Source organism: Microcebus murinus, chromosome 10 (genome assembly GCF_040939455.1).
Source record: "Microcebus murinus isolate Inina chromosome 10, M.murinus_Inina_mat1.0, whole genome shotgun sequence".
Lineage (NCBI taxonomy): Eukaryota > Metazoa > Chordata > Mammalia > Primates > Cheirogaleidae > Microcebus > Microcebus murinus.
In genome coordinates this window covers 32,958,937-33,019,884 of record NC_134113.1, presented here as the reverse complement: position 1 = coordinate 33,019,884, position 60,948 = coordinate 32,958,937, and the positions used below count along the sequence as shown (strand labels likewise).

Below are 60,948 nucleotides of genomic sequence, written 5' to 3'. Positions count from 1 at the left end.
TATTCCTAGAAAATAAGTGGAAATGACAGCACCAAAACTCTGTAGCTAATGCTCTATACTCCAAAATATACCCATAAAATGTTTCCACTACCAAGGTCCCAAAGTGGATGTCAGGTAATTAATGAGACTAGCTCACACATTATCTGCTTTTTATCTCTTCCCCTTTAAGTGGAAATATTGGCTCACTGAATCTCTACGGAGACAAAGACAAAGATATACATCCATTGGTTTTGTTTCTTAATCTTTATTGACTATTTAGAATGTGCAATTATCTTTTCTATTGAGAAGAAAACATTTTTATCGTATTATCTTCATAAGCTAATTTTTTTAAGTAAGTATTAACTTAGATTCAATAAACAGCACTATAAAGAACTTTTGTTTTAGAATCCTAAAAGGGATAAAAATTGTTTTGGAGGTGGGAATGATTATTTTCAAATGGGACTGGACGAAAAGGGTGATTTCATATTCAATGTAACTGACCTTGAAGGATGAATTGATATTAAGGAAAGTATTTTAGGCAAAGAATATATCCTGAATAAATACCTGGCGACAGATCACAGTGACATATCCAAGGAATGGACAGTAGAACAACTCAGAGATTAGATTATTGGGCAGAACTGATAAAGCTTGGTGAGAGACACAGGAAATTACTGGGAAATGTGACCGGGAGGCAGGATTTCATAACCTGAGAACTGTCCAACCTATAGGCTTTGAGTTATTCATGTGATCTCTAAGTGGAAAACTGCTATGTGATGGTTTTCATAAATAGGAAGACAATAGTATTCTCAGATAATGTTATTACCAATAATTATTGGTATATTTTGAAATAAAGTTAGACATGAGTAGGGAAATAATAATTTAATTCAAATATGAAATGATAATAAAATTACTTATACTAAAGTCTCTGCTTAATGAATATACTGATTTGTTTATTAGTATTATTAAGTGGAAGAAAACTTAAATGACCTATTGAGCCTTTCAGTTCATTGAGAGTTGAGTTTTGTATATGCTGATGTTTCTTAAATCTGAGTGAAGTTACTTCCAAGCATAGACATTAGCAGAATCGTTTGTAAATGCTTTCCTTATAAGGACATTGTAATAGACAGTGATTTCCTGAACAAGCTGTTCTACCCTAGGGAATGAGTTCTGTGAGACCTCCAGGAGTACTATGCTGAGTCCTCTAAGTCTAGTAATGGCTGAAAAAAGCTAGAATTTCTAACATTTTTACCTGGCATATATTAGAATCAAAGAGTTAGAAGCCCCTTCTGTATTAGTCTGCTTGAGCTTCTATTACAGAATACCATCGACTGAGTGACTTAAACAGCAGACATTTATTTCTCACAGTTCTGGAGGCTACAATTCTGAGATTAGGGAAGCAGTAGTATGTTTGGGTTCTTGGTTAGGGCCTTCCTCTTGATTTATAGAAAAAATCTTACTGTGTCCTCACATGGCAAGGAGAGAGATCTGGTGTCTCTTCCTCTTCTTTTAAGAAAATTAATTCCATCATGAGCCCCCCCCCTTCACACTGAGGATGAGAGTTTCAACATATGAATTCAGGGGAGACTCAATCATAGCAGCATCTTAGAGACCATATCGTTTAATTGAAAAGAAGTGTATTTCTATTAAATTTTTTTCAATAATAATTTTAGAAAAAAGATTATTCTAACAAGATAAGCTGAGGCCTTAAAAGGTAACTGTGTTTGTTTTAGGTCATATAGGTAGTTTTGGGCAGAATAAGACCCCAGTCTCTGGAGTCACAAAAATCTTGGAAAATTTAAGTTAGGGGTTATACCTATGTTTATATCCTAACTGAAAAGTAGTTTGGGGCAAGCACACTTGCCTTAATGTGTTACACACACCCCAGAACCTAGCACCCACATAAAGATTTATTTCCCACATGTGAGCCTTTCTCTTTTTTCTACTCCTAAGTAGTCATAATTATATATTTAATTTAATCATATATTTAACTTAATTTAAATACTTTGTTTCTGTTTTTAAGTCAATTTTCATTTCATAGCACCATTAGATAATTATTTTTTCTATGTCCATAATCTTTATTAAATGCTTTCCCATTCTGAATTTTAAAAATCATAACAAACACTTAGTGCTTATTTTATGACTAGGTACTATTCTAAATGCTTCAGATACATTAACTTTCTTTCTATTTACTTCTCTTTGTAACAGGTACTATTCCTGGCCCTCATTTTATAGATGACATTGAATCATAGCATCCCAGCATCCCACAACCAGCATATGATAGAGTTGGATTTAACCCCAGTAAGACTGAATCTAGTCTGTACATTATTACGCTTTTGATGTTACAGATGAAATAGAGATGCATATATATATATATATATACATTATGATAAAAACTGTATGTAATCAGCCAAATGTGCTGTCATTAGGAAATCCAAAAAGTTATCAATATAATAAAATATAGGCATGTCAGAATGATACAATGGTTATTTGACTAAAGACACTTGCTAAATGTAGTCTAATTTCAGCTTAAGGCAAAACATAACAATTTTTTTCTTTAGAGAAACTAAACTAAATTTGGAAAATAGTAGTACTTTAATTTTCTTGTGAAGGAAACTTCAGAGATGTAGGCTATCGGTATGCATTAAGGACATCATTTGGAAGCTTTAATTTGAAAAAAACTTGCATGACACAGATTTACCTCTGTAACATCTCTTGTCCAGTAGCATGCAGCTTCAAGAATCAGCCCACATTAGTTATAGGGAAATTTCACTGTTAAAAAGCTTGTCTTTTACCTAAAAAACCTATTTTCTAACTCAAGTCAATCCACTTAGTTCCACAGCTGAGGTTAAACTGAATAAATTGAATCACTCTTTCTTATGTCTTAGATAAAAATCACTAACTCTTGTAACCATTCTTTGTATGATAAGGTTTACAAATCCTTTTTGACTCAGCTATTGTACACTAGAAAAGCTCAAAATTATTTTTCTCTATAAAAATTATTTCCAGAACATTTCTTAATTTTTTATATTTCTGCATAGTTCAGCATATAGTGAAGATTTGATCTTTTCTGATGTGTGACTGCTTCACTTCTGTTAATGTAATATGAGCTAAATTTGTTTTAGCTTCTTTAGCAACTGAGTCATGCTGTAGTCTCAAAATATCCTCAGATCGTTATTGTTTGGACCCTTAGAATCTTTGTTTCCTCTCTTTTATGTTTTTTTTACTTTAATTTGCAACTTTGTATTTATCTCCATTGATTTGATTCCATCATTCTACCTTCCCCCAAAATGTATTCCAATATTTTTTGTATTCTAAAAATTTAACTATCAATCCTAATAATGGATAGTTAATAAAACTTAGTGCAGTATCTATATTTGAGTTTTTAGTAAAAATATTGAATAAAGGACCACCTTTAATGGATAATACCTGAAAGAAATTTAAAAAAAAAATGATTTACAGTATTCCATGATGTTCACTTCTAGAGCTAAAAAGTTGCATGATATGCAATAGAGACACTTTTATATCCTATATAGTTTGCCTCAGCTGTGATCCAGCAGTTATAGATACCAAAGAAGCTTATATGCCTTAAATGAAACATTGCCCATGGATCTACTTTATTTCATAAGAAATGAAAATTACTTTTAAAGTTTCTTTCTTTAATTCATTTTGCCAAGATTTACATTTCTTTTTAAACTGTAAGACAAGTATTCAAAGTGTTATTAACATTAGAAAGAATGCAAGATTAAAGGGCATTCTTACTCAAAAGAGAATAATCAGTTACTTAGATTTAGCTAAATTAAATTATTGAGCAATTCCTAAAATAGCAAAAGAATGATTACCTCTTCCCCAAAGTAGCACATGAATCAAATACAGTGTAAAATAAAGAATTTAAAGAAAACTGATCAGAAATGAACTCTCCTGGAATTATTTGGATTCCCTATGAGTAACTGAATTAAAGACATTTCCCCCAAACAAGTCCCTTTTAAAATTAAAGTCCTTTTTAAAATTTTTGCTTATAGTTTTTTTGATATTTGAATTGTCTAAAGCTTTTTTTTCTTTCTTTTCTGGTAACTTTAAAAAATACTTGCTTAATACTTAATAGAATAACAGTAAATATTTTAATTGCCTATTATATTTGAACTTTGTTAATAAAGCGTGCATTCATGAGGTTTTGTGATCTTAGAGAGCAACCGCGAAGGTAAGAAAATGTTTAATTGTGACTTTATAAGAAGGGCCCATGGAGGGGGGGGGACTCTGATGCTGGGGACCGAAAAGATGACGTAATCTCACGTGGTCTTTGAGGCTTTTCCGCAGATGTCTTCAGATGCCCTGGGCGTCACCTTGCTCGAGGTAATGTGTCAGCTTTGTTTAATAAAAAGAACGTTAGAAAAAATTCAGTAAAGGTTAAAACTTTTTTGCTGTAGGACAAGATCTTGAGCCTGGACCACGGCCTGACATTTAATGTATGCACTAGGAAGGAGCATCTGTTACAGTCAGGCTGAAACCTGGCACTCTCCAACTGGGAGAATGGATCACTCACTGTTGAGGACAGGTAGTCAACAGCGAGGTGTGCGCTACTTCACAAACACAGAAACACAGACACTCTATATTATAAGAGAGAGTTCCATGTCTCCTGCCTTTCTCTAAACCTGCGGCATGTTGTGTTATGGATTAATGCTGATCGCCAACCTGTGAAACAAAAAGGGCACTGTCCTTCACCAAGGGACGGTTAGATGATCTATTTGCCAACATCAATATTTGGATGGAAAGCTTAAAACGTGTCGTTTTTCCAAGCGTTAAACTTTAAAGGGGGGAAAGCACCGCTGATGAAATATTAGCAGCAAATCGGTTAACCGCTAACTCCCGTCTGTATTCGTCGTCGAGGCTCTTTTAAGTTTGCATGAGAAGCAACACTTCACGCTCTTTGCTCAGATTAGAAACCTCTCTACCTGTGCGCGCCCATTCGCGGTTGTAGGTGACTTCGCCTAGGGCTCTGGGGCGGAGACTCAGCCTGGCCCCGCAGCGCGGTCCCTCTCCGCTCTCCCAGGCCTGTGGCCCGGAGGGTGGTCCTTCCCCGAGTTGCGCACCAGGTGGCGGTGCGCCCAGGAAGTCTGCGTCGCGCGCAGCTTGTCCACAAGGTCCTGATCCGAAAGGACCGGCGAGACGTCTGGCTGCAGCCGTCGCTGGGCCGGCCGGGGGCGCAGGGTCTGGGGAGCGGTTCGCTGCGGGCAGGTCCCGCCTGCACCCCGAGGAGAGGCGCCCCGCAAGCCCGGCTTTCCTTCTGTGAGCCACGGAGAGAGCTTTTTGTTCCGAAACTCTACTTAGGACACAAACTTAACAAAATTCACATCAGGAGTCCATGTTGCTAGGGGCGGGCGGCATGGGTTGGGAGGACGAGAGGAGTGAATATTATTAATCTTTACCTTTCTCTAAAGTTCTTTATTTTAGAAATAAAGGAGCTGTTGCTCTCTCCTCTCCCCTCTTTTTTTCGCCTCTGAATAATCCTCCAGGTAATAAATGTCTTTGTGTTTTTCTATTTTGTTGTTGTTGAATTTATAAAGCACCACCACGGCAAAGAGGTTAAGCTAGATTTCAAATAGTTTTCATGCCTACAATGAGATGCGTTCTAAGTGCATCACTTCAGAGCCCAAACCGTGTCCTCTTGTCCCAAGGTAAAGGGTATTCGTGGAAAGGAGGGACACAGAAGGTGGGGGACTTTCAGGAGGAGAATCTGTTTATGTTGGGACCTGCTTTGATTTTGTCTACCGGCCGTACTCTGGTCGGGTTCGTTTAATGAGCATTGAACTTATTACGTTGTATAATTCCACTTATTACGTTGTATAATTCCAGTCCAAAGGAGGAACATCCATCATTTTGCCTCAGTAGCTATACTGAGATTTTCTTTAAGGAAATCTTCCCCTGAAACGTGAAAGCTCAAGGAGTGAATATGAATGCAGAACATCTGTCCGTAAATAAGCAGCCCTGTCTTTAAGACATATCTAGGAAATCAGCAGAGAAAAAATGTATTTAAATATACTGAAAAGAAGTTTAAACAATTCACTTATCAAATAAAAGAGTAGAAAACTTGTTCTAGATAAATGATTAATAAATGATTGATAATACGTTAATAATGATTAACTTTTTCTAGATAATTAATTATGTTCTAGATAAATAAATGTTCTAGATAAATGATTAATAATGATTAATTTGCTAGTGAAATTTGGGTTTATCAATTAAATACAGTTTAACTTATTTATGCACTATTTAAAGTTATACGTGTCATAGAAGAAATCTAACTTTAACGGTCAAGTCTTTTAAAGTCTTGACTTTAACGGTCAAGACTTTCTGGAACAATGACAACAACTATAGAGAGAAATAAAGGTGACTACGTTATTGCAGCTACATCATGATTTTTTAATATTTGAAATTAAATATATGTCTATAGTTAAACTAAACAATAGTAATGTAAACACATGTTAGTAAGTCAAGATATGTGCATGAGGGGCAAATTGTCATACTAGAATTTTACATTTTAATTGGATCCTTTAGGAGAATAGAAGGCAAATCTAGTTCTCTTCTTTTAAGAAAAAAGCAACTGTGAAAAACTGTTACAGAAATAAATTGAAATTCAAAAACAAGCAAAGCTCTTTGAAAAATGAGAAGTTTCTGAAACATCAAAATATTTAATATTATTGAGATCAAGGAAAATTTAAATAACTATAGTTGACAGCTTTGTAATAATACACTTGTAAGACTTACAGGATCAATTAACATTCAGATAATTGTTTTCTAAAAGGCAGAAACTTCAAAAATGTCAAAAAGTTATACATTAGATATATGTATGTTTTCTGGAGTATATGATGAATTGGCATATATTTTAAAGAAAAGCCTAAATATTTCTTTGTGTCTGTATTTTTATTTTGATGAAGACCTTTTGAGCTGCTTCAATGCAAAATATATTTCTCTATCTGTTATGTCTGCAGAGCTGTAGGAAGGCTGAAGACGAAGCCAGGGAAGGAAAACAGCAGCAGAGCACACACAAACACGAGGCCACCTGGCTTCTTGCCATAATACATGACATTCAATTATTTTAGTACTTTTTCATGAGAGTTTTACTCCACCAGCTCCTCCTCCCTTCTCCAGACCTAGCTTTTCTGCATTTGGCATAGTTTTCCTGATTCAGCACGCATTTTTCCTAGATTTACTTATACGAAGCCTCAAACTCTCACTACAAAAAGAAAGTGCTAAGACTAAAACTCTAGCGATCCTATCTTGACATTCCCACTATTATTAGTGTGACGTTTCTTTCAATAAGTTGAAAAAGAAAGGAACTAGAGTGGTCTACACATTTCATATATTACTGCTTTAATATACATACAAATAAATATTTTTCATTTCTCAATACATATTAACACAGGGGAGAGGGATAGTAAAAGCTGCTTTTAGTCAGTGATAATTTTTTGTTTTTAATGTAAAGTGAGTCAAACTGCCTTAGACTGCCAATCTCTTATCTGAATTTTACTTTCCAATAAAGCACTACCTTTGGTTGGGGTGTGTGTCAAATAGTCATTTCAAAGGACTTTCCAAATAATTTCAACTCACTCAATTACTTTAATTCTAAGTTCTTAAGGAAACTTAATAAGGAAAACTTTTTCAAAACACTCAAAATCACTGTTTTGGTGAGCTGCCACCTGATGATAACAAACTGGTTGCAGGAATGATTTTAGATGAAACATCAAATGGCAGCATCAGAATCATCATCACAAAATAGCCTTTCCACTCTGTTAGCATCAGATGGTGCCAGAAGAAAGATCCAAAACATCTTAATTGCTAGAGGAGAAAGTTTTTCCTAAGAGGCTGGGACTTGAACCTGCAATAGGTCTTGTTAACCCTCATCATTTTGCTTTCTCCACTCTTCACATTCCTTCCTGATGTCCCTTACCCCTCACCAACTATTGCTCTTCATCCCCATCAAGGAGATGGGAAGAAGCATCAATGACTACACAATGCACAGAGGTCAAAAAAAGAAATTGATGTCTCCCCATCTCTGTCGCTCTGCTAACCCTGCTCAGACCACACTTGCAATACCTCCTGCAAGAGTTGGTGCCCATCCAGAAAGTTCCATTCAGGAAGCAAATGAGAATAGGGTGTATGCAGCTCATTCCCCTTAGATTTCTTGACTGACATGAAAGAAGGGTTGCTGACTCCTGGGTTTAGATCCTTAGTATGAAAAGAGATGGACAATACCTTCAAAGGCAAAAATAGAAAGGTGAGGCAAAGAGGAAGACGGACACTTCCCGGGGGTGATGGGCTGAGCCTGTAGACATAAAATCAACCCCGACTACAGCCTGACCTAACAAATGGGGTCTTTTTTGCTAACTGATTGCCCCTCAGAACACTCTCACCCAAGGATGAGTACTTTGAGGATAACCAAGAAGGTTATCCTCAAAGTACTGGGCAGAAAAAGCCCAAGTAGATCTCGAGGAAGGTGAGATAACCTTCGATCTGATTTGTTCTCCCTTCTTGTGACTTCTGGAAATTATTTCATTATTGTTTTAATTAGTATTTTTCAATTTATTATTAATGCTCCTATCTCTAGAGCTGTGTCATTACCATAAACTGCATCTCAACCTCTCACAATCCATTTAATGCAGCTCTTGGCAACCAAAGACCCAGCTTCTTGCCAAAAACTGCAGATTAAGCATTCGTTATGGGAGTTTGCCATTAGCTGTTCCCTCTGTTATAGGCACATGTGGTTACGTGTCACAACACACATGGGATTCCGTGTAATAGATTTGCATTTCCAGGAGGCTCCAGGGATATTAAGTGGGGTTGGTGACACCTTACACTCCATCCCTCCAACCACTACTATCCAAGTGAGTTTGGGTAATGGAGTGGGAACTGGTTTACTAGGAAGCTGTTGTCCTCGGCTCCCCCTAGTTTCCTTTTATGAGTTGGACCTTTATTGGTATACAAGTACTCTAGAACTTGCATCATATCATATGTCTTTCATTTAAAAGACATCGAATGTTTTTCAGGAAATTTAGAGCTCTTAAGCACATATTTATAAACAAGCTGACAGAGCTCAGTGAGATAACTAAGTTTATAACTAGTTTGTATATTTCAAGTCAGCAATTGGAGTTGTTCTTGCTGCTGTAAAATTCTGAAAAACCAACCACCATTTCTCTTATCTTTCCCCGTGTATATTAGAGAAAATCAGACTTTCAGAATACCTGAAGAGGGGACAAAAAGGGATAGCATAGGATCGAAAGTCACCAACCCACTCATGAGCGAGGGAATAACTGAACACCTCACGTTCCCACAAGAGCTGCCCCAGGAACTCACTAGAAAGTGCCTGGGAAGCGCTGAACTGCGGCTCCTGCTCAAGCAAAGTCTGAATACTGCAGGGCACCCTGGCAGGAGCGTTTCCTTGGCTTTTTTTCTTTTGCTTCAAGTCTGGCCTCACAATGCTGAGGATGTCCCCGAGTCACGACACAGCCTGACTTTCTCAGTCCCCCAGTGCTTTTCTTTGACCTCACCCCCCTTGAGATTTAACAATTTGCCGTTGGTGCTGGCGGCTCTGCTCTGGAGATAGTAATAATAATACAGCAGAAGCTGTTTAATCCCAGCAATAGTGTCTATCTGCCAGAACCTGCATGCGCGCTCCAGGCCACGCTGCGCGCAGCACCACGTGAACTGAGCTTATGCCCCTCCTCGGGAGAACAGTCACGGTTGGATCTTTGAGCCCAGCAACTAAGGCTGCTGCTCCCGGCTTGTTTGCTCGGGTTCCGCCGGGTCAGATCTAGGTGGTTAGGGCGGATCCCCCTTTAGGGCAGTGCTAAGGAGCAGCTCTGGGGTGCTCGGTGATTGTTTCTCCCCTGGCTCAGGCCTGGTTGGGCCTTGAAAAAGGTCTCACCACTGAGGCGTGGGTCAGCCAAAACCCCAGAAAAGGGTGGAAAATCCCAAACCTACCCCGAATGCCCTCCAGAGTTGGGCTTGGCCTCGCCATCCCCAGCGTCGGGGTTAGGCCGGCGTATTCAACTCAGCGGCGTGATTGCCAGGTTGGAGCGGGGAAACGTGACGGCCACCGCGAGGGCCAGTGCTGAGAAAGGCTGTATCAGGACGCATAAGCAGAGGCCTCCCTGGTCCACAACTTGTGGGGTTTGTTCACCAAATTTGCTAGCGTAAGGAGCCTGCTGCAAATGGCTGCCTCTTCGTACCCAGGACACTGAACACATTTCTCTCAGAAGCCCGGAGTGGAGCCCGCAAGTCACACAGGGGGCTTTCAACCCCGCGGTGCTGTCTTGCTCGCCCTACCATCCCCTCCGGCGGAAATGGAGGCCCGGGACCTGCAGCGCCAGGACGCCGCGCTGCGAGCGCGCCCAGCTCCGCGCACCACTCGCTCCCCGCACCACTCGCTCCCCGCACGCGCTTTCCCCAGAGTAACTCCACCGCAACTCTCTAAAAGTAAACGTAATATTAAAAAAAATAAAAAGCACGCTGAAGGCCTTCCTCCTCTTCTTCACAAACCCCTTTGTGTATCGAGTCTCCCTCCGGACTAGACTAGAAGCCCTTTAGAGGCACTTGTCCTAACGAGTTTTCTTACAATAATTTGGGTCTAATGATAAAATTGCGGACGAAAGGGAGAAGTGGGGCAATAAGGTGATGCTGGTATAATCGTTTCAATGCCTCTTGCTCAGCCTCCCTCTCCCACGCATCGCCACCGCGTCCACACGCCGCTGCATTCCAGAGTAAAAGGAAAGGCCACGGCCTCGCGAGGCGCCCAGGGCCCGGGCGCCAGCTCCGCCCGCCCGGGTAGAAGTAGAAGAGGCCCCTCTACCAGGGCCGTTCCAATTAATAGCTGCCAATGCATCCGGTTTCTTGGGCTTCGGATTAATGTGGATCTCACGAAAACGATTTACGGATGAAATAAAAGCCCTTTAGAGCAATACTTCCTTTCAAGTTCTTAAGACGCCCCTAAGTCTTTCTGGTAGTGAGTGGCCGGCGTGGGGGCGGGGTGGGGACAGGGTGCGGGGCGGGTGGCCCGGGAAGGCGCAGAGAGCGGAGAGTGGAGAGTTAACTGCTTTGCGATCTCACCAAGCTCTTCCGAAATGCCAGTCCACTGTCGCGGCGGCAGTGTTTCTGGGTGTCGGGGCCTCGTCTCTCCTGGCATTTGTCTGAAATGGAGCTGTCTGTCTGTCTAACCTAGGCCTGGACGCGCCCTGCCTGGGTAAGTGGGGAAGGTGGGGGCAGGGTGGGGGCGGAGGGGGACCCGGGGTGGAGTTAGTCGCCTGCCTATTTTCATATTCATTAGAACTGGGAGGTTGCCCGAGGAGCCCAGCTGAGTTTCAAGATATAAAAGCAACTTCGGGTGCCCCGGTTGCAACCGGGACGTATTAAAGGGCTCGGAGCTGGGCAGCTCCCGGCGCCGCGGAGCTCGCTTTCCCTTCCCTCCTCTCAGGCCCTCCCTCCTCCCGCCCACTCGTTCCCTCCCCCAGCGCTCTCCAGCCTGCGCGCCCAGGGAGCTCCCCGACAGCCTTCCAGGATTATGGAGTTTCTGAGCGAGAAGTTTGCCCTCAAGAGCCCGCCAAGTAAAAACAGTGACTTTTACTTGGGCGCAGGAGGCGCGTTGGAGCACGTTATGGAGACGCTGGACAATGAGTCCTTTTACAGCAAAGCGTCTGCAGGCAAATGCGTGCAGGCCTTCGGGCCCCTGCCCCGCGCCGAGCATCACGTGCGCCTGGAGAGGACCTCGCCCTGTCAGGACGGCGGCGGTGAGTGGCCGGCGCTCGGGTCTCGGCAGCCCTTCGCAGGCCCGCGGTGCGGGGCCGGCGGGGATAGGCAGGGAGGGAGAAAGCGAGAAGAGGGGGAGCGAGGCAGCGGCCGGGCGGCGGAGGAAGGCAGCGGACCGGCCTGCGCTTTAGGGAGCGCTGTCGCCGCCGCGGCGGACTTTGGGGGTCAAAGAAAGGGTCGGGCAGCGGCGTGCCTCCGCGCGATCCTCCTCTCGCTGTTGGGTCTCGTCCCCCTACCGGTCCCGGAGTCCCTCTATCCTGGGCTCTGGAGTAAACTGAGACGGCGGTAAATAGAGCGTAATTGAGTCGAGGCGGATCGCTTCCTCTGCGAGCTCGCCGCACAGTCCGGGAGGGAGGAACTGAAGTCCATCACAGCTCGTGAGGGTACGTCACCGTCCTCACGGATAAAATAATCTCTGGGCTCCGTTAGGTGAAAAACAAACAAACAAAAAACCTCAAACCTTTTTTTTTTTTTTTTAATTTAACGAGACATGGGGATGTTTTTCTCACCGTGAAGTGGGAGGATTGCTAGATTATAACTTTGTGTGGATTTGCGATTTCTGCTTTTTTGTGTTTGCAGTACAGCATGAGTTAAAATTTAGTTAACTACCAAGTGACTTTAAATAGCTTCAGGCAAAGAGTCCCCGGTATAATCATTCACTCCCACATTCTGCGTTGTCTATTTTTCTGATTCCACATTAGAAGTTACCTAAGAAGCCTTCGAAATGCTTCTCAATAAAAACTTCAACTTTGAATGCCCAAGTATCTCAAAGTCAAAATGTTATCAAAACAAACCATCTGTCTTTTCTATCTGGTAACTCAATGCAAATAAACCCATTATTTCTGATCGCGACAGCTAAAGTACGTTTACAATGCCGAGAGAACTTTTCCTTATCATTGTATATATTCCACAGTTAAGCTGTAAGGAGCGGGTTGCTTTAAAATAACAAACGAATTAAGTGTGAAATATTTACAACAAGCCTCCCGCCCCCTATTTTAATGGAGATTCAAAATCTGACAAGACTCTGGCTTGTAAAAACTCATTTTCTGAATACTTTGTGCACAAGCTTTAAAAAAAATTCATCTTTTACTTATTTTATTCAACGTTCCAGGTTACTTTTGACTTGTAAGAGTAAATCAAAAATAAAGGCGCAAATGACAGAGAATCATCAGATTGTTTCATTTAGTTAGTAAAGACGCAAGTAATTAATTTTTATTATGCATACATTAAATTTGTGGTTTTCTGGCTGATTTTTAGACTTCAGTATCTGTATTTGTGGGATTCCTAGATGCGTCCATAAAATTATTTGAATTGACAGGACTTTCTTTAATGGTCCTGCAGTGTCCTGTGTTGACTGCTGGCAGGACTCAATTGTAACTCTTTATTTTTAAATAGTCGGGAATCCAAATAAAGGAAGAGAAATAGATGATTTTTGATACTTTATGAACTTTTAAACGAATACCACGCTATTTAGATAAATTGTAATAAAAAGTATTAAGTAAGATGAACATAGGCAGGAATCCGCTTAATTTAGGAAAGATTCTTTCTCCTGAGATGCCCTTAGTGTCTCCGCTGCTTCCCCTCCCCCATCCCTAATTGCCGAAGTTCCCCTTAAACTTTGCCCACGGAGACAAAACCGTACTGTTAATCAGTCATGGCTCTTCTTTTTTATTTAGTTAAACATCACATCTTCCTTGGCATGAAGGCTATTAGGAATGATTTTTTAAATTTTCATATATTAACAAATTATAGTTGTGTATATTTATTGGGTACAAAGTAATGTTATGATTTTTGAATACAAAGTAGAATGATTAAATCAACCTAATTAATCCAGCCATCACCTCAAATATTTGACATTTTTTGTGATGAGAACATTTGAGACTTACTCTTTTAGTGACATTGAAGTTCACAGTACTTAATTATTACCTATTTAAGTTATGTAGGCATTACAATCTAATACATTTGTATCACAATTAAAACAGCTGTAAAATATGTTATGGGGCATGATTTAAAAACAGAAACAAATCAAAAAAGTATGAACATCCATTGGAAATTATTGTTCTGGCTGAATTGACTTAACAAATGCCTCCCATTTGATTGTGTGCATCCATTGTATTTGTGTGTGTGTGTGTGTGGTTATTATATGATACATTTTTGTTTTTATATCATATACAAGCATGCAGTCAAATCTGAAGGAAATCACTGAAATTAAAATATCCTTTAGCAGAATTCCAGATGCCATTCTATATAATATTTTAAAAGATGTTTTAATTTCTGTGCATTAGCAGAGGGAAAAATAAAGCTTTCTGTCTTAAAACTTATTTCAGAAGTTAAGCAGAAATATGAAATATTTAAGAAAGCTACCAGGTGAGTTTTTAAGGTAAAAAAAGTTTACTTTAGTCTTATTTTTTCTATAGAAGGTACTTCCAAAAATTGATATGAAATTCATTTCTAAAATTTAGTAGATCACTTTTTGGAAAAAAAGCAAATGTAGACATAAATTTATAGGTATAGGTGAAATAATCAAAATGTGGAAATGACGTCACATCTTAAATCCATAGTCAGTAGATTTTGCGTGGAGGGGAATGATAACTTTTGGATATTGGTATACAGGTATTTAAAATTGAAGTATCTTTTCTGGGCCACTTAAGTAGCTTAATTTTGTCTGCTGTGAATAAGTATATGACTTATATTAAGTTTGCTTCACTTTTCAAAAATTGGGAACACTTAGTTTTTTGGTTTTTTTTTAAGTCTAGAGCATCTTTTAATTTGACTACATTAATTTGATTATAAATTATGTGCATAAACATTACTTTAACCCTGTAAAATAGATCTGTGAATTTTGGCAAATTATATCTGTTCTGTGTGCACATTTTAAAATGGTTTTTAAAACCTTTGCCAAAGTGAATTAATAATGGTGTATAATGTGATGATTGACTTAAAGCTAGCACAATAAATCATTAACATACTGATTTCCTGATGCTCTAAATTACTTCTACTTAATTCTTTCACCGAGATGTATTTCACAATCCTGAGAACTGTCATTTATTTCCCTCTGGTTACAGTGAACTATGGGATCACTAAAGTAGAAGGACAAGCCCTTCACACCGAACTGAATAGAGCTATGGACAACTGTAACAGTCTTCGAATGTCCCCGGTGAAAGGGATGCAAGAGAAGGGAGAACTGGATGAACTTGGGGATAAATGTGACAGTAATGTATCCAGCAGTAAGAAGCGGAGACATCGAACCACCTTCACCAGTTTGCAGCTAGAAGAGCTGGAAAAGGTCTTTCAGAAAACCCATTACCCAGATGTCTATGTCAGAGAACAGCTTGCTCTGAGAACAGAGCTCACTGAGGCCAGGGTCCAGGTAGGAGCCAAATGGAGGCCTTGAGGGGTGGGATTGGAAGAGGAATAGTGTTAGAATAATTGAATACATGCATTTTTCCACAAAGAAACAAAGTGACTCGCCAGCTAAAGATATATAGCAATGTAATATACATGCATGTAGGTTCACTAAAATTCCTTTATTACTTGCAAAGGATTTAACAACTCACACAAAACAATAGGACACCCGAATTGTTACATAGACATAAAAATTAATCATTTAAAAAGAATAGAACATAACATATCTCTGATTGTAAAAAGCAATTTTTAAAGGGTGAAAAACAAAATTATGGTTATCTATTTAGTAATTGATATATTTGATTTTGTTTTTCTATTTTATCAGTCATTGAGGTTCTTTTTAGGTTATATACCTAGTATTTATAAGTTATTTGTTTAATAGTTCATAGATCTATAATTTTAAAATAAATATATTTTATTATATTTTATAATGAAACAATCCCATCAACTCCCAATTGTTATATATTCTATAAAATATCTTCACTGTACATGATTTAAAAAAATCAAATAGCCATTTATAACTGAGCTATAGTAGTTGTCAATATGTGCTATTCCACTAAAATTTTTAAAATCTAGATAGACTATATAGTTTTTGCAAAGGTAATAGAAATAATGAGCTTAAAATAACTTTTTTGCGTTACTCAATTTTATTTACACATTTATTCAAATTATCAAATTGGATCATTCAATATACTTAATTTTTTTAATCATTTGAAGAAGAAAAATCATACCAGGTAAAATTTTACGTTTTAGGGATATTTTATTTTGACTACAATTAGGTATTCTTAAACTATATCTTATTAGTTCCCAAGTAATGAGTTTAAAAATGCAACAGTAATTTAAGAGAATGGCGTTTTTCCTTTGTGTGTGTTTTCAGTACTCTAGGAAAACATTGAATTTTGCCTTTCTCATAAACCATTAGAATGGAGAAATGAACAAAATAATGAAAAATTTTGCTCTGAGTAGAGTAATAGTATTCTTTCTTAAGATTAAGCTATTGTAAGGCCCTTACATCATTAAAGACAACATCTGGTGGTGCAGGGATAACAAGCAGCAGATTTTTACTTTCGTTTGTGGAAGCAAATAGTTACTTTATCTTAGTTCAGGAAGTAAATATGTAGAAAGTTGATGCTAACGAAGAATTTTAGAATTGTCAAATATTAACACCAGTCCCACATGTGTGGGTTTTTTTGTCTGTATCTATTTAAATTAGTTATACTTGTAACCATAGAAAAATAAGTTTACACACAGAGTGATCAGCTGTGCACAATGCATGTTTTCCCCTTAACATTTCGTCAAGTTCTGATTAATTTTTGTCTAAGAACATGCAGAGAGAGCCAACCTGAACCTAATTTACTAAGGTTGTTCTTTCCTGCTTTTCACATGAGAGTGGTAATTGGCACTCATTTTAAGGAGATTGTCAAGGTCTTTTTGTCAATGAAAAAAATAAAAAAACTTCATTATTAAATTCCCTTAGTATGTTCCTGGTCTGTGGAGACAGCAAGAAAATGAAAATGTGATTTGTTTTGTTTTGTTTTGTTGTTGTCTTGAGCCCTGGTTGTAATGGATAATATACATTTATCGGCAGTGTACTAAAACCATAATGAACAGGTAGCTCTCTTTGTCTTATTTTAATTGCTGAAAACTCTTCCAAGTGCCATGTTGCCATAATTGTGAAGGTAAAGATACAGAAGATTAGAACTGAGTATTAAAAAGACTAAAAATTTCAAGTAAATTTTAATGAAAGGCTTTAATGAAAGGCTTTGCATCTTTATATTTTATTTCTAGCATCTTTCCTAAATACTTTATATTCTGAACATAGTTGTGTAAAGAGACTAAAGAGACTCCCAAAAGCTGCTCATGTAATGTTCACTCAACAATATCAAAATATACATATTGAATATAATTTTAGCTTTCTGTCTCTCCCTTTAATACATTAAAATATTAAAATGAAGATTTTGGAGTGTTATAAATATGGATTAATGAATATTTAATCCTCTGAGGCAGGTGGTTCTTATGATAAATATTTCTAATAGATAATTAGAGAAATTGTGGAAGACAGCTTAATGACCTGGTAGTGGCCACATTAACTCATAGACTTTCTTGACACTTGCTTCTGTCTGCCCTGTTTCTATCATTACTTATGTTACCTGTGTTTTAAATTTGAGAAATGATTGTGAAAATATCTAAGCTTTTTTTCCATAAGGAAAAATAAATAAGTAGCATGATATATGTAATAAGCACATTTATGTATTTTAAAACCATATTTCAACCCTAGATGATTGTATTTTACCTGTCATCTTTATCTTGCTCAATATAATATACAATCTTATTTTTCTCTGTTTCTAAATTATCATGATATTCCTGCTGCTGACATGTCTTAGAAATAATCTTTATGTTTAAATTTTTATAAAATTATCTTATAAGATATTATAAGATTATAAGCATGAGTACAACTCAGATGAGTCTTCACTTTGTGACATGTTTTAAAGATAATTTTTTAAATAGATACATGCATTAATTTGGTCATAGATTGGCTGGGTTAGTATTCTAGCATAAATGTCTCTAAGACTTGCAGCATTTTCTTAGAGGAGGATTATCCATGATTATGTGGAGATGCAAGGAGTCTACAAGATCACATAATCTAATTCCTTTTTATTTTCCCTAAATGTAAAAACAGAGGCTCAGACATCTCAAATAAATTTGCCGAAAGTCTCCTGGATCCTTCTGTTAAATTATATTGCCTCATGGACGTACCACTTACCAGAATACAAGAGCAAGTAAATTTGTGGATCCTTTTCTGACATAAAGAAATTCCTTTATTAGTCATTTTGTTGACCTAATTTACCTTTCTTGTTTGAAGTCTTTTAAACTCATACTTGCTTTATCAAATATTTCATAACAAAAATTTTACTTTTTTTAAAAAAAAATTAGGTCTGGTTTCAAAATCGAAGGGCCAAGTGGAGGAAAAGGGAACGTTATGGTCAAATACAACAAGCTAAAAGCCATTTTGCCGCCACCTATGATATATCAGTTTTGCCAAGGACTGACAGCTACCCACAGGTATGGTAAACTACACAGAATACTGATCAAGAAAATTAGATGTGATTTGTATATTGTTAAAATGGTTACCATAGGCTTTATCATAATTAATATAATTATCCAGAATAAAAATTTAATCTACAGAAGACTTTTTCCATGTTTGGTAAATTTTTATTTTACTAAATTATTTATTTTCTTGTTATTTTCTTTGAGTCATTCATTTAAAAATATTTCAGGGTCTTATCCTTTTGAATTTTGTTATACATTGCAACAAATGAAATAGCATCATTTACTGAGACAAGTATTTTAAGTATTCTACATTTCAATTATTCAGACTATTTTGCTTTGTTAATTTTTTTAAAATACTGTAAATAAAGGATTGCCTGGCATGCAATCTCTGTTTTTACGAATGATACTAGAACCTGGTGTCAGATGTGGCTTATTAAGTCCTCAGCTCCACTTAAAAATACCTCTCTCCTCCTATGCTGTCTTTTCAGATTTGAAGTTGCTCATTGCTTCAAGGGCACATTTTGTCCTTTATGACTTAAAACAGAGAATTAGTACTAGACATGATATTAAAAATTAAACATGTATACAAAACACTTCCTTCTATAATGAAAACTGTCTAACCTCATTTCAAAAAGTGTTAGAAATTCTTTTTCTTCTCATTTTTTCTTTTTCATTTAGAGTATATATTTTTTCTTTTTCATACTTTGTGATATATATATATAAATAAAATGTATTTTGTCCTTCTAATTTATTTTGCATTGCTTTTTTCTATCGTTACTAAATAATCATATTCAGAACTGTATTTGATACATGAAAGAACACGTGTAGTATTAAGAAACAAGCCATGCATTATTTTGTTCTTTGTTATTAATGATATGCATTGTTAGAGACCACTGTGAAAACACATATGAAACACATATGCTGTAGGAATACCCTGATAGTTCAGTAACTAGATCATCTCAGCCCCAAACTTAAGAGTATTCATCTCTTTCAATGGTAAAGTAGTGTGAGTATAAATTCAGTCCTTTCATATTGTTCTTTTCTTTGTGTTCTGAAGCCTTTTGGGATCTTTACTCCTCCAGATTAATCCACAAAATTTATTAATGTAATATTATATGTTAAAGAGAGCCTAAGAGATTATATTGTTGAAGTGCTTCATTTTAGAAGTTAGGAAAGCAGGCTCAGTTGTCTGAAGGAATTGGTTCATGATCATACATGTGGTTCCTTACAGGGCTGTCTATAAAGGTCTGCTAGAGCTAAGCCTTTTTCCCCAGGGATTTGCTAAAAGACCAATGTTACGTATACCTTTTGAATAAATGCTCCATACCTATCTCTCCTCAGAAGAATCTTATGTCTATTTTATCTTAAATAAGTTACCTTATATTTTTCCTATTTAAAAGCATAAATGTACTTGGTAACTTATCATCACAGGGCTGGTGAAATTTTGTTCACCTGATATTTTTAAGTGCTTTAGTGGAGCTCTAAACAAAATGCTACAAGAATGTCTACCCTCTAGTATACAAGTGCTATGAGCACAGGGACTGCAGTGTCATAATAGTTGTTAATACTACTGTAGCCCTTACTATATGTCCAGGCACTGTTCTGAACAGGTTACATATATTATCTCATCTAATCCTCACAACAACCTTATGTGATAGGTGTTTTTAATTATCTCCATTTCTCAGATGAGGACACTAAGGGACAGAGAAGTGAGGTATTTACTCATTTTCACTAGTGGTGAAGCCTGATTTGAATAGAGGCAATTTGGCTCCCACGTGAAAAATCTGAACTCTTACAACAGCCTGTCTCTCCAGGTGAATATAGTTAAATGACTGAATGATTAATAAATCAATACCAAAGAAGCGTAGGATTAAGTTGCATTAAGTCTACATCTTAGTTCAGGGGAGCAGGAAATGTACACACAATCAATGAAATAATAAAAATAGAGATAGAATATACTTTATATTATTTTGAACTACTTTACTGTGCTGACTTTACATATAATAAAGTAATAAAATATGAACATTTTTCAAATGGACTTTAAACAGTCTTACAAAGTTTATCCCACAGTACTTGCCTATGACGTATTATTTTTGCATCGAATTCTTTCAATCTTCATTCCTTTCCTTTTAAACCCCACTTCTGTTTTTCACTTCTCTGTCCCTGGCTATTGGTTGCTGTCTCTTTGACTACTCTTTATCCTTTAGTATAGAGTAAATCATTCAGAATAGGGACTGGTGCCAATTAAGATCTTTATAAAGACAACTGTGGCTTAGTATACCCTAACCAGCCAGCCTTTTTTTCTATGATTATCTTGCCATTGTATTATTGTTCCTCAAAGCTTTAGATATTATCAATATTATCACAATCAGGTAACCTAGGCAGTAAATCAGGGAAGGAAATGGTGCATCAAATTATACATTTGATATCTTTTTCACTCCAACAAAAGATTAATTAAAAAGTTCCTGCCACAAATCATAGGAATTTTTTTTACTAATTCTTCCTGTGGCTTCTCCATATTTTGTGTACATTGTAACCACCTCATAATTTAAGTATGGGAACATAGAGAATATATATTGCAATTATTTTGACAGTACAATTCATGAATAATAATAAAAATTAAAACTGTAAAATGCATAGTACTTTTCTGTATTGGTAAGTCAGTTAATGTTTTGTTGTCAAAAATTCTGATATCAAGTGTCTCCAGCTCCCCACTGTAGTTATTAGATAAAGCCAGGGAAGATTTCATTTTAGCTTAAAACTATGCAGTAGACTTTTTTCATTTGTTTAAAAAAAATAATCAGGCCAAGATCATCTCTCCTGAGATTTAGCCTAAAGGAAACTTTTTTTTTTAAATCATATCTTAAAAATAGAAACTTATAATAGGAGAAATAGGAACAGAAATAAAAGCCAACAACTCAATGCAGTATGACATTGAATTACATTACTGTTAGTAATTACAGAAAAAAATTATTAACTACAGAAAAATTGGAAACTAGTAAATGTTGGTGACAGGACAAATAAAGAATTAATAATTTGGCAGGAAAGCAAAAACACACATAGAAATACAAGAAAAACAGAGATTGTTTTAGAAAATGATCCCCTAAATCTTGCTCAGTGTGGATAGTCATCTTACCTGGCATAAAAGTATGTCTATATAACATACAATATGTTAATTTATGAATAGTAGTGAGTACTTTCTGAAATGTTCTAATAAATATGTTCTTTCAACTGGTCTTCATTACACTGTAGTAACAACAGCTGTAACACTAAAAATAATAACTAATATTTGGAGTCATATTTAAAGCCAGACACTATTCTTCCTTCTTATAACCATTAACTCATTTCATTTGAGCCCAAGTTTTCTTAGTTCAGGAGCCCACAGCTTTTTATAAAACATTATCTCCTTTATCTCCTTCATTCATCATTGAGCAATGAAATAATACAGTTTTGATCCTAAAACATCACATCGCTTTAGAAAGCAAAAATACTTCCATTTTTAATATTTATAAATAATCATATAAAACATTTAAAAAGCATAAATACCTCATAGATTGTTTTAAGATGTTGTTTTTCTTAAGCTTGCTTGCATTTGCTAGCAAACACAAGTAAAGAAAGTGAGAGGTGTAATGTCCATAGTAATATACTTCAATTCAAGGTAGTATATTTTGATGTACTGAAAATAGTATCTTTTTTTTTAAAGTCCTTTATTTTGGTCCAAAGTATCAGTTACCATTTGGTAGTGGTATGCTAAATACTATGATTTAACTAATTTAAACTATTCCATGTTCTTTAAGATGTGACATTTTAAAAAACAGTTTCATTGCTTGTGCCGAATCCTTCCTCTATCTTGAATTCCCCTCCATCACCTAAACCATATTCCCTCCACGAAGCCTCTGGAATCTGCCCTCTATGGGCACATCACTTTTTCACTGACATGGTAGTGGGCTATATAAAACGTCTGCCTCTCTGTTTACAATGTAAAATATTTAAAAAGATGTTCCATTTCTTAGTCACCTTTGTATCACCACCATATTCAGCTAATTACATAGACACCGAATAGATGTGAACAAAAGTACTGGTTTGTTTCAATATTTATTAGGTAGTACATTATAAAGCAAAAAATCATAATTACTTTGCAGTGCAATAGCTGATTTCTGAATCGCAGCTATCAACCAATTTTGTAGTCTTAAGCAATTAACTTTTTCTCAATTTCCTCTGTTACAAGAGTAGAAAGATTTTATAGACCTCTTTCAGCTTAATATTTTTTCTTCCAAAGTTATTCCCATTTCAGTAACAAATATATGCTATGTACTATGTAGGCATTTGGGATATATGAATAATCAAGACAAAATATTCTGCTTTGTAGACAGATTACAAATTGGGTGATACTTGTACTAAATTCTGCAAATGCTTCTTGGTGCAAACTAGATCCAACAAACCCAAGTAATTCTGTCCTTGAAATTAAAAAGCAAACAAGGATCTGTTGATATTAGATACAAACTTGCTTATTATTTAGCAAAACCAATGCATTTTAAAAATAATTATTTTAGTGAACAAAATATTTTATTATAAAGTGTATTTTCTGCAGCATTATAGCCATCATTTATTTCTAACAAGGAACATTATTTTCATGTTCTTAGGTTTGGTTTGGATTCCATGAACATTAACTTTATCATGTGCTAGATAGATAACTTTGGGTAAATAACTTCCTGATCTTCAGATTCTTTATTTATAAAATGGAGATATTGTTGGTGCTAGTGTTAGTGATGTTAATAGTGTAGATGATGATGGTGGTGGTAGTGCTGGTGGTTTTTCTGCTTTTGTGGGATTAAATTGATTTCTAAAAAGGAAAGCCCCATGTTTCTATATATGGAGTTGAATCCTGGAATTTGAGTAGAGCCAGGGACCATGGGTTTCACAGTTAGGGAGTCATGGATTCAGATTCTGGCTTGCTGACCTTTGGCTAATGAGTTGACCTCTGTTTGTGAATGTTAAAACTTTACGTAAAATACTTAGGACATTCCCTAGTACAAAATGTGTGCTCAGCAAATTGTAGGAATTCTGTTATATACCCCTTCCTTAGTCATTATTAATTTTGTTCTAAAGTACCTTCTTCCCTAGGTGGCTACATGGTTTACATGTACTCATACAATGTAGCAGTTAAGCTAATCCAATCTGTGAGTAAATTTACTATTTAGGGATCTAAGGAAAGATCAAATTCAGTTAAATGTTCTTTCCTTTTTAAATTAGGACAACAAAATATGGCAACTTTAGGAAAGTTTGAGTATATTTTTTTTTTTTTTTTTTTTTTTTTTGAGACAGAGTCTCGCTTTGTTGCCCAGGCTAGAGTGAGTGCCGTGGCGTCAGCCTAGCTCACAGCAACCTCAAACTCCTGGGCTCGAGTGATCCTTCTGCCTCAGCCTCCCGGGTAGCTGGGACTACAGGCATGCGCCACCATGCCCGGCTAATTTTTTTTTATATATATATCAGTTGGCCAATTAATTTCTTTCTATTTATAGTAGAGACGGGGTCTCGCTCTTGCTCAGGCTGGTTTTGAACTCCTGACCTTGAGCAATCCGCCCGCCTCGGCCTCCCAAGAGCTAGGATTACAGGCGTGAGCCACAGCGCCCGGCCTAGGAAAGTTTGAGTATATTTTTAATTCACCAGAATTATTTTCCCCCAAGGAAAATATTTTCATTAAAAATTACAGTAAAAGAGTTGACGTTTTTTTCCCACAAAATTTTGAGTGAGGTTTTCCTTAGTATTGTATAGGGAGAACAATCACTAAATCTATGTTTAACAAATGTACAAAGGGACCCACACAGTATCTTGCTTTCTGTTGTTTCATTGATGACTTTACAAAAAAACTTGGAGTTTGAACATACCAAGAGGTGAATTCAAGTTAAATGAAATGACTACTAATCTGTAGTCATTTGCATAATTTAAAGCATGGTTTAAAGCTGTATAACATTGCTAGTTTAACAAATTTTAATTTAAATATTATAATTATACCAGTTTTAAAAATGAAATTCTAGTTTTTATGTAATAGTGACTGTGAAGGTATTGTTTATCCTACCTTTATTTTATCACTAGTTTCTGCACTAATCTTAAAGTTTACCTTCACTTAAACTAAATAAGGAATATGGAACTTGTTTCCTTCAACCTCTAAGGTTTAACATTGTAAAGGCATCTGGAGCAATTTTTACCTTTGGGAAAAGTATCACATTTTTATTATAATTATTTCTATTTTTTCACAAATATTTGAAGCAAACAAATAACTAAAATCTTTAAAAATGTTAATAATATAGCTATAGTTGTATATTATGCAATGAATATTTTTACCTCTGGGAAACAGCCAATGATATGGTCATATGATGATGCAGTGAAACTTCTTCTATGAATGAAGGGACAAAAAATGTTGCCATAATTAGAACAATAGATTGCACAATTTGTCACTGATTGTAAACACAAATATTTAAAGTCATAGGAGAAATATAATGATAGTCCTTCTCACTAAATATAGGTTTTACAATGGATAAAGCTGCTGATTTAATTAAATCTATAGAGTTTACGTGAATATGTGTAAAGTATTTAATAATATGTATATATATTAAAAATAAGTCATACGTAGCTTGAGACAAATTTTGTCAGTGTCTATTAGGTAGAAAGTACAGCTAGCTACAGTGAATATTTTTGTTAATTTTTATTCTGTTGCAATATTTAATTTTTAATTACAATTTTAATTTTTATTTTGTTGAAAATACAGAAACTTTAAAGAGACAGAGACTATCATCCAAAAAAAGTAAAGTGCATTCATGTTCAGATTATGAAATAATCTTTATATAGGCTTTATCATTTATAAAGTCTATTTATAGGCTTTATATAGGCTATAATTTTATAGGCTATAAATTTATAGGCTTTATATAGGCTTTATAATTAGGCTTATTTTTTGAAAAATGTAATATTCTGATTTCACTGTACATAGTAACAGCTTTTCTTTTTCTTTTTTGGCTTTTAATATGTGACCACCGTAAAATCATTAAATTTAACTGAATTGGTCATAAGGGTTTTTATTTTATGAGGAAAAGTAAACCAACAATTTGAATAGATTACCAAAATAAATAAGACAAAAGTAAAAATAAATTTTTACAGAGTGCCAATGTTAGCTTATACATATAAAAACTATCTTACAGGAAAATAGAGAAGAATCAGGCAGGAAATTAAGCCATGGAATCCTGGAAGTCTATGAAAATAAATCCATGATTTAAAATCTGCAGTTTACACTTATTGTTAGTTTGAACCTTATGATACACTTTAATCCAGAATTATATGCATGCCAGATTTATTAAGTCTCATATTTCTATGAGTTTTATTTTTTATTTGAAATCAGGGACATTAAACGGGTAAATTTTTGTACATACAGTTGATTTTAAAATCACAAAAGTAAAATTTTGACTTTGTAGTTAATACTGATAGAAGATGAGTAAAATCAGTAGCTTTACTCAGGTTTAAGAATAAACTCAAAGCTTATAAAATGACTCCAATTGGGAATCTCTAAGATAAAAAATATTCTGTGCAAATTAAAGTATTTGCATATTTGATTTATAAATTATTTCTATATAAGGAAAAATGTAATTTACAAATGTACATTTTTAACTTTGTTTCTTATAATTGTGAATTTTGCTTTAATTGGGCAATTGTGTCACTAAAAATGAATCAGGCACTAGTGAACCATCAACAACTGTCATGCACGTATTAAAATGCATGAAAAATAATGCAACAAATGTTTAGAAAACATACCCTATGATCATTGTTGCTTGATAATAATAAATAAAATATCAAAACCTAGGTGCTGTTATTTTAGTCCCTCCTTAAATGGGTTGATTTGAAATGTTTCATTTTAAAGTGTATGTGGTAAGATTTCCCATAAATCTTATTTTTAGCAATCACAATTCCTATAAAGTTTAAAAATACAGCCAACACTAAAGAAAAAAAACGTCCTTAATGTTCTTGTATCTTAGACTTGGAATATCTTTCAGATATTATTTGAATAACAAAAAATTTAAATATATTTATATAATGTTATTCTTAAAATTTCCAGACATTATCATTTCTTATGAAACATAGTGTTTTTAATTTTTGCACTCACAGGAGATAGACACTTTTATTTTTCTGTTAAGCAGTTTTCTTCTTAGATTATCAGTCTCACATGAGTGTTTCATTTAATAGTGATTTGTTTAAAGGTGCTCTTGTTCTAAATCCTTGTATACATTTCTAAAGTGGAATTTTATTAAAAAATCAAAGTGGCAATCAGTATATGATATTTTTCTGATGAATAAATAATTTCTAATCACTTTAGTTTTTTAATACTGTATATTGAAAAAATATACTTTTGAAATTTTTAAAATGTAAATAGATTCCTAAAATCTTAATATTTTATGTGGCATCTTAAATTTATTTTGGTGAAAATTAGGCCTAATGAGTAGGTGCTGATGAAAAGGTACTCTCACTTTTATCTAGGTAGTACCTAAAACATACTCAAATTGATTTTTTTTCACTGCTTAATTAATTCAAGTTGGATTTTTCAAGTAGCGAAATCTCTGTGTGTGTTCATAACTGGTAGCAATTTCAATATTTAGAGATACACTTTTACTCTTTCTACCCTGACAGCAACTTACTGATATAGTAACTAGAAAAGTTAATGGAACCCTAAAGTTAGCCAACAGCTAAAAATACCAGCAAGTTAATAAGCATATGATTCTTATTAATATTTTGTTGCCCTAAGTTTTAAAGGAAGGGGCATGCTAGTGAAGTATGTAATGGTCTCTTAAAAAATATAACTGCTTTTGTAGTAACCGATGCTTTGCTTTTAAAAAGATCATATAAAAAATCTGGTAAATTAAATTACATAGTGATAATGTGCTAATAAATTTGTATAGTAACTATTGAATAATATACAGAACAGTCAATAAATGCAAACATTCTGTAAAAGAGGAAAAACCAGAATCAACTTTTAGATTTTAATAAAGACGGTATTACTATAAAATCATTACAAGTACCTCTTTGTGAATCTCTGAGCTCTGTCTTTTAAAGTACTTTTTAACTCCCACAGGGAAGTATGTGAGCATGCAATGTGAGGGGAGAATGTGGACATGGTATGTGTTTGTATATGTATTAATGAAAATAATTATTACAGATGTTGGTGGCAGGAGGTAGGAACAGTCTATATATAGAGGAGACAAAGGGTTAAGCTTATTTTAGTAGAAAAATATTATTTAATTATTTTGGAGATGCTTTAAAATTAAGGGAAGATTGTTTTATATTTTCATGTTGTTCAGTATTTCTATGAAATTTGATAGGTTAGTATCTTCTAAGTAGCACTAACATTAAGATACAGAAGATAAAATGCTGCCATGAAACTATTTGATTTTCTTTTTTACGTCATGCTACCTTGCAAGGAGCAAAAACTAGCAAACTCACTTTTCTTTTAAAAGATTTTTTTAAAAAAATAATATTAGAAATTACTCACTGATAAAATCAAATATATCAGAAACATAAACCAGATTTAGAATGTTAAAATCTACTTTGTAGTTCTATTTACAAAGAATATATCCATATCAAGTTTCTAAGGTAAATGAGTCATATAATTTCCTATTTGTAATTTACAGTATTACTTCAGGTTATTACAAATACATATCCACACTGAAGAACTCTTAATAGACATGTATATGTTTATATACATATTTATATGTTTACCTCTCTCCTTCCTCTCTATTGCTTTGAATTCTTTGGAAGAAAAATGAACATTAAATGAATTGGGTTTCAGTTTGGAATGAATCAGACAAAAAAGAAAAAAAAACAACTTTCCTCCAAAATCCTAAAGTTGTGGTACAATTGTTAACTTTTTATTTGGTTAGAAAAACATTAAGGGGCAAATGTTCAAAGTGGAGTGTAGTCAGCTGAACTTCCATTCATGCTAATGGGAGGCAGTTGGCTAAGTTCCCTGGACAATGCTTTGAACATACCCCCAGAATTTTTAAAAAAAACATTGCAAAGCACATTAAAACATGAAATATTTTTAGGTTCTCCATTCCTTTTAAACACAACCAAGAAAAAAAAATCATGTGAAAGCAAGCAGTCTTTTTTTTTTATTATTTTCTTTTAAAAACATGCAAGAAGGATATGGGCATTATTTAATAATGTTTCTGGTTGCAAAGCCCTTGAATGTTGGAGAGTTAGAAGCCTACAAAAACACCCCCAAAATCATCTGGTGCTGGGTACAGCCATTGTGGTATATATGGAAGAGTTCAAAAAAGAATGAATTCTTTCAGTCCAATATTTAACAACAAATATGATTTTTCTTTTAAACAGAGAGTGAGATTTTGATGGACTTTTTGGTTGACAAATAATATATAGTTTTAGATTATGTGGCTTACAGATATTAGTACATAGCTTAAAAATGACCACCTAAATGTGAGTAAATTGGTAGAGGGATGAAGGAACAGAGTAAGCCCACCTTGACTGCAGTAGATTTAATCAGCTGTAAACTCAAACAACTTTGTTGTTTAATCAGATATTGCCTTCAGATACTAACAGAAGCAGAGAGTCTGGAACAAAGATAGTACCTGCCAGGTGTTCCCTTCAGTGATCAGATGATATCTAATGTATGATATTCTGTCACTGATGCTATATAAGGGTGAAGGGTGTTGACAACCTCAAACATATCCGGGGGAATGTGACCAGAACGATAGAGTCTAGAATGGTTTAAGGGGCTTCAGATGTTTACTTGGAGGAAAAAGACTTGGGAATTGTGTCTAAGTTGCCTGATCACATTTTTAAGATTTTTACTTGTAAGAGGGTGAGACTTATTTTGTTTCATTTTAAGGAATATAAGTAGAAGCCATCGGTAAAGGAAGATAACAGCTCACTTGCACAGAGCTCTCCAAAATAAAAAACAAATGGTTTTTAAACAAATGAGCTTCTTATCATAGGAAGTAAATAAAATTAAGGTGTATAAGAACTTTTCACGTTTGCAAGGAAGTTAGACAGCAATAGTGTTTCCTAATTTCAGTTGATTTTCAGACTTGTACATATGTGTATTATAGTATTACCATTATTTTAATACAGATCCTTTGAGCCATGCCCCATGTTAAATTAATCAGCATCGCCAAGGAGATGCATCTATGGTGGATAAAAAGTGCTTAGGTAAATTTTAAGACTGCCTAGATAAATACAGCCAGGAAGGTCTAGAAATGTAATTTTCATATCTGTTAAGACTGTCAAGTATGGTGATTCTAGAGTTCAAATCATTGAACAAAATTTAGATATATTTGCATAAGTTATCCATAAAATTTTGGTTACACCTGCAAGATGGATCAGTCCAGATTTTCTTTTTTTTTTTTAGAGATTTTTCAATCACTTGATAAATTAAGGGCTTACCTTATACTGTGTTGGCCCGAGGAGGAAGAAACGGTTATGAACAATAATCATGGATCTTTCTTTCACAGAGTAGAGCTTATGAACCCCCACCAAGTTGAGCTTATGAATAAATAAATAAATAAATAAGCAATTTCAACTCATAAAACTAGTTGTGTTATTACAACTCTACCATTAGAGTTATGCAATCTAGAGTGAGGTTTTTCAGCTTTCAGTTCTATAGTTTTACCTTCCTCAAAATAGGGGTAGTAAAAACACACACTGTTTAGTGTATTGAATCAATTAAAAGTGTTCATAATGTGTTTAACATAATGCCTGGCACATGGTAATTAATTGATAACCGTTAGCTATCATGAGCGTGATCTTGATCATCATCAAATGTTTAAACATCCAGAGGGAGTGCTTCAGAGGAAGATCACAATTTACCAGGGATGATATCTATTATGATTTGCATCTAAACTTTCAATGTGGGAACCAACAAGGTCCCTAAAGTCAAATGAAGATGTGTCAGAAATTTAAAAATGAAAGACAGACTGGGGATGGGGGTGGGGAGAGGAAGAGATAGACATCATGGAAACAGGATATATCAGTAAAAATGTGTGAGAGTATCTTTACCCATGGAAATAAATGACAGTGTCTTCAAAATACTTGGGTATCTTCTCAAGTCCAACTAAAATACTGCTATAGTAATTTGCTTTACCAGTCTGTTCTGCTCAGAAAACATGTGTATATGTTAGATATTCTTTCATCAGAAGTAATGCATTTAACATACTTGATTGTGTCCCGACAAGTAGTTTTGATCAAGCTAAAATTATTCATCTATATCATGGACTCTCGAGAATTTTTTTTCAATTTATAGGATTAATGTTAATTCTTTTAGGAAGAAAATATTTTTTAAATTTATATTCATGGATTACCCTCCTTGCACTTAACCTTACTTTCCCTTTTATACCTAGTTGGTAAATATATTTCTGTGCATCTGGAATATGAGTGGATTATTTTAATAACATTCTAGCAATAGTATGTATAAATTGAAAAATCCTTTAACAAACAAACTGTAAATAATCTTTCTCCTTCACTGTCTTGTCCTTCGTTATTTTTTCAAAACTAAGCAAGCAAGTTCACTTTCATTTCTGAAAGCTCTTTTGTCAGACATGTGACTGTGGTTTTTGCCGTGTAGCACAGTGTTTGATTGATTGTCAGACGAAAATCACCCAGATTAAGTTAGAAGGGCTAGTTTGACACAGTAATGACATTAACAGCCCTCTTGTTGGTTTGAGATACATAACTCAGCAATCACTGGTACCAGTCATTATATTTTGGCCAAAGTGTAATGCGTAGAGTGAGCCAAAATTAAAATGGCATAGTCCTTGAGGATTTATGGATTAATAAAATATGCAAATCATATATGTCTAGATATAGATATGTAGATCTCTCTCTATCTCTCTGCCTTTTTCTCTCTCTCCCTCTCTCTATGTGTGTATGTGTGTTTAACAAGTTTAAAGCAGATTATATATATTTATATAAGGAACTTGTTTTAAGAAAACACAGATATAAGCATCTTGCCAATCAGTGAAGCCCTACCTAAGACTTGAAATTTGTTTTTAAGGCTTTCTTTTATATGGTTAATTGATCCTTTCTTGAGTTACAGAGTAACTTCTCTACCATTGTGACCTACAAGATTTATTCACATATTTTCTACTATTATTTGAAAATAAGTTGTCATAGAAAGTAAGATATAAGCAAGCATGGGTGTTGTAAGACTGCATCAGAGGTTATATGTAGTAGCCTGGAATCTTTATGTAAAAACAAATGGGAAAAGGTATGTGTTGTAATCGTTGATGATTCTGTTCTTATTATCATAACTTAAAAAGATAAGAAAGCTGGATGTGAATATGTATATTGCTGCTGTATTCTAGTTCAGATATCCAAATATATCATAATAGTGTTACAAACTCTGCCATGCAACATTTTCCTTTTTCATTTTCCCCAGCTCCTTCCCTTTGTCATAATTTTCTCTGTGCTTCTCAGTAATGCATGTGATTACTGTTTTTTTTTCTTGTTTAAATAGCTTGTCTACTATGATTGGGATACTTTCTATTGAAAACTCACATTATATAAATTCTACTTACTGCTTCTTTTACAGGCTAATAACTTTAGAGAAATTTGTGCTTGTTGGTAATATTGCATTGAATTGTTTTCCATAGAGATTTAATAATATGAAATGCAAATTTTTTAGATACAAATGATAATGCAGCTTTTCTTCTTATATAATATGTTATATCTTTAATTATATGATATTTTTGCTAATATTTGCATGCTTATCTATGCTTCTATTATTTGGTAATGGCCCATGTTTTAGAATCCTACATTTGTTTTACATGTCACTTGTCTGTTTTAAATTCACTATATCATATATAAATCATAAAGTTTTAAGTATGTATATATTTCTCACATTCTCAGAGCTATTTCTTCATGACTACAGGATACAAAAAGCATTCAGAGGGCCAACATTTTCTAGAATGAATCTGATCCAAAATACCTTTACAAAACAATCTATTATCAGCAATGATTTCCAACAAAAACTCCCAGAGCATGAGTCCAACTTAAGAAGTTTAAAAAAATGCATTTGTTTTATTTTGTTTAGAAAGATGAAGACTATCTTTAAACTTAATACCATATTTTAACCACTCTTATAAGCATATGAATTGGTCATTAATTGTGACTAAATATTCCAAATTCATTTAAAAATCATGATTATAAAAAGAATACTCAAGTAATTGACATGTTTGAATATATTTTATGTGGCCAAGTATGTGGGTTTTTCTGATCTCTTACAGTATAACAAACTGGAAGAATCTCTCAAATAATTATTTTTCAGTCATTGTTTTAAGTACTTAGAATGTATTTATAGACCACCCAATAGAGACAATGAATAGTTAACCAAATTTAGTAAAGAAGACTTAACAAAAGTAAGAGAACAAAAGTGAGAATGTGTAAATGTAATATTTGTTGTTTTATATATTCCAGATTCAGAACAATTTGTGGGCAGGAAATGCAAGTGGTGGTTCTGTGGTTACTTCATGCATGTTACCACGTGACACTTCCTCCTGTATGACACCTTATTCTCACTCGCCTCGGACAGATTCCAGTTACACAGGGTTTTCTAACCACCAGAACCAGTTCAGCCACGTGCCCCTCAACAATTTTTTCACTGACTCTCTTCTTTCTGGGGCTACCAATGGACATGCATTTGAAACAAAGCCAGAGTTTGAAAGGAGGTCTTCCAGTATCGCAGTTCTTCGAATGAAAGCCAAGGAGCACACCGCCAATATTTCATGGGCCATGTAACATACAGTACTCTTTTATTTTTCTTTTAATAGCAAAGTAAAACATTCTTATTTTTCATATTTAAAGGATACCACAATAAGCTGCTGTGTGTGGAATTGCTAAAGGTCAAGATATTCAGTAAGACCAGCTTAAATGAATAGTTGTTATTTAACATTAAAATCTAAGAATGAACCTCTGAAAAGACGAAATAGGTTTACCATGCACCAGTCTCCACAAAACTCTGTTTTACTAGTAAGATTTTTTTTTCTATCGTACAAGTCAATGAAATATGATCATGCAACTTCTTAAAAGAATAAATGTATTAAACAAATTCCTCTGTTATAGATTGATTTATGTTACTTCTGTATAACAAGAAATCCCTTGTAAAATAATACTTGATAAAGGAAGAAATGCACTGGGGAAAATGTCAAGATACCAAAGCTGTCAGGTAAATATTGAACCAGGGTGTTTTGGGGAGTTAAACTGCCCTTTCTGGCTCCAAGAAGCAATGGGCATATCCTTTGTTGCTGAGAATTTATTTTCAAGCCTCAAAAGATTTTTTTTTTTTTTTACCTCTAGATCTTTTAGTGAATTTCCACTCTGTGAGAAAAGAGTTCTTGTAAAATGACCAGCGTTTACGTGAAATATTTGGGAATAGTTTCCTGACATAATGTGGCTAAAGGAGATAATTGAAATATTCCAGTGTGATCTAAACTATAGTCATGAGAACACTTTTAATAAATGCCATCTTTTTATCAAAAAGCCAGTATGGACTCAGTGACTTAGTTATCGCAAATGAGAAAAACGTTAAAAAAACTTTTTGTTACTTTTAAAGTATTGATTAAACTGTACACACAAACATTTAATAAATACTACACTAAAATTAACATTTTCAGTTAAAGGAGCAGTGAATAGGAATTCATTTTGAGGGTTATGAGCATGCTCACATGTGTAAGTGTTTGCTTTTTGACATATTTTGTCTTAAGCATTTTTTTTGCTACTGTGGTTTTGCATAGAGAATTAAAATGTCAGAAGGCTTTCTAAAATTTCTGGTGGAAAAGAAGAGAAGAAAAATACATTGCATCTGGAAAATTGCTGACCCCTTTGATTTACTTCTCCTCCCTCTCCCCTGTCACATTCCAAGCTTTTTCAGATGAGTGAAATGTCAACCTCCTTGAAAGATTCTTAAGTTCATAAGGCAAAGTAAATTAATTGAAATGAAGATGACTTCTATGGCTAGGATCAGAGTAGGATCTCCTCTTTGTACTCTCTTAGAATCTTCTTGTAGCTCCCACAAACTTTAGGAATATGGTTTAGGAATATGTAGTCCTAATGGCTACAGGACAAGAATAAATGAATTTTTAAAATTATATTTTATAAAAAGTACTTAAATCCAGTGTCTCTTCTTAGGGGGAAAATATTTACAGCAATTACACACATTTTTTGTAATAAAATTTTAAATTAAGCAGATGATGGAAATGAGTGATGTCCTAAACAAACATTCCTTGACTTCTTAATAACTTTGTTCTTTATTGCCTTTGTGTTCTCTCTTTTTAGTTTTATTCCCAAGAAAAACTTGTTCAACTTTGGCCATGAGAAGTATGCTTACATGCAGGAGCTTTTGTGAAAAGATTGTTTAGGCAGCTGTTAAATATCCTTTATGTTTTAGAAGAGAAAAACTTCTTTTGACATATTCATATAGCGGTTAATAAGAATTTGTGAACTAAAACTTAGAACAAAAATGTAAGATTTTATTTTTAAAAATTTCACAAATTAATAGTGTTCATTTTCGTTTTATTCTGCTTTCTTAAATTTTAAGTGTGCCATAGCTAATATCTTGTATTTTCCAAATAAGAGACAAAACTCATAAAGTTTGAATTTCATTTTCATTCCTTTCTTTTTCTACTCTAGGTTTTTCTCATCATATTTAATCATTAATTGGAACTTCTGGAACTCAAAAGTGTTTTATTTTTCCTCCAATTCAAACAATATCTTTCTAATAGAGGTTTTACATTTATAATGCTGTGTAAATGTAATTCAATTAGCACATTTTTAAACACCTCTAGTGGGTGAAGTACTATTTGGGATAATAAAATAAATGATGGAACCATAGTTCTTGTCCTTCATGAATTCACAGTCTTCCTGGACAGACACGTGCTTAAAGTTCTAACCCTCAACCATGCCTTATGTTATATGATGGCAGTAAGAATTTAAAGAATTTTATGTGTGTTAAAAACCTAACTTTCCTTCTTATTAGTTGAAATTTCTATTTACGTATTCAAATTGCCAATATAATAAAATGAACTTTTGCTATGGTAGGCTAAGATAAAGCTAAAACAGTACATAAAATGCATTTCCTAAATTTTCTCTTGCTCTTTCTGAATTTAGGTTAAATAGAGTTTCAGGTGCTAGAGTTGATATTACAAAAATGTTTAAGTTCTCTACTTAAGAGGGAAAAAAAAAACACTTAGGGGAATTTTATTCACTTTTATTTGGCCTCACTATTGACAATATTGATTATTGGGAGTTTTGGTAAATTAAGTAATTTGATCCACATGGACATTTGTTCTGGTGACTGTCACATCCCCTGTTTGCCTTTTCCACACATTTTTCTTGCACAGATTGTTGAAAATCTTTACAATTTTTTTCCTGAGCCATGTTGTTAAGGCTCAAAGCTCATGGCATAACAGATACATTTATGGGAGAATTAGGTAAGATTTGCAGTTTCTTAAGCATAAAATGAAATTTAAGAAAATGTTTTATAGGTTTTTGAAGGTTTCTTATGTATTTCTCATGATTATTAAATAGTGAGTATTTTCTTCTTATGTAACATCTAATAAAAATAGAAAAATAAAGCTCCTGCAATCTTTGCCCTCAGTCCTGACAGCATATCTCAAAAGAATAACAGAGTTACTTAACCTATATAACCTTGAGGAAACTCATGAAATTGTGTGTATAAATTATGGAAATGTATTAGTTTTATTGTTTCATCTGACTGTTGATTCTTCTACCTTTAAGGGAGGGATAAGAGGCAGATAATTGCATGTAATATAGTTCTCACAAAGATGATATGTTATTGTTTCCTTTTTTTGTGTCTTTATTTTCTCATCTCAAACACTGGGTGCTGGTTTTGACTTCCATAGTACAATTCATACATAACCTGCATGTGTTTTATGTAATGCTCTTTTATATATAATGCTACAGCATTAGTTTATCAGCAACTAAAAAATCTCTTGGATAAAATAAGTGAAAAAACCACTTATGATGTTTGCATAGCTGTTTGAAATTTCAATTTTCTAAATTTATCAGTACCTTGACATTTAATTCAAATAGTATTGTATATAATAAGTTGTTATGTTAGATTTTTTTATTAAAATAATTACCACTTATGCTACCAAATATTTTAAGAGAAAGATAGAAATGTGCTTAGTTTTAAAATCCCAGTTGAGCTGACTTCTTTCTTTGATTAGAATATAAATTTATATCTTTATTATTTAAAACAATTGTTCTCTTTAACCAGTCTCTACTTTGAGAAATTAGGCATTTAAAATTTCACAATCATCATTTCTTTATAGCTATTCATCTTTTGCTTTGAATAAAAAGTATAACTTTCTACAAAGGAACTTTTTTCTTAAAATGGTATATTAAATAATATTTCTGTTCTTAGCCTGTAAGTCATATTATACACATTTTATACCAGCCAGAGAGTAGTATCACTGATGATCCAAGTAAAAATGAAGTCAGAAGTGAAGTGCCTAACAATGCAGCCCTATTTATGGCACAAAACCTCAAAAACTGATTAAATGTATTTTATAGGGTATAGTAAATGCTAAAACAGGATTTGTATGTTTCAATTATCTCTCCTTTTAAATAAACTTATTGCCATCATTTATCCTAGAAATCTATTGCAAAAGTGGTGAACAAGGCTTCAAGATAAGGGTTAGTTAATTCTTCAGTTTTACTGAATAAAATAGTAAGACATTGAACGAAGCTTTTTTTATTCCTTCTTAGCTTTAGAATTGTGTAACACTATGCATTTTCCAAGTCCAAGGGGCTTCACTGGGAAATTTCATCATGGCACTGTTTTATAGCATATCTTTGACTTTATAATTTGAGACATTACATAGTGAAGTTTTTCATATGTCTTCGCATGGTATATATGTGTAATATTTCCTCTTACCTATTTACATTGAGATACACTTTAAAGACTAAAGAGAATAATCCAGAACAATGTCCAGCATTGTCAAAACATGGTAGATTTTCAGTAGAAAGCAAAAGGGTCCCCCTACAGGCTACTTATACAGACATGAAAAGATCCAAATTCTCAAAATCTCCCCCTATCACTAGAGCAAGGTTCATAGCTTAGGGTGGAATCAACAGGGGCAGATGTATCTCTGCATAGCATTCAGAGTTTCTATGAACCAAGATAGGAAAATAATTAAATCTTTATTTTCACTAATCCATAAAAGAAATACAGCATTTTCTTTCATTTATGAATATGGAAAATAAATCACAGGTATTAGCAATACCTGTGACTTTGTCACCAATAGAAAAAACAGATATTTTCATCTTGCATGGAATTAATTCATCTTACTTGGAATTATTAGAGTTATTGTAGATATCTTGGAAAAATTAGAATTCATCATTTGATTAGTGCAATTTCCACACTGCTTCAAACTTGAGGTAGTTTTTAGTTCTGTTGCTGGATCTTGCTAATTTATCTATAAAGATGCACAGATACTACTACATCCCAGGTTAGCGTTGTAATTATTTCGATGCCTGTATTTCAATATAATTGGTTTTCTTCTTAAGCCTGTGCATTTTATTTTATTTATTTAAAATCATTATCTAAGAATGAATTCACAATCTTCACTAAACTGCCAAAGGGGTCCGTGGCATTAAGAAACCCTGCACGAGGGTCATGTCTCCAAATTAATTTTTTTTTTTTTACCGTGGAGGGTCATCCTATGTTACAGAATAGGTAAAATATTATATATAATAATTTATCAGCTTATTTCTCATTTGCAGAATGTAAGGTTTAAAGAGAATGAGACTTTTAAAGCAGGCAGCTCCAGTGCACTCATTTGCATGAATGAGTGAGGCATTTTAGTGAGTATCTCTGAGGACCCAGGATGCAGTAGATGGGGATTAGGTATTCAGGAAGAGGAGAAATGGTTTGGAAAACATCATGGAAGGAGTGTGGCTTTAGGACCCTAGTTATACCACATTTTAGCTGTAAAGCTTTAGGTTGGTCTCTCAATTCCTCTGAGCCTTAGTTTTCTCATCAATAATTTAAAAAGTTGCATAAAGCTTTAAATTAACAGAGCACTTTCATATTTATTTTCTCATTTGACTTTTATAATTTTGTGACAGTGGGTATAATTCTCATCTTCCTTCCACAGATGAGGAAACTTTTGGTCACAGAGAATAAGGAACTTCTAAGTCAAAAGGCTTTCCCTTTTCCTTCCATATCCTACAGATTTTCCTTAAAATTATGAAGAAAAAATAATTTAAATATGCATTTGAAAATTGAGGTACTTGAATGAAATACTTTTTAAATAGACTTCAATTTTTCCTTCTATTGAGTCAATGTTAGTTTTTTTCTTCCTTCTCTTCAATTTTTAATCTTTAAATTCAGATTTACTTAATTTATCAAACATTTATTGAGAGCCCACTTTGTGCCCAGACTTTAGAGAAACTAACATACTGACTGAGGAGACCAAAGAGTAAAACAAATAATTACAATACGATGTGGAATTATCTTAAGCAAAATGCTATTGGAAAACAGGTACCAGAACAATTAATTCCTTTTATAAGTTATGGAAAGCCATAGAGAAGAGGTGACATTTAAGACAAACTTGAAATATAAATAGGAGCTTATAGGAATAGCATTTTAGAACTTTTTTTAAACACTTTTTGAGATAGAATATTAGTTTTGAAAAGCTATGTCCATGCTAGTTAATTATTTGCAATCCTTTATATCATTCCACCACTATTCTCTAGTTTTAAATATTTCTTTTTCTTATTTTATTATTATTATGTTTATTAACTTGGCCAAAGTTCTCAGGCTCAACAGGAAAATTATTTGTTTTATTCAATAATTTTTTTTAAGTTTTCTACTATCAATTTTGCAAATATATGCTAAGTTTGTAATATTAAGATGTGCTTTGCTAACCATAGAGGTTATGAATAAATTCAAGCCATGGCCTTTGTCTTCAAGGAACATTCAGTCTAGTTAGATGGGTGACATTTACTGAAACTTTCCTAATATGAATATTTAACATACATATTTTAATAGATCTCTATATAAATGTATAACAAAAAAGTAGAAAAATTTTAAGTGCATCTTCAAAATACACATCTGCAGAAAGCTAAGAGTAAAGTGCAATATGAAGGTTTCACCCTGGTATACCCCTTGATCTCTGACCAAAAAAGAGAGAGAGAAGATTCTGAGGTCATTACAGGAAAACTCCCTACTCCATGAAAGGGAGAAGAAAAGGAAGCAGCTGGGTGTTGCTTTTGTGTCTCTAATTTAACTCTTTGCCTCACTGTGGCCAAAGTTTGTCTCACTTTATACTAAACTGTTACCTAAATTTAATAAGCAAAGGTTTAAGCTATTGCTCCCTCTCACCTAGATCCCTCGATTCCCTGCTATGAAATTGACTGATGTTTTTTAAAGCTCTAAGGAGCCTTGTCTTATAATTATGTTTACTGGTTCAAAAAGAAATCAGGAAAAAAATATTCAGGGAAATACCTTAGAAATATTTTGTAATGACCTTGGAAGACAACTAAATGTTAAGAAGGAAAGCCTTGAAATTAGTCAATAAATTCAAAGTGAAAATAAACGGCAAGAGAGAACTTGCTAGGCTCAGGTAGTTATTTGACTCAGATTAGTATTTGTAGCTGTGTGAAGATATTTTAGATTAAAAATTCCTCATGTCATGTTTCCATTGGCTGAAACTACTATTTGGCAGAACAGAATCAAGATTCTGGTCCCAGATGTGTCACTTATAATCAGTCCTATCTCACCTCTCAGTTCTCAGAGTTCAGTTCAATTCAGCAAATATTTATTGAGTGCTTATGGCTGCCGACTTTTGTAAGTCAGAGAAAAATAATGAGATGTTAGTAAAATGTGACATGTCTTGGGTTAGACAGCCACAGATACAGAAAGCTATTATCACCATTCCCATTTTAAACCACAAGTTCAATTTAATTGCATTAATAACACCAATAATGTATATTGCCTCGAAGTACAATAATTTCCACACTGGATCCTGATTTTTATCTGCAAAATCACTGGATATAAACCACAGTCCCCAAGGCTTAACTTACAGGTAAAAGGACACCATCCTTCATCTAGCATCAGTTTTGTACATCCCTAATAGCTCAGCTGAGGGACAGCATTAGCCATTATATAAACTAATTGAGTTAATTTGGCTCTGGAATTTAGGCAAATAATGTAACTGAGATAAACAGAGGGTCACTTATGCGTCTACTTGTACACATTTATCTACACTTCTTATTTATACTACTAAATGCTTAAAACAACACTAGGCTATAAATTTGCCTTTTCTTTCTGATTCTCTTGGCAGGGTTTCTTACATGCTTAACTTTTAAAGAGTGGAGATCGGCCTCCTCTCAAATAAATAAGAGAGCAGTGGAAGGAAAAACTGCAGCTACAAAGTAGTTCTAACCCATTAAACGCAGATGGCTCACAGGGGGTTTAATCATCAGGAGCAACACACATCATGCTGAAATATAGAGCTGTTTTCTATCACTTGTTACCATTTGAATGTCTGTCTCAGGAAAGTGAATTCCATATATCTTCCTGGCCATCAGTTGCCCTTTGAATACTCCTCTCTCTGATGTAGCCAGATTTCTCTTCAGAACTTACTGAGATGAATGAGCTCTTGCCACACGTAGAAGTGAAAGAAAACATTTCTTTCTCTGCCAGAACAGATGAGATTCGTCATTAGGAGAATGGATTTGACCTTGTAAAGTGGACCAAAGCAATTAACAAACAAACCCCTTTGGGGCAGATTGCCTTATCCTAGTACTTTAACAGAAGCCTTTTTTAAAACTAGCTCACAGCAATGTTGCAAATTCATTGAATGTGATCACCTAAAAAAAAAAAAAATCTGAAACATGAGATAAAGATCATCTTCAATATAAGCCTTTTCATGTAAAAGAATTTAAAGGACACAAAAACGTCCTATAGCTTTATCCTCAGCTATCATATTATCAAGTCAAATTAGTCAGGAAATTATTAAAGGAGATCCATAAAGCCAGTTTGATGGCATTATATAAAACAAAACAGAGATCAGCATTAGAGCCCATTATAAAATGTTGAAAAACCACATGTGAGGGTAATTTGTAGTACCTGAGATTAATTGTACCTTGCATCTCACACTCCTGGTAGGAACGTCTTTAATATATTTATCTCCTAATTCGTGACCTCTCTTCTATAGTTTTTCTTTTCCAGGCTTATCTATTCCTTGTTCTTTTTAAATCTATTCTCCCCTTTCCTGGATCCTATACCTAGCTATAGCCCATTCTTCAAGTCTAAAGTCTTATACATGACATTCATGGAAAGAGCAGCTACCAGTTCCTGGGAGAACACAGTAACAGTAAGTAAAGCAGCTTTCTAGCTTTCCCTAGAGTATGTGTTCAGCTAATGCTATTAAAGTGAATGACACAATCTTGAGTAAACCCAGCTGATAAACCACATGGAGGCTACTCATCTACCACGGGTCTACAATACTTTTGTCTTGCTGTTTCATTTGTCTTTCTGACTGAGTTTGTAAACTCTTCAGCAATTTGGACACTTAGATACAGATTAGATGTGATTGTTTTCACCCTCAAATAATCTAGTAAGTTCAAGGCATTTGTAGAAAGGCATTTCTTATTTAAAATTTTTATGCATTTATTTATCTATTTGCAAAGTCTTCCTTTTCAAAACAAACCAAAAATAGACATGAGAAAAGATGTCAGACTAGCAAAAGATCTGAGATCTCAAAGCATTTTAAAAAATTTAAAAGCTTTTGAAAATTATTATTAATGAAGAAATATTAAATCCACTATTTTTTTTAACTTTTTTACCAGTAGATGGCACTGTACAGGTGTAAGAGATATTTATATTCAATATGATTTGGGGGACAAGAGAATCATCAACTCTACTGGTTGGAATGAAATTCCTTCCACTGGCGTTAGCTCTTATTGTTAAAATGGTGTATCTGGGAGTCCCAATGGTTGTATGTGAGGGAAGAACATAAATTCATTAACACTTATTTATCACACACTTCAAAAGTATTTACTATGCAGTGGATGAGTAGGTCCATTTATTCCCTTTTCAGGTAAGAAAACTAAAACGCAGAGAAGTTAAGATTACTAATGTAACAGAGCTAGTGGGATGTAGAACCTGGATTTGGCCCAGGCATTTGAGCCAGTCTGTGTTCCCTCTGCTTTGCTCCCTCGTAATTAGCTAACATGAGTAGTTGATATTAATCTAGTCAACAATTTTTAAGGAGCTGACTTAAAGATTTAAGGTATCTGATGCAAATTCCAACTAGAGAACCAGAGAAGTTCTAGGAGCATGGGGTAATATTAGTTCAGGAATACAAAGGGGTCCTCAAGAGGAAGATGGGTGGGTCTGTTATGAGGGAGAATAGGACAAGCTAACAGTGAGAAGAAACAACAAAAAGAAAGAGAAAGGGATTCCACACATAAAATCCACCAGTTAAGAACTTTGCTTAGAGTTAGGATGTTGACTATCTTTAAAACAAATGTGTTTTCAAAATTGTTCAACTATACTTTATGTGCAGGTTGACTTAGAAAATACTTTAAAAACTCTAAGAAGCAGATTATAACATGTCCAATGTCTTGCAGCATCAACTCAAGGGAGAGATGTCTCTCCCTTGCTTCAGGCATCTGTATTCCTTATGACAACCCAGAGATGCCATAGTAGAAGTCTAAAATTCCAATTTCCCAATCTCTGGCTGTATCTAACCCTACTGAAATTTTAACTGTTTCTTGATGTGACATTATCTGATCGCATCAAATCCTCCAGTCCCTTGACCTCTGCATGTTTTCTCTGACACTCCCTTCTTTATTTACTTCCTTTTCTATCCAGCTTAAACATCACAGCCCATTCTTTAACTACTATCTGGCCAATACCCTCAAATCCCTGCTGTTTTTCTTTCATCACACCTGCTTCCACCTGGGATAATGAACACTTCCAAAATAGCATCAGGAAAGCATGCAGATTAGTTCCACTAAAATAATATATACTAACTTCACTAAAAAGGTGAGTTTTCAGTCCCAAAGGGACCCTCTGCATGCCTATGCCCAGTCATACCTCCTTCCTATTTTCCACCATAAACATTTAAAAGCTTGTTCACTTTTCAAATATCTTACCTCAATTCCCTCCCACTTCACCACATGCTCTCACACACAAAAGCCATCCCAGAGGAACTCTGCCAATTTCCTGCCAGTACATTACAAACACAACTATATTCAATATACGTATATCCATAAATGTCTTTTCTTCTTCCCGTTTATTTTAGGGAAAGAGGTATTCTTTTTTAAAAATATAATCTATTTTCTGTATTGTATCCCTAACCACTTATTTAGAGTTTTTATGACATCTATTATATGTTTAAATTTATCCTTTCTATTATTTACCTAATCTAATTTGTTAAAAATAATTACAATAGAAGTGGGGAAAATCTTCATGGTCCTTCACTACTCCCAGATTTCCCCAGAAACTTCCTCACATGCTGCATCTGCACTCACTGTCTTTAATTTTTCATTCTCTACTCACTATTTAAATCTCAGCAATTGGGCTTTGAGTCCTACAAATCCATAGGAATTATTTTTTTTAAGATGATTAATTTAATCCAGGTTCTTTTGATCAATTTTGTACTGGGTTGAATTATGTCCCCACAAAAAGATATGCTCAAGTCCTAACCCCCAGTACCTGTGAATGTAACCCTATTTGGAAATAGGGTCTTTGCAGGTGTAATCAAGTTAAGAAAAAGACATACTGGATTAGAATGGGACCCTAATCCAATTACTGGTGTCCTTATAAAAAGAGAGAAATTAGGACACAAACAGACAAGGAAATGATGTCATGTGATGATAGAGGCAGAGATTGAAGTGATGAATCCATAAGCCAAGGAACACCAGAGATTCCTGACAACCACCAAAGCTAGGAGAGAGCTGTGCAACAGATTCTCCCCCAGCCTCCAGAGTTGCAGTGCCTATCAACACCTTGATGACAGTCTTCTAGCCTCTGCAACTGTGAGACAATAGATTCCGGTTGTTTTAAGCAATCCAGTTTGCTTTTTTACAGCAGCCCAAGAAAACTAATACAGATTCTCAGACTCATTTGGCACTTCTCATACTGACTTCTCCCTTCTTAAGGGAGGCTCACATATTGGTTTCCATGGTACCACACACTCCTAGTCATCCTCTTCCTTTTTCATGTCTGCAGTCCACTCTTCCTTTATGCCCCAAATACTGAGTTAAGGGTCCTCTATTCTGTCCTCTTCTTTCCTCATTGTCAATACTGTTTGCAGGTGCCTTCAGTACAATGCCTATTCCCTTGATCCTACCCCAGGTCTCCCTTCTGAAGAGCAGAGCTATATGTCTGATGACTTACTGGTGTGCTCACAGGCACACCAGACATCAGGAAGCTCAAAACAGGTAAATAAGTCAAAAACAGAAGGTCAAGTACCACATCTTCTCACTTATAAATGGGAGCTAAATGTGTACAAGTGGATGTGGAATGTGGCATAATAGACTAGAGACTTGGAATGCTGGAAGAGCGGGAGAGGGTGAGAGATGAGAAATTACTTAATGAGTACCAAATACATGGAGTGATGGTTACACTAAAAGCCTAGACTTCACCACTATGCAGTATGTCCATGTAACAAAACTGCACTTGGACCCCTTAAATTCATGTAAAAATAACTTACTTCTGCTTTTGTGCAACCTATATATAATTAATAAACCAATTTAAGGGCAATTTTAGATTTACAGAATAATTGAACAGAAAGTATTAATACATTTGCCTCCTCCTATTAACAGCTTATATTAGTGCTATACATTTTTACAATTGATATGCCAATATGAATATATTATTATTAACTAAAGTCTATAGCCCACATTAGGATTCATTCTTGGTGTTGTACATTCTATGGGTTTTGACAAATGTATAATGGCAATATATACACCATTACAGTAGCATACAAAATAGTTTCACTGGTCTAAAAATTCCTTGTGCTCCACTATTCATCCCCTTTTCCCTTTTCCCTAAACCTCTGACAACCACTTATCTCTTTACTGGTTCCACATAGTTTTCCCTGTTCCAGAGTGTCATATAGTTGGAATCATAAAATATGTGACCTTTCCAGATGAGTTTCCTTCACTTAGTTTCATCTGTTTCCTCCATATCTTTTCATGACTTGATAGATCATTTCTTTCATCACTGAAAAATATGCTATCATATGGATGGATGTACTACAATTTGTTTATCCATTCATATCAAAGAACATCTTGGTTGCTGTAAGTTTTGGCAATTATGAATAAAGCTATTATGAGCATTCATGTGTAGATCATTGTGTGGACATAAGTTTTCAACTTATTTGGGTAAATACCAAGGAACATGATTGCTGAGTCATATGGTAAGAGTATGTTTAGTTTTGTAAGAAACTACCAAACTGTTTTCCGAAATGATTTTACTGTTTTGCATTCCCAGTAATGAATTAGAGTTTCTGTCACTCTACATCCTCTCCAGGACTTGCTGTTGTCAGTGTTCCGGATTTTAGTCATTCTGAAAGCTGTATAGTGATATTTCATTGTTTTACTTTGCAATTCGTTGATAACATATGATGTTGAACATCTTTTAATATCCTTATTTGCCATCTATGTCTTGTTTGGTGTGGTGTCCAGATCTTTAAAATTGGATTTTTTGTTTTCTTACTGTTGAGTTTTGAGAGTTCTTTGTATGTTTTAAATACAAGTCCTTTGTCAGATATGTGTTTTGAATTTTTTCCCTGTTCTATGGCTTGTTTTTTCATTCACTTGACAGTGTCTTTCACAGAGCAGAAGTTTTTAATTTTAATGAAGTCTCACTTATCAATTTTTTCTCTCATGATTGGGCTTTTGGTGTAATATCTAGAGTCATTGCCAAACACAAAGTCACTTAGATTTTCTCCTATGTTATTTCCTAGGATTTTTATAGGTTTGTGATTTACATTTTTGTCTTTGATATATTTTGAGTTAATTTTTGTATAGTATTTTTGAAAAGTATAAGGCCTATGCCTAGATTCATTTTTTTGTTTTGTTTTGTATATGAATGTCCAGTTGTTCAGTACCATTTATTGAAAAACTATCCTTTCTTCCTTGAATCACTTTGCTCCTTTGTCAATGATCAGATGACTGTATTTGTGTTAGTCTATATGTGGGCTGCTTTTGCTTTTCATTCCTCTGTTATTCTAACTCCCCTAATAGAAACCTGAATGTCATTTTTTACTTCTCTCTCCTCTCCCTCATAAACAATCAGATGCCAAGTCCTCTGCTAAGGATTTTTTTTTTTTTTTTTTTATTTATTTTTTTTTTTTTTTTTGAGACAGAGTCTCACTTTGTTGTCCAGGCTAGAGTGAGTGCCGTGGCGTCAGCCTAGCTCACAGCAACCTCAAACTCCTGGGCTCAAGTAATCCTTCTGCCTCAGCCTCCCGAGTAGCTGGGACTACAGGCATGTGCCACCATGCCCGGCTAATTTTTTATATATATATATGTTAGTTGGCCAATTGGTTTCTTTCTATTTATAGTAGAGACGGGGTCTCGCTCTTGCTCAGGCTGGTTTCGAACTCCTGACCTTGAGCAATCCGCCCGCCTCGGCCTCCCAAGAGCTAGGATTACAGGCGTGAGCCACAGCGCCCGGCCTCTGCTAAGGATTTTAATGTATTTTTTAATACTACAGCAATCCTATGTATTATTAGGTACATATTAATAGTGAGAAACTGAGCTCAAAGGGGAATCCTCTTAAGTAAATAGACTGAAACAACTTTATTCTTCACCTCTGTGATGTATTACCACACACATCTCAGAAGTGGCAGAGCAGTTGGACTTCAGCATCTGAACATCCAAGCATTATGATCATATCTAAATATATTCTGAAGTTATTAATATCTCTTTATAATCATTGTCACCATATTAATTTAAGCCACTATCATCGTTTAGTAAGTTTACTAATAACACATTGTGCATTTCCTCTGTCCAATCTGGCCCAAGAAACCCAGATATTTCTTTCTAAAGCACAAATCTGATAGCACTAAACATAAAATTATCTCATGGCTTCCCATCACCACTAAAGAAAGCAGACAATTCATAATATGTTAACAACTCCCCTCCTCCTGCAAATGTCTAATCCGGCTTTACTGACCTATTTGTAGTTCCCTGCAGGCCCTGCGTCCATATTTAAATCTTTCTTTGTACATGTGAGTCCTTTTGCCTCTATTGGTATTTTCTGTTTCTTTTTATAATTAACTCTTTCTTTTCCTTCAGATTGCAACTTCAATATTATATCCTAATAGGGCTTTCAAATTTATCAAATAAAAAAAAAACAACCAATAGTACACTTAGTTACAAATATTGCATCGGACCTACTTATATTAATAAATTATTCGTTGTTTATCTGAAATTCAAACGTATTGGGCATCTACAACATTTTTTACTCCATCACAGCACTCATGTCTTATCTGTTATTCATGAAATACATCTATCTCTGCCATCATCCTTAGAGTTAGAGATTGTATCTTTTTCAGCAGCATGTATCCAGCATCTAGACATCCAGGGCTTGGTGCTCAATAAATTAATTTATTAATTGTTTTTAAATGAATGGATAAATACCTTTAGTTAATTCTAATACTTAGCCACTTTAGTTTGCTATTAAGATGTGTTTTGTACCTTACTTTGATGTGTTTAGAATTAAATTAGAACTTCTAGTTTAGAAGTTTTGAAACTATATAAATTATCTTCAAGTAATTCCTGGCAAACCTTATGTCTTAGTCCATTCAGGCTGCTATAGCAAAATACCCTAAATTGGGTGACTTTCAAACAGCAGAAATTTATTTCTCACAGTTCTGGAGGCTGGGAAGTCCAAGATCAAGGCATTGGCAGGGTACATTTGGCCCCTGATGACACCGCTCTTTCTGGTTGGAAAATGGCACCTTCCCTCTTGCAATGTTTTCACATGTGAAAGGGAAAAACTGGTTTCTTCAGTGCTTTATAAGGGCTCCACCCTCATGACATAATCACTTCTCAAAGGTCCCTCCTCCTAATATCATAATATTGGGGATTAAGTTTCAACACATGAATGGAGGAAACACAAACCTTCAGATCACAGCATACTTTAGCTTCCTTAAGTATAAAGACAAAGGTATACAAAGTTGAAATATATGCTGCTAAGTTTGTAAGTTATCTAAATTATAGCAAGAGATTGGGTTCCCTCTCCTTTCCAGAGGTTGGAAGTGATAATCAAGATGCTAAATATTGCTCACTTATTCAATGTTAGGGCAAAAATTATTATTTTTCTATATTAGTCATCTAGATTAATATTATTATCCACAATAATATTTTTGAGGAACAGTAATTCCTCAGGTTAATCATAGGTGTTTCTTAAAGGCAAATTTTAAGTTTTTTCTTTTTTTAATCAGGTAGATAAAACAAGTTTAAACAGACTTCTGTCCTCTAGGATTTTTCAAAACCTTTACTATATTAATGTACATAGTAAATATCTAAAGATGTTGTATAATATAGGTGATTCTTCTAGTCAACCACAGAATCTTTTAAGGTAACAACTAATTTGGGAAATACTGATACAAATTTTGTTTGTCTCTTCAGAGAAAATGTATATATCAACTAGATTTTTGTTGTTAAAAACAGGTTCTTTGGAATGTCTGACTCAGAGATGGAATTACATAATTTATCTACTAGACCTAGCTTTCTTGGGTCATGTTCATCTGTTTTGAACGAGAGCACCAAAAATTTCCAAAATAAACATCCTTGGGATTTATCATATGTAAAATAAAGTTTGTATTTGACACAGAAATTGGTAAGCCCATAAAAAGCTGTGTAAAATCCTTGAGTAGTCATATATAATTGGGATTGCCGAACATTGAGTATTATTGGATTTTAAAACAGGAACTTCAAAGGTAAAATACAGCTCTTGCTAATGAAAAGCACATGTGGTATGGCTAAAGCTGCCCATAGGCAACAGTCAGGGCAGGCCTGATGTGTGATCAGAGTACATAGCCACCGTGAGCTGCAGTTTGAGGGCACTGAACCACCTATCTTTCTTCCAAATCTTACTTACCTTCACTTGAATGAGGTTGAGTGTCACCAGAAAAGTTAATATTTGTAGTGTTGCCTATGAAAGGTGGCACAAGTTATTAGTAACTATAAAAGTAAGTATGAGTTTATCACTATTGTTCTTACATGCCCTAACACTAATATTTAATAATAAGAGTTACCATATATTCATTCAACTACATATGCCAAGTGCTGTGTCAGTTGCTCTAGGGGGTAGTGACAATAGCTGAAATTTTTGATCACTTAATGTGTTACACACAATGCTAAGTTTTTTGTTTTTACTTGCATTATTTCATTTAATTCTTTCAATAACCCCTTGAAGTTAATCTAAACTTTACATCCATCTTACAAACAGTGAAACTAAGGCTTAGAAAACTTAAATGACTTTCTCATGAGGTATAGTAGGTGACTGAGACAGGTTTTGAAGCAATCTGTATCTGAATTGTGAGAATTCTTAAAGCTCTGTGCTATTACAATGCCTCAGTTTGGATAGATACTGAGGTAGTAATTCATAACAAATTTTATTATGGAAGAAACTAAGGCTTGAAAAAAAATCTATCTACTTTGCTCAGGGTCTTGAGAGAGTAGATCCAGAGGTTTCACTGTGAGAAAATTAAGATATAAATTATGCAAAACTGCCAAATCAGCAGAAGCACTAAATGTGCGATTCAGGGCTATAAGAACATCTAGTTTGGCAATGCAGAGAGGAGGTGAAGGGGAGGGCAAAAAATGGAGTAGGAGGAACCCCAAAGAGCAAACTGGCCTTCTCAGCAATTCTCTCAGACTTTAAGGAAAAATTCTGGCTATTTAATCTTAGTTGAAATTTTCTATCTAATTTATAAACTATCTAAATAATGAAATAGGTTTGAATAGAGTATGATGTTTTTCATTTCTAAAATCATTAGGAAATAGACCACTTGAGGTCAGGGTAACACCAAAAAGAATTTCCCAGCACTAAAAAGAACCACATTGCAAACTGTTCTTAAGTGCTTAAGAAATGTTCTGAAACTGCTTCATTTATGTGAGGCTTGAAAAAGGAAAGGGGCCTCTTGTGAACTTTTCAACCACAGAAAGAAGCTCGATTTAAAAACATATATTCAGAGTGATATAACAAGTGCTGGATATAAGTTGGTGAGTTGCCTTACTTAAAAATGTGGCAGTAAAAGATATTATTCCTGCTGAAAATCAAAATAATTCAATCTTCAGAAATTCAATTTCTGAAAGGCATAATAATTAAATATTTTATGTTTAATGTTCTTTATATTCTATAACTAGTCTTAAATTTTTTAAATCATTTTTTTCTTAGAAGGGCTATTTCATTAAAGATCTTATGATTCTTTCTGTAATGTCTTATTGAATGACTGTGTAATGTAGATTGATATTTAACTACAACTGACATTTAGTGATAACAGACACTCTGCTCTTAAGAGGCTTTGCAATATTGAAACTGAGAATTTGTCATGGTGATTGTTTGATTTCAAACACATCCTTTCAAGCAAACTTCTCCAGGAGAAAATGTTGGTTCATGCTCCCAAAGCCCAATTGGAGGTGAGATTATTAATAATGGTTGATGTAGTACAAAGGTTAATATAGCAAATTATTATCCTGCTAAGCACTTTACCAATCACTTTAAAAAGCACTCAGTGAGACATCTACTATTATTATCCCTAATGTATAAATAAGGAACCTAAAGTTTAGAGAGATTAAGTAATTTATCTAAAGTCACACAGCTAGTCAGTGGTAGAGCCAGGATTCAAATTCTGGCAACCTAATTCCACAGCCGGTATTTTAACCAATATGGCATACATGGTCTCTTGTGGAAAGAGCAAAAATGTTAGAAACCCAGTTCTGACACTGCCATGACATTCATTTCTCTGTCTTACATTCTCCATCTGTAAAATGAGGGGCTAATCTAGCTGAGCCCTAAAATTCATAGAGGTCAAATGTCCTATGACCGTCTATAATTGTTATAGCAAAACCTTAGAGAAATGACTACTTGTGCAGTATCCAAAACAGATTGTATTATAAATGGAAAAACTAGAGAGAATGAATGGTGATTTATGAAAGGGGAAGTTAAAATCATACATATTAATAACTTATGAAATACAGTGAATTCATTTAGTGTTCCCAGTACACACGAAAACATTGCTTTTACAGATGCCTTTGGCAATTGCATTCCTAGAACTTGGACCTTAAACCTGGAAAATGTGTTTTGTTTGTTTGTTTTGTTTTATGTGTTTGAATGTAGACAGCTAATATGGAGTGCCCTTTTTCTTAGATATATTCATATTTAATAGTATATGAGAAAAAGTGTTGCTAGGAACCCTTCAATTCCCTATTTTTAAAATATGCTTGTCTGACTTTCTTGGGTATGACCAAAAGACTTTAGTCTTTGTTTGTTTTCAAGTGAACCTTTCCTCTTTGTAACTCCATCTTCCATTTTTATTAACCAGTCAAGCATGTTTTACTTTAAGCTGTGATAAGAGGATCAGAAACAGCTTCCCCACATCTAAGGCGATCTTAATCAATTGCAAGGAATACATGAGTGGCATAGTGTGGAAGCTTCCTGCCTAGAGGAAGAAGAGATCTCCCCTGGATTATTACTTTTGATTCCATTGATAGAGGGAGAAAATTAGGTAACCTTGAAAACAAGGTACTTTTGCCTGTGAACCATTTTGAAAAGGACATGAGGTAAATTGTCACCCCCCTCTTGACCCTCAACTAACCTTTCACTTTTAACATATGTTTTGAAGTGCCAGCCATGTTGATTTCCATGGCTGTTTGGGTACAAGTTTCAGAGAAACCTGCTGCCCCCAAGACCTTAATCACTTTTTTGAACTTTGAATATAAGCATAAAGATGCCCTTATGGCTCACAGAAGACTGGCTGACTGGCATTGACCAGGGAACTTCCCCCAGGATGTGCTAAGTAGCCCCTCAATCCGCCTAACTATGAGGTCTTATTTCTCACAATGGAAAATAAATAGCATAAGCTCTTGCAGTGATGAAGTGGTGATTATATGATGAAATCTACTGGGTATTTTGAATTCTTCTTTGTGGCACAGTTAGGAAAGCCCACTTGGTTCTAGACATTTTCCAGGTTATTTCAGTGTGAATTAAGCTATGGTATGTTGATATTTCCCTTTCAATATCATGAGGAATGAGAGATAAAAGAATGGATGTGTAGTTAATGTGATAGGATACTGACATAGCAAAAGAAAGCAAGCCAAGTATCAGGGTTCAATTTCAGCAAAGGCAGTTTCATTGTAGAGAAATATAAAAGAATAAATGTGCAATTAATCATATGGCTCTCAAAGGAAGAGAGGAATAAGTCTTAAACACATTGAACTGTCTCGCTTTCTCCTTTGGCTCCTATTAAATAACTTTAATTCTTTCTTCTATTGTCTTTGCCACCAATGCTACCACCTCTGAAAAAAACCATCACTTTTCAGTTTTATTTTTAGAAGAAGTAAGGTCAAATTAATGAAATGAAAATCAAGTTTCACTGATGTCCAGGGCAGGAGCTGGCAGCCTTCCAGGATTGCTTTTCCAAAATACTGGTCTCAAGTTTTCATTGTTGAGGGGGAAGGGAGAGGAGGTTTTGGAACACTGAGAACCTCTGGGGATTGTCGCTGGCTCAGACACCTCATTACAGAGCTTTGGAGATAGAGTGACAAGAGAGCCCTGGAGGCCAGGAAGATCATGGAGAAGGACTTCATGAAAATAGGATCATAGAAAGGAAAAAAAAAAGCAGAAAAAAAGAATGTCTTTCATTTGTGATATTAACAGTTTTGGTTAGCTTCTAATCTATGGGCCACCAAAAATCGCCTCCTGTGAATTGGCACTCAGATGCTAAATTCCTAGTAAAATAATCAGTATAATTCTGTTAATTAAATGTGCTAGTAGGTTTTACAAACTCAGTACTATATGAAATGTGTCTCCATTGCTCTTCTGTGAATTTCTAATGGGCAGCAATATATTACACAATGAATGACATACAGGAAGTACTCAATAAAAATCTGTTGAATTAATTTAAATTAAGTGTCATGTATAGGCAAGTGTCATGTATATGTAGCTATTTATCAAATCTGAATACCTATTTTGTGGCAATAATATGCTAAGTATCATAGAGGATATAGGAATACAATATTAGACAGAGATCCTACCCTCAAGGGGTTTATGACTATGATATAAGTTTGAAAATCAGTCTTATGAGATGTCAGTTGCATTAAATTGACCTTGAGGACATGAACAAAAATAGTGTTATGTCTAAAGCATTTTATATTGGACGTTCAGTTGGCAGGAATAGATTACCTTTAGCTTTTTAAAAAACTCATCCAGCTATGAAGTAAAGTATTGATATATATGTATGTCACTACCTTGTAGAATAATTCTCTCAAGATGCTAATCCTTTTACCATAATAGCAGCTATTTAAAAATGTGACATGTGTGTGCACATATATGTGTGTACATTTCTGTACGTGTGATTATATGTATGCAGATTAAGCACATGTGAGGGAAGAACAGTAACAGAGAACTTATCTTTCATGAGTTAATGACAGTTTAAAGAAAAATCTATTTCTAAATATACGATGTGAACCAAGATAAAAAGGGAAACTTCTCCACATTGGATAAAAATTTAATCTATTCATCATGTCTACATGGATTACTACAACTCTGCCTTTAGTCTTATCTATCATGATCCTTAACCTTTTCAAAAAGACTGTAAAATTCACATCGAATTAAATTGCTTCTCTGTTTAAAACCTTTCAGTGTCTTCAATTGTCGTAGACCAAAGTCAAAACCCTGAAATGTGGTTAACAAGGGCTTCTGTGATCTGGCACTTGTTAACATCTTCAGCCTTTCTTGGATGATACTCCAGCCCAATAGCTGAACGTTGTTCCATTCCTGGATCCACCCTTTTGGTCTTTAAATTTTCTGTTATCTTTCTCTCTCCCTTCTAATGGCTTTTCCTTTCTTTGAGTTCTAACTTAAAAGTCACTTTCTTTAGGAGACCTTTTCTGACCCTTTGCTGACCTTGATTTAGGTAGTTATGCTCAGTGTTTCCCAAGCACCTTCTATTTCCCCTGGTTATAGCCATTATCATATTTTATTATAGCTGTTACTGTAAGTATCTGTCTCCTGACTACATTGTAACCCTCCATGAACATAGGGATAATATCCATTTTGTTCACAGTACCTAGAACATAATGGAAATGTAATGTTTGTAGAATCATTCATTCATTCAAGTATGTATTCATTGATGCTAAACATTGTCCTAGATGCTTGGTATATAACAGTGAATAAAACAAAAATTCTCTGGCCCCTTAGAGTTTATAGACTAAAGAAATAAACGAAATAATTTTTTAGAAATAAGGGCTAAATTAAGAAAACAAAGTGGGGCGGAGAGGTGGGGAATTTCTGGGGTAGAAGAAGGGGCTAAACCTATGATTGAGATGGTCAGAAAGGCCTCATTGAGAAGGTGGCTTGAAGGAGCTGTAAGAGAGCCAAGGGGACATGGGGAGGAATAGCCCTGAGGGCAGAGGAGACAGTGATTGTGAGGCCCTGAGGCAGGATTGTCCCTATTGTACAAAAGGGAAAGTGGTGAGATAAGAGACCAAAAAAAACACAGGGCACCAGATCACTAAGATACTGCTGGCTACACAAGTATCCCATTTCTCATTAAAATTTCACCTACTATTTCTAGTATTAATTTGTGGCTCTTACCTGCAGCAATAATTACTGTGGTGTTCTGATGGTGATTTTTTATTTCCCTTCTTTCTTGTATATTTATTATTTGAAATTCTTCTGTAAAGAAGATTTCTCTTCTCCCCCATTTATCTATTTATTCAATAATTTATTTGTGCCCATATGGGCTCATAGATACATGTTTTATTATTTGGGTTTTAATTCAATACTGTCATTATTTATTGCATCTCTCAAATTGTTTAAGCTTTTGCTATTGGGAGTTCCTTTGAGTTGGCTCCTGTGTACTTTTGACATGTTCTGATCCTTTTTTATTAAGGCCTTTTTTATTCTCAGACTCATTTTGTATTTTACTTGCCCAAGCTCATGTATACACACATATCTATGTCCAATTCTCTCTCTCTCTCTGTGTATACATATATGCAAACACATATATACTTATATATTAATGTAATATCTCTGATTCCAGTTTGAGCACCATAGAGTTTAATTCTAGCCTTCTACCTTGCTTGTTTTTCAACTTCTTTCTCTGACAACAAGAAACCTAGCTCATGTTGTCTACATTTTATTGATTTATTTGTTCAACTTAATATATAGACAAAGTAGTTTCAGAAGTGCTCATCTGTACCCAGCACCATGGCTTTTCATCTTAGAAGAAGGAATATTCCTATTTTATTATCATCTTTATAATTATTCTAAAGATGACACAAATTGGACATTACTCTATTGTTGAGGATACTAAAAATGATGGTGTCCCTCATTACAGTTCACAATTTATCAGGTAGTGCAACATTTGGCACCAGGAAGCCACTATGAGCACCCTCCATGTCCCCTTTGTAGCAAAGAATGTAGCTGAGCAATGCATGAAGGAAATGGCTTGAAAATATCACCATGTGAAAACAGGAATGGGTATCTTGTGGCATACATGTTGGGACTTGAGTAGGGTCATCTCTACCTCCTCCCACACAGTAAAGTAGCTAGACTGCAGATGTATTAGCAATTGTGCTGGTTAGCCTTGTGGTTAAGTGCTTGTCACTACCCAGTTGTATATGTATTGACACAGATTATTTTAAGATATTTTGCAAAATGAAGTATGAAGTAACAGGTACATAATTCATTAAGACACTTTTAACTATATTTATCTTTTCACAGTAAGTCTATGTCTTTGCACATTTTAAAGAGAACTGAAAGTTTAGAAAGCAGTTAGTATTCCACACCTGAACTGCTCAATTGAAAGTTAGGTGTGCTGACATGGACGCTACCACATGTAAAGCAAGAAGAGAACTTAGCTACTTATCTATTAATATGTATGTTTTTAAATGCCATGTGAAGTGACATAAATATTGTCCTCCGAAAAGTGTTTCAAAAGATGTAAAACTTGATATTTTACCTTATGCAGTAGATTAGCTCATAATAGAAAATAGGCCTTCAAAAGGACGCATACATAATTATAATTTAATGCCCATTATATCAAATGTAGTTTTTCATCAAAGTAATAAAGAGACGTATAAGAAAGTTTCTGCAGGTCAGTTATGGACAATTCTTTGTAGTGGTCCCCAACTTTTTTGGCACCAGGGACCGGTTTCATGGAAGACAATTTTCCACAGACTCAGGGGAGAGTGGGGAGGCAATGGTTTTGGGATGAAACCCAAAAGTGCATTATATTTATTCCTATTATTCCCTTATTCCTATTTATTCTTTATTCCTACTTTATTCCTATTATTATTACATTGTAATATATAATGAAATAATTATACAACTCACCATAATGCAGAATCTAATGTTGCTGCTGATCTGACAGGAGATGGAGCTCAGAGAATGATACAAGTGATGGGAGCAGCTCTAAATACAGATGAAGCTTCCCCTTCTTGCTCACTGCTCACCTCCTGCTGTGCAGCCTGGTTCCTAACAGGCCACAGATGGACTGGTCCACTGCTCAGGGGTTGGGAACCACAGCTTTAGAGTGCTGAGTTGAACAAAGAGTAATAGTAAGTAATAAGGAAGTAGTTCAACAGGACTGAATTGGCTTGGTAAATACTATGCACTAGTTTGCTAAAATGACACTTATCTTTCATTGTTTGTCATTCTAAACCCAAAGAATTTAAGATTAAATAGCTTCCTCCAAATTCTTTCAGTGAACACTTTGCCTGGTTCATTTTTGTTCAAGATATATACATGTGCATTTTCAGTAGACAAACACAACAGACATTTTAAGATGGTTAAAACATAGAATCTGTGTCACCAAAGACTTACTAAACAGGTATAGATAAACTGAAAATTTTCTTGAATACATAATATCAAAGAAAGCATTTTAGTGTATAAGTCACATTGATTGGGGACCTAAGCTTGCCTTTCCTTTCTCCTTCACCACAAATGGGACTTCCGGAAGTCTCACCTTTGTCTTTGTTCAGTAGTTACTATTTTCCTCCAGTGACCCTTACTCATATTCTTTTCTTTCTTTTCTTTTCTTTTCTTTTCTTTTCTTTTCTTTTCTTTTCTTTTCTTTTCTTTTCTTTTCTTTTCTTTTCTCTTTTCTTTTCTTTCTTTTTCTTTTCTTTCTTTCCTTTCTTTCTTCTTTCCTTCTTTCTTTCATTTTGTCAAATCTTGCTTTTCTTTTAGCCTTTAACCCTCTCTCTACCGCTGACTCCATATCATTCCTTTCTGTATTTCCTAAGCATAAACAATTCCATCAGAAATGGCTGTTCTATTTCTCCTTTTGACTTCCCCTTCTCTTTTACAGAGTTATTGCAGGGTAAAGAGAACAATCTGATCATTAAATACATTAATATAGCCACTTCCATCACCTAAATGTGGCTCTGTGCCCTCTCTTTATTTGTGTGGTGTATACACACATGCACACGGGTTCCTTACACACACAAACAAGTGTGATTGTTTTGTCTACACCAGTCGAGTCAATCACAGTGTAAGCCCTTCTTTTTTTCTCCTGACCTTGCTGATTAAGTCAGTCAAAACATCAAACTGGTTTATATGACTAGACAGCATCACTCTGTGTTTTGTTTGTTATGACATTCCATGGTTCCCTGACTTTTTTGTAAATTTCAAGTTATGACATTTTCTTTGAAATCTGCTGCTACTGTTTCTTGAGAATGATATCTGTGAAGTCTCCAGCTTTTCAACCCCCCAGTTAGAACTCATCACTCTCTCCTGAATGCTTCCGCTGCACTTTGATCATAACCCGGTTACTTCATGCATTGTAGCTAGTTGAACATACAAATGTTTCCTCTGCTAGATTATACATTCTTCAGAGAGTAACTTTTTGTGCCTTAAGTATGTCACAGAGTTCTTTTTAGTAGCTGCTATGTACATATTTTATAAATAGGCGAATGCTTGAATTGTAATTTTAAAAAGTAAAATTGTGAGTGAAGGCTAAACAAAAATAGATTATAAACAAATGGTGGCAAGAAATATGAAACCTGATTTCAAAGGAAAATAGCCACTATAGTGACTATTATTTCTTCTATAATATCGTGCTTAGTGAAAATTGGGAATAGTTCATCTTTGCTCATTCCCCTCTCTGACTTTATAAATTTACAGAAAAAAGTAAATATAGAATTCTTGTGCTTATTTATGAAACGTTTTTTTTTCATTGAATTAAAGGCAATATATGTTTTTCATAGGCCAACATGCTTTGAAGTTTTTACTTAGATTTAAGTTTATGTAACCTTTAATTGGTAACATGTGCCCTGTGGATGTCTATGTATATGAATGTATACATAGTATACCTACAGAAATAGATATTAAAATGACACAAATCCTTCTTATCTGTTTATATACTTCCACTTTACAGCTTCTGATATTTACTAAATCGGTCTAAATACTATACTTCTTTGACAAATAAAAAACATCTACAAAAATGTGTTTATGCATCTGTTTCTCTATATCACATAGACACATTTGCAGGCAGAAGAAAGAAGGGAACAGAAGAAAGAAGAGAAAAAGAAGGAGAAATATATACGTGAGTGAATGCATTTGTGGGGTAGCATGTTTGTGTTTGTGCCTCTAGCAGTGGATCCATGAATGGTGGACTACATGAGCAATAGCATTTATATCTTTATATCCCATTCTCTATGTATTCATATCTATATCATCTGGTGATTCAAAATTCTATTTGCTTATGTATAAGTTCTAATTTTGTACATGGACATTTTTTGTGTTTCCAAAAGTAACAATTATTAAAAATCAGAATGCTAATAATTATACTACAAATTACATAAATAATACAGGGTTTGAGTTTTAGCATTACAAGTGTGGGTATATTAAACAAAATGTAAATAAAAAGAGCTTTATTCATTGCTGGTAAATTATAAAGTCATAATGCTTTTGCTGTCTAAAACAGAGAATGAGGTATCAAATTGGGATAAATATTTCATTAGTTTGACCAACCCAGGTTTTTAATTCCCAGAATAGATTGGTCAATATGAGGCCACATGTAGTAGCTCATGCCTGTAATCCTAGCACTCTGGGAGGCCGAGGCATGAGGATCACTTGGGTGATGAGTTGAAGACCAGCCTGAGTAAGAGGGAGACCTTATGGCTACAAAAAATAGAAAAAATTAGCTGCGCACAGTGGTATGCACCTGCAGTCTAGCTACTTGTGAGGCTAAGGCAGGATGATTGCTTGAGCCCAGGAGTTTCAGGTTTCTGTGAGCTAGGCTGACGCCATGGCATTCTAGCCCAGGTGATGGAGCAAGACTGTCTCAAAAAAAAGTAATAATAATAATAATGCTTGTATTACTTAAACTGAATAAATAGCCAAAAAATTTTTTTAAATTTTATTGTATGAAACATATATTCAGTGTAATTATTTTATAGTAACCCGATTTCGTATTATAATATTGAAAACAATAACCTTAAATAGGATTTGCAGAGCAAAAAACCAAACATTTTCTGTAAATAAGATATCTAAAAGTTCCAAATAATATAGATTATTTAGTAAGATAGCTTATTCAGGGAGTACTCTTTATCTTTTTTTAAAATTCTTAATAAGCCTTTTCCTTTTGTTAGCAGTTCCAAGTTGTATTTGCCTATGAAGTACATCACTTAAATCTCTAGTGTCATCTAAGTTAAAAAAATGTGATTCCTAAATATATAGAATCAACCAGCAAAATATTTGTTTCTGTGCCTGTGGAAACATAAAAGATTTATTAATAATATAAATATGGACATTTCAGTTTCAGTAAATTAACTAGACACCATTAGCACTGAGCGTAGTACAAGGAAGGCTTTTGTTGAAAAGCACATGGAAGAAAGCATGCCTATTTAACCTAGAATATTTAGGCATTAGCTGAAACAGATTGATAGCTATAATGTTTATTCTGATAGCATTTAAAAGACAGGAAATAGTAGATGTCATAAAAATAAATAATCTTATATTTATTTTCTGGAATCTTTAGGACCTGAGAAAGAAATTTTAGTAGTCTTAGCTTCATATTGGTGAATGTATTATTTTAGACTTAAAAAAAAACAGACTTTTAAAAAAACTCTAGGCAAATAAGTTTTTAATAATAATTGGGCAATAATGAGGTTACTAACCAGTTTTTTTTTAACTGAATTAAATAATCTTCAAAGTTGTTTGTCAAAATAAAGCTAGATTTTTTTAAAAGAAAAAAAAATATCCACGAACTGTGTCCTATATTTATGAATTAACCATGTATCAGCTTTTCTGAGTCCAATTTTCTCAGTTTAAATGTTGACTATAGATTCATTATTTCTTCTGTGCCATTTACATATATAAATGCACACATTCATTTTATTGTAGGGTCAGAAAAGGGAACCTTAAATCTTTATTTCAACTTTTTAGTATTACTGGTGAGAAAAGGGCACTGAAGAAAAGAATGAAACTATGCAATCACT

At 34.5% G+C, this 60,948-nt stretch overlaps 1 protein-coding gene across 1 annotated transcript; it reads left to right on the top strand.

Moving 5' to 3' along the window:
• The first annotated feature begins 11,372 nt into the window (after positions 1–11,372).
• ALX1 (ALX homeobox 1) lies at positions 11,373–34,089 on the top strand. The gene is made up of 4 exons (XM_012740822.2): positions 11,373–11,753; positions 14,838–15,142; positions 18,112–18,240; positions 32,698–34,089. The coding sequence occupies exons 1-4, from the start codon at positions 11,528–11,530 to the stop codon at positions 33,016–33,018; spliced, it is 981 nt and encodes a 326-aa protein (XP_012596276.1). The 5' UTR covers positions 11,373–11,527; the 3' UTR covers positions 33,019–34,089.
• The last annotated feature ends 26,859 nt before the right edge of the window (positions 34,090–60,948 follow it).

Bases quoted from the DNA above. Each gene is read 5' to 3' on its own strand.
- ALX1 (XM_012740822.2), top strand. From the start codon at position 11,528: ATGGAGTTTCTGAGCGAGAAGTTTGCCCTCAAGAGCCCGCCAAGTAAA. The intron at 11,754-14,837 runs GTGAGTGGCCGG...CTCTGGTTACAG, and splicing joins GCCCTGTCAGGACGGCGGCG to TGAACTATGGGATCACTAAA. The intron at 15,143-18,111 runs GTAGGAGCCAAA...AAAAAAAATTAG, and splicing joins TCACTGAGGCCAGGGTCCAG to GTCTGGTTTCAAAATCGAAG.